Here is a 60651-nt window from a genome sequence, read left to right as displayed (position 1 = left end):
ATAAGTAGCAGAAGTTGTTGTATTTGATAGAGGGTTTTTTGGTGGTGCGTAAGGTTATCCTTCAACAGCTGCAGTTATTGTTAGGTTTGCTTTGTTTTGCTTGTCGGGTTGTGCCCATGGGCCGTGTTTTTTCCAGGAGATTGTCATTGGCCACCCGGGGGGCTAAGTCCCCGCATCATCGCATTTGTCTGACTAGGTCCCTGAAAGCCGACTTGCGTGTGTGGCAGGAGTTTCGACGCTCTTACAATGGGCACACGTGTGTGATCTCTGATGAGATGCCTAATTCGGTGCTGTCCCTTTTTTCAGATGCCTCTGGTGCCTGTGGCTTTGGTACTATTTTTGGTAGGGAATGGTGCTCTGCTCCTTGGCCGGATTTGTGGCGCTCGCAGGGCTTTTGCAGGAATCTGACGTTGCTGGAGTTATTTCCGATTGTGGTGGCGGTGGAAATCTGGGGTCAGGACCTTTCAAATCGCCACGTGTGTTTTTGGTCTGATAACCTGAGTGTGGTCCATTGTATCAACCGCCTGTCTTCTTCTTCCCTCCCGGTGATTGCGCTTCTGCGACATTTGGTCTTGCATTGCCTGGAACATAATATCTATTTCAGGGCTCGACATGTTCCAGGTGTTGATAACAGTATTGCTGATGCTCTTTCCCGTTTTTGTTGGCAGGTTTTTCGGGAGCTGCTTCCGGAGGCGGAGCACGTCGGGAAGGAATGTCCGGAGTACCTGTGGCGTTTGGTGGCCAGCAGCTGATGGCCCTGGTCGGGGCTTCAGTGTCTCCAGCGACCTGGCGGGGTCACGGTAAGGCGTGGGCCGACTGGTTATCAGGGGTGGGCGCTAGAAATGTCGCCACGCAGGATTCCCTCCGTTTAGAGGTTACGGTGGAATGGTTACTTAAGCTTAGATCTATGGGTGTGTCTTCACCGGTTGCGCAGCGGCGGTTGTCTGGCGTAGCCTTTTTCTTTCGTCTTTGTGGTTGGCCTGATGTCTCCAAGCATTTCGTCATCAGGCAGGCCATGAAGGGTTGGAAGAAGGAGTATGTGCTTAGGGACTGTAGACAGCCTATTTCGTTCGGCCTGTTGTGTAGGCTGGTTGAAGTATGTTCGGGGGTGTGTGCCTCAGCGTTTGAAGCAACGTTGTTCTCGGCCTGTTTTAGTTTGGCCTTTTTTGCTGCCCTTCGGGTGGGCAAATTGCTCCCTCCCTCTGGTAAGAAGCCAGGGGGTTTGTTATGGCAGGATGTGGTCTGCGGGAATGGGGCCCTCAGGGTCCTGGTTCGTAGATCTAAAACGGATCAGTTCGGCAGGGGGGTGTGGATCCCTCTTCATCAGGTAGCGGGTGTGGCTTGTCCAGTTCGTTTAGTTTCTGCTTACTGTGCGGCGCGTGTTGGGGGTACCAATTTCTTCACTCACCAGGATGTCTCCCCCCTGACAAAATTTTAGTTTGTATCGGTTTTTCGCGCTTGCTTGCTTCGGTTGGGAGTTGACCCGAAGGATTTTGGCACCCATTCTTTTCGCATTGGTGCTGCCACGGAGGCAGCCAGAGCTGGCTTGCCAGAGTCGGAGGTAATGCGCATTGGTAGGTGGCAATCTGTCTGTTATGCCAGGTACATCAGGCCGGATCTCTTGATTAAAAAAATATATATATATATATTATATATAGGTGATTAGATAAGTTAGTGTGTTATACTTATGTGTGCTCTGAGTCTACAGGCTTATGCCAGTGGTTCTGCAGCGCGAGTTCGCAGCGTCGCTTTATGTTGCGTTTGTGCTGACAGTTTTTTCTTTCAGGTATGGTACGCCCGGCGGTCTGGTTGGTTGGCCACTCATACATATTTTGGGCGGCTCAAAGGGCGGAGTGCAGGCCCGGAGGTCGGACGCTGGGATTTCGGGAAGTGGACGTCTCCTGGAGGGGTATCCGAGATCTCAAATGGTCGCAGATTCTTACGGAGGTGGTAGATATTGGTTTTCATTCCAGGGGTCCTGTGATTCTGGTCATTCATGCCGGCGGTAATGACCTATGCCTGTCACGTTTGGCTGAGCTCATGGCCCTTATGCGTTCTGACATTGAGAGGTTCTCTTCCTTTTTCACTGAGATGGTGCTGGTTTGGTCTGAGATCATCCCTCGGGTGGTTTGGCACGGGGCCAGGGATGCCGAGGCTGCTGAAAAATGTAGGAGGACGGTCAATTCCCGCATGTCCCGGTTCGTGCGGTCCCGGGGGGGTATTATGGTGAGACATCGCCAACTAGAGGGTGATAATAGGTCCCTTATGAGGCCCGAGGGGGTTCACTTGACAGAGATTGGTCTAGACATATTCATTTCTGGCTTGCAAGATGGGATCGAACAGGCCATGTTTTTGCTGGGTGGTGGTCGGAGCCCTGTTTAAGGCTGTGGGTCTCCTCCGTGGCGGCATTTGATACAGCGGAATGTTGGAAATGGCTGATGGTGTACTTGCCCGCCGGGAGTCCGGCGGTTGGCATACCGCTCCAAGATGATGTTATTTGGTTTTGCCGTTTAAAATAAATAAGCTGTGGCCGATCATCACCCAGCTAAAGGTTACCTGTTGTCTCGAGTGTTTATTAACTGGTTCAGTTTTAGTTAGGGGAGCTACAGGTAGGCAGAGGTGCCGGCCCGGTTCCTATCTCTCCTCCGCCCTCTCCTGATTACCAACAGTCTGGATTTGAATGTCACAAAAGCACAGATGCAGGGCTGGTGCACAGAACTTGCATAAAATGTCCGCCACCGCCGCCCACCTAACGAACAGACGGATAAAAGTTATTTTTATCTGTCAATGGGCTCAGGGCAGGGTATAAAGATTGTGTAACAAAATAATAGCAAAGACAGGTGCACTCTGCGGTCTTACTAAACACTCAAACTGATTTTAAAATTGAGAGATTAGTCAACATGTCCTACAGTGTAGGACATGTCTAAGCCCGGGCACCACGCCAAGGTTTCTCAAGTAGCCCGGGACCTAACACTCTCCTACCTGAGCCGTATGGGCGATACCAGGAACCGGTGGGCGAATTACAGGAGCATGAGGCCGACTCACAAACAGCTCACCAGTTACCTCCAGCATGTAACCATGCTAGCAATGGGAGGAGGGAGGAGTCTGTGAGTCCCACTCAAGGCTGGCTGATATGGCCCAGGCCTCGCAGGTGCACCTAAATGTGGCCTGTAGATGGAAAACAGGCACATTTAAATTGGAGTTTATATACCTCCAGGTATCTCTATATATACAAACTGAAAAGAATGGCGCGGTATTAGCAGGAGGTGCTCAAACCCACATGCAGTCGTGCATATATACAGGGGAGCAAATCCTGCACTTGTGGCCCGTTGCTAATGGCGATCCCCAGCAAAAATGCATATCAGCCAGTCTTCAGTGGGACTCGCAGACTCCTCCCATTGCAAGCATGGTTACATGCTGGAGGTAACTGGTGAGTTGTTTGTGAGTCGGCCTCATGCTCCTGTAATTTGCCCACTGGCTCCTGGTATTGCCCATGCGGCTCAGGTAGAAGAGTGTTAGGTCCCGGGCTACTTATTTGGCTGCTCTGCAGCCTTTCAAAAAACGCTAAGAAATCACCGAACCCAAACTTTTACTGAAATGTTTGGGTCCGGGGTCCAAAAATCCTAAAGTTTGGTACGAACCTGAACTTTACAGTTTGGGTTCGCTCAACCCTACTCATGATTTGTAAGATGGGATTCCAGGAAGAACATTTTGTATAAAATCCCTCTTTTTAACCACTACAGGACCGCCGTACGCAGGATTGCGTCTTTGCGGCGGCCCTGTTATTCCTCCTGGACGCGCCGGGATGTCATCTCGCGAGACGCGAGATTTCCTGTGAACGCGCGCACACAGGCGCGCGCGTTCACAGGAACCGGAGGTAAACTAGCTGATCTACAGCCTGCCAGGCGATCGTTCGCTGGCAGGCTGTAGATGCAATTTTTCTAACCCCTAAAAAGTATATTAGACGCTGTTTTGATAACAGCGTCTAATATACCTGCTACCTGGTCCTCTGGTGGTCCCTTTTGCTTGGATCGACCACCAGAGGACACAGGCAGCTCTGTAAGTAGCACCAACCACCACTACACTACACCCCCCCCCTGTCACTTATTAACCCCTTATGAACCCCTGATCACCCCATATTAGACTCCCTGATCACCCCCCTGTAAGGCTCCATTCAGACATTTTTTTGGCACAAGTTAGCGGAAATTGATTTTAATTTTAATTTTTTTTCTTACAAAGTCTCATATTCCACTAACTTGTGACAAAAAAAATAAAAAATCTCACATGAACTCCCCATACCCCTCACGGAATCCAAATGCATAAAATTTTTAAGATATTTATATTCCAGACTTCTTCTCACGCTTTAGGGCCCCTAAAATGCCAGGGCAGTATAACTACCCCACAAGTGACCCCATTTTGAAAAGAAGACACCCCAAGGTATTTCATGATGGGCATAGTGAGTTCATGAAAGTTTTTATTTTTTGTCACAAGTTAGTGGAATATGAGACTTTGTAAGGAAAAAAAAAATATTCATCATTTTCCGCTAACTTGTGACAAAAAATAAAAAGTTCTATGAACTCACTATGCCCATCAGCGAATACCTTAGGGTGTCTACTTTCCGAAATGGGGTCATTTGTGGGGGGTTTTCTACTGTCTGGGCATTGTAGAACCTCAGGAATCATGACAGGTGCTCAGAAAGTCAGAGCTGCTTCAAAAAGCGGAAATTCACATTTTTGTACCATAGTTTGTAAACGCTATAACTTTTACCCAAACCATTTTTTTTTTTGCCCAAACATTTTTTTTTATCAAAGACATGTAGAACTATAAATTTAGCGAAAAATTTATATATGGATGTCGTTTTTTTTGCTAAATTTTACAGCTGAAAGTGAAAAATGTCATTTTTTTGCAAAAAAAACGTTAAATTTCGATTAATAACAAAAAAAGTTAAAATGTCAGCAGCAATGAAATACCACCAAATGAAAGCTCTATTAGTGAGAAGAAAAGGAGGTAAAATTCATTTGGGTGGTAAGTTGCATGACTGAGCAATAAACGGTGAAAGTAGTGTAGTGCCGAAGTGTAAAAAGTGCTCTGGTCATTAAGGGGGTTTCAGCTAGCGGGGCTGAGGGGGTTAAACTGCCTGTGGAGTATTAGTGCGATCTGCCTAGTGACTCCTGTAAGGCCAGACACACCGGACTGAGCTGGATGTGAGGACCTCGCAGCGTGTGTCAGTGAGAAGTCCCGTTCTGGCCTCCGCTCCGGGCAGCGCAGCAGGATCACACAGCATTATAATGATTTATAATTCCCTGTAATCCTGAGAGGTCTGGAATCTACTGCAGTACACAGACATAATGCTGGCAGTGTAATACCATACCCTATAAACCACGGTGACACATCAGTATTAATACTTACCTTTATAGAATCTTTTCCTTGTTGCCATAACTTCAGCAAGAAGAGCGAGTGATCTCCAAGCTCTGTCCTGTCAGGAACCTCACAGATCTGCTGCACCATCTGCTTCTTAGCACTTTACCTGCTTTATTCCCAAGGTGTCTTCAGCTTCTAATATCAGTCCAGAGATTGTTCTTCTGCTCCTGTCTGTGCATTGGCTCTGCGTCCTCTTCAGAGTGACTGGACCCGTGGTGGGGTTCATACCTGGTCCCCGCCGCTGGATTCTGGCTGCACCACTCCACGGCCGCCTCCACTGGTCCCGGATCTCTGGGAATCAACATTCTGTTGACGGTCGTCACGTGACTGCTGCAGCCAATCGCCGGTCACAGCAGTGACCTGTCCCTCTTGCTCTACACGACCCAGTGACGTCCCGTTTCCCGCCCTCCGTGATGCCGCCGGCAGGTATCTTCCGGCCTGTGGCCAGAGACGCTGTGAGCAGTTGTGATGACATCACAATGCTGTGTTCCTGCGCCAGGACTCACTGCCTTATAGGCCTCAGGCCTACGAAGCCTATTAGAGTGAATGTCAGGGCAAAGAACCATCAGTTGTGGAGGATTTTCTACAGATGACATCTTTGTTGTCCCGTTATGCGGCTTCTCTTCTCAGAGAGACTCCTCTAAGACGTCGGCTGCAGCCAATAATCGGCAGGTTTGTCTTCACGTCCTTCCTCATGGTGTGGGCTCCAGCTCTCAGCATCACCTCCTTACAGACAACTGGGTGATTTATGAAGCTCCGGAGCCTGAATTCTGGAGCCGTAAAGTCACTTCTCATTTGCACAAGTAGCTCGTTGTTTGGTCTTGTCCACCATTTTGTTATAAATGGGCGGAGGGTGAGAGCGGCGTGGACCAAACATCCCGCCACTACTCCCGTTACTTACCCTAGTCTTCTGGGGGAATCTCCGCCCGTTCCTAGTGAGCGCCTCTTTGGGGCATCTGATGCCGCTCCAGACTAGATGAGACCTGACGTTACACACCATCGTGGTCTCCTCAATGTCTTCTACTGAAAAGGCCAGAAACCCCCACATAGCATTGTCATCTGACGGCACAAGGCCTCTGATCTCGGGGTGGGAGGTCGTCTACATAAGAGGAACGGGCGACCTCTGTCATCAGGGGATGGAAGCTTCCAACCATCCTGCCGCCCTGAGCTCAGATGTCTGCAGAAGACTTTTGTCTCGGGTTTGAGGTCAGCACCAGGAAGGACAACATTCTCCTCCCGAAACTGAACTACACGTCCCAGAAGTCGGCTGCATTCCCCACAGCTACAGCATTAAAGGAGAGAACTACAAGTCCCAGCATATCCAGGGTGTTATTATAGGATATCAGAGGAGAGAACTACAAGTCCCAGCATATCCAGGGTGTTATTATAGGATATCAGAGGAGAGAACTACAACGCCCATCATTGTTTTGGCTCTAAGAGAAAAGCCACTAGACTCATCGCTTCTCCACTGCTGAGCCCCGCCCCCTGTACTGATCACATGACAGTGACATCACCCCAGGTCCTTCACAACCTCTTCTCCTCTCCACTGCTGAGCCCCGCCCCCTGCACTGATCACATGACGGTGACGTCACCCCAGGTCCTTCAGCTCTGGCAGTGCAGCAGATACTGGGCAGGTCCTGGTCGGTAGTCAGGGCTCTTGTTCTCTCTGGTATCAGCCATTCCTCCAGCCTGCAGGTAAGATGAGCTGTGAGGAGACAGTGTGGTGGAGAGCTCAGACATGTCACCTCTGGAGATTCTCCTCCATTACACACAAGGAATCCTTCTCCGCTCCTCAGCTTAGTATGATGGGGGGAGGAGTAGTGGGAATAGTGGGGGTTGTCATCATTCGCTGGCCCCTGACTGTCCTGGTGAGGGGCCCCTGCCTCCAGGAGGAGAATGAATGGAGCGGGGCCCGGCCTGAGCTCAGCTCTCTCCAGTCTCTTCTCTAGGAGTTCTGGACACAGCTGAGCACAGCCCAGAGGTGGGACCTGCATCTATCAGACATTTATCTCCTGTGGAGCCACCAGAGATCTCCATGTTGGGGCCCCTGGAATCATGTGGCGGGGGCCCTGAGAAGCGGGGCCCCTTCAAGCTCAGGAAGTGCGGTTCTGGAGGTGACATCTGGTCTTGTCCCCTGGATGATTTCCTCTCCTCTTCTCATAAAGGCGCCTGCAGTACTAGAAGCCTCCAGCTCCTCCAGTTCTCTCCTCTTCTCCTGAACGACCACCAAGGATGGACAGGAAGGAGATCAGCAGAAGAATATTAGACCTCACCTTGGAGATCATCTCCCTGCTGAGCGGAGAGGTAAACTTTTCTAGATTTCTCTCCTCTGTATTGTATTCTGTAACAAGTCAGACATCGGGAAGGAGAATCCATCATAGGAAGTGTCCAGGGCCCTGTAGAACGGCCTCCAGACCTTCCAAGTGATGGAGAACCTGAAGATCAGCCCCCAGTATGGTGAGTGATGTGTCATGTGACCAGTGACCAATAGTCATGTTGTAGGAGCCATGAGGAGGTAAGTAGGCACGTTGTACCAGGAGGAGAGGGCCGGAGGAGAGCACATGGCCCCTGAAGGGTTTATTCCCTAAGTGTCTCTCTCCATCCACAGGAGTACACAATAGTGAAGAAGACATCGGGGGACTGTGTGACTCCCATCATCCATCTCCAGGAGTCAGGAGGGCGGAGCAGGACCCCTCCCCCCATCACAGAGCCTCCCCTCACCCCCTGATACATGAGCAGAAGATCCTAGAACTCATCCACAAGATGATGGAGCTGCTGACTGGAGAGGTGACACTGCTGGGAATGCTGGGAAATTCTCCAGTAACAGCACTGGAAGGGGTCTGGGTGATGACGGTGTCATTGTGTTGTCAGGTTCCTATAAGGTGTCAGGACGTCACTGTCTATTTCTCCATGGAGGAGTGGGAGTATATAGAAGGACACAAGGACCTGTACAAGGAGGCCATGATGGAGGAGCACCAGCCTCTTATATCACAAGGTAAGAGCCGTCATGTGCAGTGTATACACGTGTGTGCAGTGACATGTAATGGAGGAGCACCAGCCTCTTATATCACAAGGTAAGAGCCGCCATGTGCAGTGTATACACGTGTGTGCAGTGACATGTAATGGAGGAGCACCAACCTCTTATATCACAGGGTAAGAGCCGTCATGTGCAGTGTATACACGTGTGTGCAGTGACATGTAATGGAGGAGCATCAGCCTCTTATATCACAAGGTAAGAGCCGTCATGTGCAGTGTATACACGTGTGTGCAGTGACATGTAATGGAGGAGCACCAGCCTCTTATATCACAGGGTAAGAGCCGTCATGTGCAGTGTATACACGTGTGTGCTGTGACATGTAATGGAGGAGCACCAGCCTCTTATATCACAAGGTAAGACCCGTCATGTGCAGTGTATACACGTGTGTGCAGTGACATGTAATGGAGGAGCACCAGCCTCTTATATCACAAGGTAAGAGCTCGTCATGTGCAGTGTATACACGTGTGTGTGCAGTGACATGTAATAGAGGAGCACCAGCCTCTTATATCACAAGGTAAGAGCAGTCATGTGCAGTGTATACACGTGTGTGCAGTGACATGTAATGGAGGAGCACCAGCCTCTTATATCACAAGGTAAGACCCGTCATGTGCAGTGTAGACACGTGTGTGCAGTGACATGTAACGGAGGAGCACCAGCCTCTTATATCACAAGGTAAGAGCCGTCATGTGCAGTGTATACACGTGTGTGCAGTGACATGTAATGGAGGAGCACCAGCCTCTTATATCACAGGGTAAGAGCCGTCATGTGCAGTGTATACACGTGTGTGCAGTGTATACACGTGTGTGCAGTGACATGTAATGGAGGAGCACCAGCCTCTTATAGCGGATCCTTTTCTATTCAGAATGCATTAGGTCAAAACAAATCCGTTTTGGACCGCTGCTGAGAGCCCATGACGGATCTCACAAACGGGAAGCCAAAATGCCAGTGTGAAAGTAGCCTAAGTCGTTTATGTCTCAATAAAATGTGACAAAATTTGTAGTAAAATTCTTGTCTGGCATCGGCTTTAAATTGCTAAATGCGACCATGTTGTCCATCACTTCAGCGATTATCTGCTCATCCCCTTCAGACTGAACGTGTGACTTCTAGCAGTAACTGCATGTCCCAGAATGTTGCAGCTGCATTAGAGCGTGTTCACACAGGGCACATTTATTGTAGACATTTCCATGTATTGGGTTGTTTCTGCAGCAGGTGCATGGATTATTACAAGCCACATTCAGGGCAGCGGGACAGTCACAGAAATGTCTGCAGCTGATCTGCTCTGTGTGAAGTTGCTGGTAGATAACCAGTGACTGATCTGTGCTGCTCTTATAATCTGTCCAAAAAGGCGGGATTTTAAGGTTCCACATATAGAAACAACAGGCAGGTTCTGCAGGGGCGGGGCTTACAATGGTCCATTGTTTCCAGACATGGTCAGGCTTTTAAAAAAAAAAATTGTTTTGTTAAGTCATTATTTACTGTATGTAATAAAAGTCATGACCTGGTGTAAACCAGAATCCTGGACTTTGTCAGGACGTTATAGAAGCTTTGTAAGGCTGGGATCACAAGTGCAGTTTTTTTGGCCCAAAGTCAGGAATGGATTCCAAATGAATGAACACTTCTCCTTCCTGCTGGATCAACTTCCAGCCTAATTGGAATGTTATAAGTTTGTCTACTCTGTAGTTTGCAGGAAAAAAAAACTTAAAAACTAATTTTCTTTTTCGTCTTACCAGAAAATCCCAGTAAGAAATGTGAAAACGTCATGTTACCACTAGATGAAGATATCCTGCAGCGCTCTTCAGGAGAAACCCTAATTACCCTTAATGTACATCCAGGACTTCACAGTACAGATCTGTCATATAATCCTCCTAATTATGAGGAACCTTCTCCTGATCAATCACAGATTGTTACCGCACGTACAAGTCAGAAAAGGATGAAAAGGTTTTATTGTGGTAAAGAATCCACAAACAGCCCAGGACTTTCTACACACCGAAAACGTCACAAACGAGAGAAAATGTATTCATGTTCAGAATGTGGGGAATGTTTCACATGGAAATCAATTCTTGTTAAACATGAGAGATATCACACAGGAGAGAAGCCGTATTCATGTTCAGAATGTGGGAAATGTTTTACAGAGAAATGCAATCTTGTTAGACATGAGAGATGTCACACAGGAGAGAAAGCTTATACATGTTCAGAATGTGAGAAATGTTTCACACGGAAATCAAATCTTGTTAAACATCAGAGATGTCACACAGGAGAGAAGCTATTTTCATGTTCAGAATGTGGGAAATGTTTTACACATAAATCCAAACTTGTTACACATGAGAGAATTCACACTGGGGAAAAGCCGTATTCATGTTCAGAATGTGGGAAATGTTTTACAGAGAAATCAAATCTTGTTAGACATGAGAGACGTCACACAGAACATAAAGAATATACATGTTCAGAATGTGGGAAATGTTTTAGACAAAAATCACATCTTGTTTTACACGAGAGAAGTCACACAGGAGAGAAGCCGTATTCATGTTCAGAATGTGGGAAATGTTTTACCCAGAAATCCAATCTTGTTATACATGAAAGAATTCACACAGGAGAGAAACCATATTCATGTTTAGAATGTGGGAAATGTTTTACAAAGAAATCAGATCTTGTTATACATGAAAGACGTCACACGGGAGAGAAGCCGTATTCGTGTTCAGAATGTGTGAAATGTTTTACAGATAAATCCAATCTTATTAAACATGTAAGACGTCACACAGGAGAGAAGCCATATTCGTGTTCAGAATGTGGGAAACGTTTCTCAGAAATATCAAGTCTTCTAAAACATATGAAGAATCACACATGAGAGAAGCTGCATTCAGAATTAGAAAAATGTTTTTGTTTCTAGACCCATAATTAGGGTTCATTAGTGAAGTCACACAGGAGAGAAGCCATATGGCCACAATATAACAAAACAATATATCATTGGGTCATAGACATTGTTTTCATTTCAGGTTGTATATTTGGATATAAAAGCTTAATTTATGTCGCATAACGGCTTCTATAAAACATCTGATAAATCCTGTTTAGGAAGACATATATTCTGTTCATGACTTATATTTTAATCCTTACAGTTAACCCTTACAGCCCCAGAGGGTTTTTTGCATTTTCGTTTTTTACCTCATGCCTTTCCAGGACTTTTTTATTTTTGCGTTTACATAGCCGTATGAGCGCTTGTTTTTGCAGGACAAGTTGCATTTTCTAACTCCACCATTTAATTTTGCAAACGATGTAGTGGGGAGATGGAAAACAATCCCACATGGTGAGAAATTAATAATAACGCAGTTACGCAACAGTTTTATGTTTTATTTTTACGGTGTTCCCTATACGGTTAAACTGACCTGTTACTTTTATTCTCTAGTTCAGTACAATTGCAGTGATACCACATTTGGATAGTTTTTCTTGCATTTTAATACTGAAAAAAAAAAACCTTTCAAAAAAATGTGTACAGAGCTGTAGACACCTGCAATATCCCCCGAAGACGCTGGTTACACAGCGAAACATGTCGGGATGCAAGGCGTGTGAGTGTTAGGTTTTAGACCGTGCGGTGTGGACTAAGCTCATATATACGAGCAAACAAAGAAATCCCCACAGTAGCAGCAACTATAGGGACTAAGCTCAAATATATGAGCAGACACAAGTAATCACTAGGTTATGGAGAGAGGAGGGGTGCACAAACAGAAGAAACTGTAGCAGTAACTATTGGGGAAGGATCATAACATGGATCATAAGATACTAGGGGCACGATACAAAATAGAGTATCGTGTTGCTCCCCTCCCCATCACCTTCCCATAGATTGTGCCAACTCACAGGTACATTCCTTAAACTTTCTTCCCCTCCCCACTCCCTCAATTTCCCTGTTATACAAATATAAGGGAGGAAAATAGTAGATCCCATATACAAATAAGGTAGCAGCAACTGTGATATAAGCCCATGTAAAATACATAAAAAAAATAGGAAAAGAACTTAGAGCAAGTCCGCACCACTGAGAGTTTTAAAATAAGTCTATAGTACAGGGAGTGCAGAATTATTAGGCAAGTTGTATTTTTGAGGATTCATTTTATTATTGAACAACAACCATGTTCTCAATGAACCCAAAAAACTCATTAATATCAAAGCTGAATATTTTTGGAAGTAGTTTTTAGTTTGTTTTTAGTTTTAGCTATTTTAGGGGGATATCTGTGTGTGCAGGTGACTATTACTGTGCATAATTATTAGGGCAACTTAACAAAAAACAAATATATACCCATTTCAATTATTTCTTTTTACCAGTGAAACCAATATAACATCTCAACATTCACAAATATACATATTTTCTGTCAGTGTTTTGATCTGTTCACCATCAACATTGCGTGCAGCAGCAACCACAGCCTCCCAGACACTGTTCAGAGAGGTGGACTGTTTTCCCTCCTTGTAAATCTCACATTTGATGATGGACCACAGGTTCTCAATGGGGTTCAGATCAGGTGAACAAGGAGGCCATGTCATTAGATTTTCTTCTTTTATACCCTTTCTTGCCAGCCACGTTGTGGAGTACTTGGACGCGTGTGATGGAGCATTGTCCTGCATGAAAATCATGTTTTTCTTACCTTGCAGACTTTTTCCTGTACCACTGCTTGAAGAAGGTGTCTTCCAGAAACTGGCAGTAGGACTGGGAGTTGAGCTTGACTTCATCCTCAACCCAAAAAGGCCCCACAAGCTCATCTTTGATGATACCAGCCCAAACCAGCACTCCACCTCCACCTTGCTGGTGTCAGAAACTGGACTGGAGCTCTCTGCCCTTTACCAATCCAGCCATCTGGCCCATCAAGACTCACTCTCATTTCATTAGTCCATAAAACCTTAGAAAAATCAGTCTTGAGATATTTCTTGGCCCAGTCTTGACGTTTCAGCTTGTGTGTCTTGTTCAGTGGTGGTCGTCTTTCAGCCTTTCTTACCTTGGCCATGTCTCTGAGTATTGCACACCTTGTGCTTTTGGGCACTCCAGCGATGTTGCAGCTCTGAAATATGACCAAACTGGTGGCAAGTGGCATCCTGGCAGCTGCACGCTTGACTTTTCTCAGTTCATGGGCAGTTATTTTGCGCCTTGGTTTTTCCACACGCTTCTTGCGACCCTGTTGACTATTTTGAATGAAACGCTTGATTGTTCGATGATCACGCTTCAGAAGCTTCGCAATTTTAAGAGTGCTGCATCCCTCTGCAAGATATCTCACTATTTTTGACTTTTCTGAGCCTGTCAAGTCCTTCTTTTGACCCATTTTGCCAAAGGAAAGGAAGTTGCCTAATAATTATGCACACCTGATATAGGGTTTTGATGTCATTAGACCACACCCCTTCTCATTACAGAGATGCACATCACCTAATATGCTTAATTGGTAGTAGGCTTTCGAGCCTATACAGCTTGGAGTAAGACAACATGCATAAAGAGGATGATGTGGTCAAAATACTCATTTGCCTAAAAATTCTGCGCGTAGTGTATACTAATAGAATGAAATATGATTAAAGGGACAATGTATATTAAATAGCAGAATAAAAGTGAAGTTTTAAAAGAAAAAATCCAAAAACGTAAATAGGTCCTCAGCGACCATCAGTTAGTAATTTAAAAGTCTAAAACATTGACATGTACTGTGAGGTCTAAGGTTACAAAAACTGTACGGAGCTGTGTGAGGGCTCTTTTTTTGAGGGATGATCTGTAGTTTTCATTCATACCATTCTGGGGTATTTTTTTATCACTTTTTTTTAACCACCTCACATCCGCCCATAGGATATAAACGTCCTATGGGTGGATGTTTAACTCTGAATGGATGTTCTGTAACGTCCATTCAGAGATCGCAGCTGCACGCTAATCGTGCAGCTGCAGAGCGGGTCGCCCGCTGTCAGTGATAGCAGGGCAACCCAAAGAGAAGGCAGAAACAGTTCCTAGGTGTCCCTTCCTTCTAGATCGCTTCCTGTCCCGGTCCGGTGGTCATGTGACCGCCGGGTCGGGAGAGTGCAGGAGCTGTCGGGTCTTTCACAGACCTCGATCAGCCCTGCACTGAGGCTGTACAGCCCTGTATAGCGCTGTACAGCCTCTCTGGGGGGTGTATTTCCCCTGTAACTGGGGCTACTATGTGAGCCCGTTATAGGAATAATCAATAGTGAAAAAAGACAAATATACCCAAGAGGTCTCGTATGAATAAAATAAACATATTTGGTATTGCCGCATCCGAGGCGGCTGCCTCTATAAATATATCACATGATCCACCCCGTCTGATAAACACCATAAAAAATAAAAAACAAACTGTGTAAAAAATAAAAAAAGCCATTATTGTCACCTTACATCACAAAAAGTGTTACACCAAGTGATCAAAAAGGCGTATGTCCCACAAAATGGTACCAATAAAACAGTCCCCTCATTCCGCAAAAAAGAAAGAAAATTGCCCAAAATATAAAAAAAAGCTCATTTTTGGTTTAAAAAAATGCTGTTATTGTGCAAAACTTAAGTAAATAAAAAAGTATACACATTAGGCATCGCCGCGTCCGTAAGAACCCGTTCTATAAAAATATCACATGATCTAACCCTTCAGGTGAACACCGTCAAAGAAATTAAATAAAAACTGTACTAAAACCCCCACTTTTTTTGTTACCTTACATCACTAAAAGTGCAACACCAAGCGATCAACAAGGTGTATGCCCCCCAAAATAGTACCAATCTAACAGTCACCTCATCCTGCAAAAAATCAATAAGACAATCGCCCAAAAAAAAAAAAAAACTATGGCTCTCACAATATGTAGACACTAAAATATATATTTTTTAGTTTCAAGAATACTGGTATTGTGTAAAATGTCAGTAAATAAAAAGAACCTGCTCTATATAAATATCACATGACCTAATGGATGTCACTGGATGTTGTTGATTTGCTGCATGAATTTTACCACTGTAATTAAGGAACGCACAGCCTTACATTTCCTTGGTGCTGGGTTTTTTCTATCAGCCAAGTTTCCCAAGGTCTTACCTATTCCGCGCACCAGGAGTTCATTGTGACGGAATGCCCTAAGCAGGTGAACTGGACTCTATCTACTATTTGTCACATGACCTAAGCTTGTAATATAAAAGCCATTTTTTGTCACCTTGCACCACAAAAAGTGTAATAGCAAGAGAAGTCATCTCATCCCTCAAAAATTATACTCTACCAAAGACAATCGCCCAGAAAAAATAAATAAATAAATATGGCTCTCAGACTATGGAGACACTAGAATGATTTTTTTTGTTTCACAAATTATATTATTGTGTAAAACTTTAATAAATATAAAAAAAGCATACATATTAGGTATCGCTGCGTCTGTAAGAACCTGCTGTATACAAATATCACATAATCTAACCTGTCAGATGAACTTTGTAAATAACAAAAAACAAAACGGTGCCAAAACATCTATTTTTTGTTACCTTGCCTCACGAAAAGTGTAATATGGAGCAACCAAAAATCATATGTACCCTAAAATAGCACCAACAAAACTGCCACCTTATCCCGTAATTTCCAAAATGGGGTCATGTTTTTGGGAGTTTCTACTCTAGGGGTGAATCAGGAGGTCTTTAAATGTGACATGGTGTCAAAAAACCAGTACAACAAAATCTGCCTTCCAAAAACCACATGGCGTTCCTTTCCTTCTGTGCCCGTACAGCAGTTTACGGCCACATATGGGGTGTTTCTGTAAACTACAGAATCAGGGCAATAAATATTGAGTTTTGTTTGGCTGTTAACCCTTGCTTTGTTACTGGAAAAAAATTGATTAAAATTGAAAATTTGCCAAAAAAGTGAAATTTAAAAATTTCGGCTCCATTTTCTATTAATTCTTGTGGAACACCTAAAGGGTTAACAAAGTTTGTAAAATCAGTTTTGAATACCTTGAAGGGGTGTAGTTTCTTAAATGGGTCACATTTTTGGAGTTTCTACTCTAGGGGTGCATCAGGGGATCTTCACATGGGACATGGTGTAAAAAAAAAATCTGCCTTCCAGAAACCATACGGCGTTCCTTTCCTACTGCGCCCTACTGTGTGGCCATACAACAGTTTACGGCCACATATGGGGTGTTTCTGTAAACTACAGAATCAGGGCAATGAATATTGAGTTTTGTTTGGCTGTTAACCCTTGCTTTGTTACTGGAAAAAATGGATTAAAATGGAAAATCTGCCAAAAAAGTGAAATTCTGAGATTTCATCTCCATTTTCCATTAATTCTTGTGGAACACCTAAAGGGATAACAACATTTGTAAAAATCTGTTTTGAATACCTTGAAGGGTGTAGTTTCTAAAATGGGGTCATTTTTGGGTGGTTTCTATTATGTAAGCCTCACAAAGTAACTTCAGACCTGAACTGGTCCTTAATAAGTGTGTTTTGGAAATTTTCTGAAAAATTTCAAGATTTGCTTGTAAACTGCTAAGCATTCTAACATCCTCAAAAAATAAAATGACATTCACAAAATGATCCAAACATGAAGTAGACATATGAGGAATGTAAAGTAATAACTATTTGGAGGTATTACTATCTGTGGCGAAACCAACCTCGCCACTGGGTTTTGGAGGGGCCTGGTTGCCAGCCTCTTGCCCCCAGGATTATGGCCCATACTAACTTTGAAGGAGAAGACAGACCGGCCGCACAGCTTAAATCTGTGGAACTGTTTTGGGCAGGAAAGCCATGCTTGCGGCCGGCCAAATGTGACTTCCATAGAATTTGGGAACCCCTGCTCGGATCTGGGTGATTTTTGTATATGTTGTTCACCCAGATCAGAGCTATCCATGGATGTATACATTATGGAGATGTACCCGGTCGGGGTGCTAGGACAGTGATAGGCAAACTGCGGTTCTCCAGCTGTTGCAAAACTACAACTCCCACCATGCCCTGCTGTAGGCTGAAAGCTGTAGGCAGTCTTTGCATGCTGGGATTTGTAGTTCTGCAAAAACTGGAGAGCCGCAGTTTGCCTATCACTGTGCTAGGAGATCCGTTACACTATCTATTAGAAAAATAGAAATTTGGAAATTTGCTAATTTTTCCCAATTTTTGGTAAATTTGGTATTTTTGACTCAATTTTACACTGTAATGAAGTACAATATGTGTCTCATAATGGCACATATAAAACACAGATAAGTAAAAGTGTTTTAAAGTTATTACCACATAAAGTGACACATGTCAGATTTGCAAAAAATGGCTCTGTTAGGAAGGGGGGAAATGGCCCGAATGTGAAGTGGTTAATTTATTTTATTTTACTTTTTAAATTTTTTGTGGGAGGTGAAGAGACCAAAAAAACGGCTAATCAACCATTTTGACTTTTTTTTCCGTTTTGCCATATCTGAAAAATATTTAATAGTTTAAAAGTGTGGGCGCTTTACACGCGACAATACCCATGATGTGTATTATTTTTATAGTTTCCATTTTTTTATTTATATTTTGGGGAAAGGGGGTGATTTTTTAGATTTTGTCATTTTTTTTAACTTTTTTTTTTACAGGGAACTATAAAAAGCAATCATCACATTGCTTCTCTCATACACCAACATTGGATTGTATGAGAGTTACAATGTATTCCTATAAAGCCCTGCCACAGGCAGGGGAATCATAGGAGCTAACATGCGGCAGCTTCAGTTCATTACGGGGGACTGAGTCTGCCGCACAATGCATCCGGCTCCCCTGATCCTCATGTTTGACTACAGCATCTGAAGGGTTAAAAGTCTGAGATCATTGTTACCGCCAGTCACGGACATTAGCTGCTGGTGGCTGCTGTATGAAACAGCCGGCACCTGGCAGCTATGTCGCATGTGAGAGCTTATTGTTCCTTCTGGAAATGAAGTAATAAATTCCCAACCTTCCTGATCTCTTTACTCCAGGCTAAATAGATCTCAGGACATCTGGAAAGATCTAGGGAATGGAGATGATATTCAACATTACAGTAAAGCTCATAACAGAGACTGGAAGGAGGAGACCTGATTATAGTTACCAAAGAACAATCCTTTGGAGTAAGAAGGAATCTGAAGTACAGATCCACTGATGACAAGACTAGGATCTCCCTGTTCTTATGGCAGATGTCATGGCCAGATGGAAATGACCTCTTTAGGTTAGGTATTTATGTGGGCCCTCTGACAGGGGTTCAAAGGGAGATGATCTTAAAACTTTTAGGACTAAGGTCAAGTCCTATTATGGAAGGCTACATCTTAGCAAACCTTTCAGGAACCTTTTTATCAAGGACTATTGTGACAAGGATAAACTTGGCAAAATTTTGACTTTTTAGGTTGATACTTTAAAGCCTTTTTGAAATTTATCTTGAAGGAAGCCTAATAGGCTAATAATCTGTGGTTTAGAACTATCCACCCCTTAATAGAATTCAAGCTAAATAGATTTACTTGATCCTTGTGTAAGCCCTTTAAGTGGAGACCTGGCTAAGACATGGTCTTCTGGACTATGTCTTAGAGACTATCAGGTTGATATAGTGGCTGTACTGTTGAGTGTCCACAGGTTCTGGCAGAGCTGAGTGCTCTAGACACACACAATTTGTACTGGGGAAGTCTTCAGAAACACCCTTGACTCATTTGAATCAGTTGGGATCAAAATTAACTTTTCATGAATTGTAAACCAGAGTGTGGCAAAGGTCTTCATGATTTAATCAAAGAGGCTTCAAGATAGTTAAAGAGGCTGGTCAAACTTCAGGATGTCAAACTCAACCTCTTCAGGTCTTATACAGACAAACTGCAGTGGGGGAAATCTCCAAGTTATACTCTTGACTCAACTGAATGAGTTAGGATAAATGATATTTTGGTAGATTGAGGCCCAAAGTGTAGTAGGATCTTCAAGACAACATCCGAGAAGCCTCTAGATAGAAATCGAGGCTAGCAATCTTCAGGCTGTCAGGCTCGATCTTTCCAGATATTGAGTGCCCTACATATCAAGGGTCTACACTGGGGGAAGTCTCAGTAACACCCATGAATCACCAGCATGTTGGGAACCATGACCTCTCTGGCCCGAACAGCGGGGACACAGTGGAAGAGGACGAGGTCGCCACAACAACCAGCACCACCAGCTGATATGGAACGTCTTAGCAGGAGGCAGCATTTCACCAACATGGAGCAGTATGTGTGCACACACCTACATGTACTGAATGACGGGTCTGCCCCTTCAACTTCTGGGTCTCCAAATTGGGCACATGGCCTGAGCTTGCCCTTTACGCCTTGGAGGTGCTGGCCTGCCCTGCAGCCGGTGTATTGTCTGAACGTGTGTTTAGGATGGCAGGAGGCGTCATCACAGACAAGCGCAGCCGCCTGTCCACAGCCAATGTGGACAAGCTCACGTTCATTCAAATGAACCAGGCATGGATCCCACAGGACTTGTCCGTACCTTGTGCAGAATAGACATTTATACCGGCCTCACCCAGCCATTGTTATACTGCAGCGCACTTTCTCTTTGCTTTATTTTTTTATATTTCCCAATGTTTTGGGGTCTACCAAAATTTAAACAAAAAATAAATAAATAAAATAAAAAACAAAAACCAGTGTTGGTTACCTCCTCCACCTACACCGCCACAACCACCTACTCCATATGGACCTCCTCCTCCTAGATCAAGTTTATTATTTTTATGTATTTTACACTTGCCATGCTCGTAACCACATTTTGCTGCCCTTTGCAGACCTCTAGCCCTTTCCATGACTTTTTTTAGAGCCATTTTACTGCTCCAAAGTTCGAGTCCCCTTTGACTTCATTGGGGTTCGGGGTTAAGTTCGGTTTCCGAACGCGAACTTTTTTGCGAAGTTCGTCCGAACACAGCGAATCCAAACATCCAGGTGTCCGCTAAACTCTAAGTGCTATATATTCATAATCGCGAATATTCTAGATTTATTTTGTCCATCAGTAACCTCCCTTCTTGCTTGTGGCCAATGAGAAGGCTGCAATATCTTTGTCAGAGCTTAGCAACATCCCTAGCAACCAATAGGAAAGCTGCCGACCCCCCTTACTATATAAGAACCTCCCCAGTAGCCATTTTCTGCTGTTTTTTTTGCAGTTCTGAAAGAGCGGTGACATTGCTGAGCTCTGTGCTTTCATCTGCATCCTATTCCTGATGCAATTACATTAGATAGTTAGCTGATATATATAATACAGATAGTCCGTGCAGGTTAGATCCTGATATAGTGGAGCTGATTTATATAATACAGATAGTCCGTGCAGGTTAGATCCTGATATAGTGGAGCTGATTTATATAATACAGATAGTCCGTGCAGGTTACATCCTGATATAGTGGAGCTGATTTATATAATACAGATAGTCCGTGCAGGTTAGATCCTGATATAGTGGAGCTGATACATATAATGCAGATAGTCCGTGCGGGTTACATCCTGATATAGTGGAGCTGATACATATAATACAGATAGTCCGTGCAGGTTAGATCCTGATATAGTGGAGCTGATATATATAATACAGATAGTCCGTGCAGGTTAGATCCTGATATAGTGGAGCTGACATATATAATACAGATAGTCCGTGCAGGTTAGATCCTGATATAGTGGAGCTGATAGGGTTCAGTGCAGGGTGCTCATGTCACATGGTCATCATTAAAGTCCTCTCATCTTCTTCACTGCTAAGCCCCGTCCCCTGCAATGATCACATCACAGTGACATCACCCCAGGTCCTTCCCTACCTATTCTCCTCTCCTGAGCCCCGCCCCCACTAATCACATGGTAGTGATGTCACCCCAGATCCTTCCCCCGGCCCCACCTCTTATCCTCTCCACTGCTGACCCGCCCACTGCACTGATCCCATGACGGTGACGTCACCCCAGGTCCTTCACCACCTATTCTTCTCTTTACTGCTGAGCTCCGCCCCCTGTACTGATCACATGACGGTGACGTCACCCCAGGTCCTTCGGCTCTGGCAGTGCAGCAGATACTGGGCAGGTCCTGGTCGGTAGTCAGGGCTCTTGTTCTCTCTGGTATCAGCCATTCCTCCAGCCTGCAAGTAAGATGAGCTGTGAGGAGACAGTGTGGTGGAGAGCTCAGACATGTCACCTCTGGAGATTCTCCTCCATTACACACAAGGAATCCTTCTCCGCTCCTCAGCTTAGTATGATGGGGGAGGAGTAGTGGGGATAGTGGGGGTTGTCATACTTCGCTGGCCCCTGCCTCCCGGAGGAGAATGAATAGAGCGGGGCCGGCCTGAGCTCAGCTCTCTCCAGTGTCTTCTCTAGGAGTTCTGGACACAGCTGAGCACAGCCCAGAGGTGGGACCTGCATCTATCAGACATTTATCTCCTGTGGAGCCACCAGAGATCTCCATATTGGGGCCCCTGGAATCCATGTGGTGGGGGCTCTGAGAAGCGGGGCCCCTCCAGGCTCAGGAAGTGCGGTTCTGGAGGTGACATCTGGTCTTGTCCCCTGGATGATTTCCTCTCCTCTTCTCATGAAGGCGCCTGCAGTACTAGAAGCCTCCAGCTCCTCCAGTTCTCTCCTCTTCTCCTGAACGACCACCAAGGATGGACAGGAAGGAGATCAGCAGAAGAATATTAGACCTCACCTTGGAGATCATCTCCCTGCTGAGCGGAGAGGTAAACTTTTCTAGATTTCTCTCCTCTTTATTGTATTCTGTAACAAGTCAGACATCGGGAAGGAGAATCCATCATAGGAAGTGATGGGAAGAGTCCAGGGTCCTGGAGAACGGCCTCCAGACCTTCCAAGTGATGGAGAACCTGAAGATTAGCCCCCAATATGGTGAGTGATGTGTCATGTGACCAGTGACCACTAGTCATGTTGTAGGACCCATGAGAAGGTAAGTAGGCACGTTGTACCAGGAGGAGAGGGCCAGAGGAGAGCACATGGCCCCTGAAGGGTTTATTCCCTAAGTGTCTCTCTCCATCCACAGGAGTACACAATAGTGAAGAAGATATCGGGGGACTGTATGACTCCCATCATCCATCTCCAGGAGTCAGGAGGGCGGAGCAGGACCCCTCCCCCCATCACAGAGCCTCCCCCTCACCCCCTGATACATGAGCAGAAGATCCTAGAACTCACCCACAAGATGATGGAGCTGCTGACTGGAGAGGTGACACTGCTGGGAATGCTGGGAAATTCTCCAGTAACAGCACTGGAGGGGTCTGGGTGATGACAGTGTCATTGTGTTGTCAGGTTCCTATAAGGTGTCAGGACGTCACTGTCTATGTCTCCATGGAGGAGTGGGAGTATATAGAAGGACACAAGGACCTGTACAAGGAGGCCATGATGGAGGACCACCAGCCTCTTATATCACAAGGTAAGAGCCGTCATGTGCAGTGTGTGCAGTGTTTTGTGCGCCGACCAGCACCAGGGGGCCAAGATACTCAGGACATGTCTCCTGCCTCCACACACTTCTTTGCCAGGAGCCTAGATACACACGGAGCTCAAAGTTTTCCCATCAGTGCAGCTTTATGAGGGTCTCAGTTTTGCGGGATGAGTTGTATTTTCTCTCGGCCTTATTATCGGAGACATGGGACTCACTGATTAACCTTTATTCCTTTATTTTTAAGGCATCATGAATAAAACCAGCAATACGACCCTTCTCCTTAATGAGCCACCAAGGATGGACAGGAAGGAGATCAGCAGAAGAATATTAGACCTCACCTTGGAGATCATCTCCCTGCTGAGCGGAGAGGTAAACTTTTCTAGATTTCTCTCCTCTGTATTGTATTCTGTAACAAGTCAGACATCAGGAAGGAGAATCCATGATAGGAAGAGTCCAGGGTCCTGGAAAACGGCCTCCAGACCTTCCAAGTGATGGAGAACCTGAAGATCAGCCCCCAATATGGTGAGTGATGTGTCATGTGACCAGGGACCAATAGTCATGTTGTAGGAGCCATGAGGAGGTAAGTAGGCACGTTGTACCAGGAGGAGAGGGCCGGAGGAGAGCACATGGCCCCTGAAGGGTTTATTCCCTAAGTGTCTCTCTCCATCCACAGGAGTACACAATAGTGAAGAAGACATCGGGGGACTGTGTGACTCCCATCATCCATCTCCAGGAGTCAGGAGGGCGGAGCAGGACCCCTCACCCCATCACAGAGCCTCCCCCTCACCCCCTAATACATGAGCAGAAGATCCTAGAACTCACCCACAAGATGATGGAGCTGCTGACTGGAGAGGTGACACTGCTGGGAATGCTGGGAAATTCTCCAGTAACAGCACTGGAGGGGTCTGGGTGATGACGGTGTCATTGTGTTGTCAGGTTCCTATAAGGTGTCAGGACGTCACTGTCTATTTCTCCATGGAGGAGTGGGAGTATATAGAAGGACACAAGGACCTGTACAAGGAGGCCATGATGGAGGAGCACCAGCCTCTTATATCACAAGGTAAGAACTGTCATGTGCAGTGTATACACGTGTGTGCAGTGACATGTAATGGAGGAGCACCAGCCTCTTATATCACAGGGTAAGACCCGTCATGTGCAGTGTATACACCTGTGTGCAGTGACATGTAATGGAGGAGCACCAGCCTCTTATATCACAAGGTAAGAGCCGTCATGTGCAGTGTATACACGTGTGTGCAGTGACATTTAATGGAGGAGCTCCACAGTTTCTTCTCACATTACATTAGAGGCTACGTGTTCTTTATATGTCAGTCATATCCATAGGGCTCCAGTCACATGATGAGAGCGTGTCCTTCTGGCCTCCATCGGGCCGGTATAGTAGACTATACTACAGAGACGTCTTGTACAATCCGTGTTCTGCATTGTATATATATTGTAGATTATACATGGGGTTTATGGGCAATGTCCGCCCCTGTACGACTGTTTGTCCTCGATGTAGAACAGGCGTGTGTTATGTAAGTCGTTGGGGTCTCAATAAAATGTTAAAAAAATTTCTAGTAAAATTCTTGTCCGGCATCGGCTTTAAATTGCTAAATGTGACCATGTTGTCCATCACTTAAGCGATTATCTGCTCATCCCCTTCAGACTGAACGTGTGACTTCTGGCAATAACTGCATGTCCCAGAATGTTCCAGCTGCATTAGAGCGTGTTCACACAGGGCACATTTATTGTAGACATTTCCATGTATTGGGTTGTTTCTGCAGCAGGCGCATGGATTATTACAAGCCACATTCAGGGCAGCGGGACAGTCACAGAAATGTCTGCAGCTGATCTGCTCTGTGTGAACTTGCTGGTAGATAACCAGTGACTGATCTTATAATCTGTCCAAAAAGGGGGGATTTTAAGGTTCCACATATAGAAACAACAGGCAGGTTCTGCAGGGGCGGGGCTTACGATGCTCCATTGTTTCCAGACATGGTCAGGCTTTTCAAATTTTTTCGTTTTGTTAAATCATTATTTACTGTATGTAATAAAAGTCATGGCCTGGTGTAAACCAGAATCCTGGACTTTGTCAGGAAGTTATAGAAGCTTTGTAAGGCTGGGATCACAAGTGCAGTTTTTTGGGCCAAAGTCAGGAATGGATTCCAAATGAATGAACACTTCTCCTTCCTGCTGGAACAACTTCCAGCCTAATTGGAATGTTATAAGTTTGTCTACTCTGTAGTTTGCAGAAAAAAAACTTTAAAACAAATTTTCATCTTAACAGAAAATCTCAGTAAGAAATGTGAAAATGTCATGTTACCAGTAGATGAAGATATCCTGCAGCGCTCTTCAGGAGAAAATCTCATTACCCTTAATGTACATCCAGGACTTCACAGTACAGATCTGTCATATAATCCTCCTAATTATGAGGACCCTTCTCCGGACCAATCACAGATTGTTACCGCAAGTACAAGTCAGAAAGGGATTAAAAGGTTTCATTGTGGTAAAGAATCCACAAACAGCTCAGGACTTTCTACACACCGAAAACGTCACAAAGGAGAGAAAATGTATTCATGTTTTGAATGTGGGAAATGTTTCACATGGAAATCACATCTAGTTAGACATGAGAAAAGTCATACAGGAGAGAAACCATATTCATGTTCAGAATGTGGGAACTCTTTCACACAGAAATCACATCTTATTGCACATAAGAAATGTCACACAAGAGAGAAAATGTATTTATGTTCAGAATGTGGGAAATGTTTTAAAGAGAAATCAAAACTTGTTAAACATGTGAGAAGTCATACAGGGGAAAAGCCTTATTCATGTTCACAATGTGGAAAATGTTTTACAGTGAAATCAAATCTTGTTACACATGTGAGAAGTCACACAGGGGAAAAGCCTTATTCATGTTCACAATGTGGAAAATGTTTTACAGTGAAATCAAATCTTGTTACACATGAGAGAATTCACACTGGGGAAAAGCCATATTCATGTTCAGAATGTGGGAAACGTTTTTTAAATAAATCAAGACTTTTAAAACATAAGAGATGTCACACAGGAGAGAAACCATATACATGTTCAGAATGTGGGAAATGTTTTACACAGAAAACACATCTTGTTAGACATGAGAGAAGTCACACAGGAGAGAAACCATATTCATGTTCAGAATGTGGGAAATGTTTTACAGTGAAAACACTTCTTCTTAGACATGAGAGAAGTCACACAGGAGAGAAACCATATTCATGTTCAGAATGTGGGAACTGTTTCACACATAAATCAAATCTTATTGCACATAAGAGATGTCACACAGGAGAGAAAATGTATTCATGTTTAGAATGTGGGAAATGTTTTATACAGAAAATACATCTTGTTAGACATGAGAGAAATCACACAGGAGAGAAACCATATTCATGTTCAGAATGTGGGAAATGTTTTACAGAGAAAACATATCTTGTTAGACATGAGAGAAGTCACACAGGAGAGAAACCATATTCATGTTCAGAATGTGAGAAATGTTTTACACAGAAATCAAATCTTATTGCACATAAGAGATGTCACACAGGAGAGAAAATGTATTCATGTTCAGAATGTGGGAAATGTTTTAGAGATAAATCAAAACTTGTTATACATGTGAGAATTCATACAGGGGAAAAGCCATATTCATGTTCGCAATGTGGGAAATATTTCACACAGAAATCAGTACTTGTTATACATGAGAGATGTCACACAGGAGAGAAACCATATACATGTTCAGAATGTGGGAAATGTTTTACACAGAAATCACAGCTTGCTTTACATGAGAGAATTCACACAGGAGAGAAACCATGTATGTGTTTAGAATGTGGGAAATGTTTTAGACGAAAATCAAATCTGGTTATACACGAGAGAACTCACACTGGGGTAAAGCCGTATTCATGTTCAGAATGTGGGAAATGTTTTTCACAGAAATCCACTCTTGTTAAACATGAAAGACATCACACATGAGAGAAGCCGTATTCGTGTTCAGAATGTGACAAACGTTTTTCAGAAATATCAAGTCTTGTAAAACATAAGAGGATTCACACATTAGAGAAGCTGCATTCAGAATGAGAAAAATGTTTTTTTTCTAAACCCATAATTAGGGGTCATTAGTGAAGTCACACAAGAGAGAAGCCATATGGCCACAATATAAGGAAACAATATATCACTGGATCATAGACTTTGTTTTCATTTCAGGTTGTATATTTGGATATAAATGCTTTACCACCTCAGCTCCCCTAACTTAACCCTCCTTAATGACCAGACCACTTTTTACAATTCTGCACTACGCTACTTTCACGGTTTATTGCTCGTTCATACATCTTACCACACAAATGAATTTTACCTCCTTTTTTTCTCACTAATAGAGCTTTCATTTGGTGGTATTTCATTGCTGCTGACATTTTAACTTTTTTTTATATTAATCAAAAAATGAAATTTTTCACTTTCTGTTGTAAAATTTTTCAAATAAAACTATATTTCTACATAAATTTTTCTCTAAATTAATTGTTCTACATATCTTTGATAAAAAAAATGCAATAAGTGTATATTTATTGGTTTGGGTAAAAGTTATAGCGTTTGCAAACTATGGTGCAAAAATGTGAATTTACGCACATTGACTTTCTGAGCACCTGTCCTGTTTCCTGAGGTTCTACAATGCCTAGATAGTAGAAACACCCCACAAATGACCCCATTTCGGAAAGTAGACACCCTAAGGTATTCGCTGATGGGCATAGTGAGTTCATGGAAGTTTTTATTTTTTGTCACAAGTTAGCAGAAAATGTTTTTTTAATTTTTTTTTCTTACAAAGTCTCATATTCCACTAACTTGTGACAAAAAATAAAATTTTACATGAATTCACCATACCCCTCACGGAATACCTTGGGGTCTCTTCTTTTCAAAATGCGGTCACTTGTGGGGTATTTATACTGCCCTGGCATTTTAGGGGACCTAAAGCGTGAGAAGTAGTTTGGAATCCAAATGCGTAAAAAATGCCCTGTGAAATCGTAAAGATACTAATTGGAATTTGGGCCCCTTTGCCCACCTAGGCTGCAAAAAAGTGTCACACATGTGGTATCGCCGTACTCAGGAGAAGTAGGGCAATGTGTTTTGGGGTGTCTTTTTACATATACCCATACTGTGTGAGATAAATATCTCTGTAAAAGACAACTTTTCCCATTTTTTTATACAAAGTTGTCATTTTACAGAGATATTTCTCTCAACCAGCATGGGTATATGTAAAAATACACCCCAAAACACATTGCCCTACTTCTCCTGAGTACTGCGATACCACATGTGTGACACTTTTTTGCAGCCTAGGTGCGCAAAGGGGCCCAAATCTCTTTTAGGAGGGCATTTTTAAACATTTGGATTCCAGACTTCTTCTCATGCTTTAGGGCCCCCAAAATGCCAGGGCAGTATAAATACCCCACAAGTGACCCCATTTTGAAAGACACCCCAAGGTACTCTGTGAGGGGCATGGCGAGTTCATCGAATTTTTTTTTTTTGGGCGCACGTTAGCGGAATTTTTATTTTTCTCTTACAAAGTCTCATATTCCACTAACTTGTGACAAAAAATAAAATTTTACATGAACTCGCCATGCCCCTCACAGAATACCTTGGGGTGTCTTCTTTCCAAAATGGGGTCATTTGTGGGGTGTGTTTACTGCCCTGGCATTTTAGGAGCCCTAAAGCGTGAGAAGAAGTCTAGAATATAAATGTCAAAAAAAATGTACGCATTTGGATTCCGTGAGGGGTATGGTGAGTTCATGTGAGATTTTATTTTTTGTCACAAGTTAGTGGAATATGAGACTTTGTAAGAAAAAACAAGAAAGCAAAAAAATTTCCGCTAACATGTGCCCAAAAAAAAATCTTCTATGAACTCGCCATGCCCCTCAAAAGTGATCTTTATAGCGCTGCAGCGATTTTACGGTGTTTTTGCAGTGATCAGAAAAAAAATTCTGTCACTGTGGTGGGGCGGACTGAACGCAAGTGTGCGCACAAGATCAGGCTTGATCGGGCGAACACTGCGTTTTTTGTAGAGCCTATAGAACATGCCCTATTCTTGTCCGCAATTGCGGATAAGAAAAGTCTTTTTCTATATAGTTCTCGCAAAATGCGGAAAGCACATTGCCAGTGTCCGTGTTTTGCAGATCCGCGGTCTCCGTGTTTTGCGGATCCACGGATCCGCAAACACATACGGACGTCTGAATGGAGCCTTACAGGGGGGTGATCAATGACAGGGGGGTGATCAGGGGTTAATAAGTGACAGGGGGGGTGTAGTGTAGTGTGGTGCTTGGTGCTACTTATTACAGAGCTGCCTGTGTCCTCTGGTGGTCGATCCAAGCAAAAGGGACCACCAGAGGACCAGGTAGCAGGTATATCAGATGCTGTTAACAAAACAGCGTCTGATATACCTTTCAAGGGTTAAAAAAAAATCGCATCTATAGCCTGCCAGCGAATGATCGCCACTGGCAGGCTGTAGATCCACTCGTTTACCTTCCGATCCTGTGAACGCGCGCTCCTGTGTGCGCGCGTTCACAGGAAATCTCGCCTCTCGCGAGAGGACGCGCCGATGCGTCCAGGAGGAATAACCCGGCTGCCCGCAGGACGCATTCCTGCGTTAGGCGGTAGGGAGGTGGTTAATTGATATCACATAACGGCTTCTATAAAACCTGTTTAGCAAATTGTAAATGAGGCTCAGGTGAGTCTGCCTCACTAATATTCCGAGATGCAATGCGAGTAGGGGCCCACCATGAAAGAGGGGGAATATTCTCATTAATATATAACTTTTAATATGATGTGCAATAAAAATACACAAGGGTGTATCAACATAACAAACATACAAATAGGGGGTCCAACCAAGGTACCCCAATGCTGGTAGAGAGAAAGTAAGTAAGTAGATCTGCTACACCTGTGTGGGTGCACGCAGTCTTACCCGACCAACCAGATGGCTAGGATCAGCTTGACTTAGGTATTGCCTGGACCGGACGACGTCTCGTGATGGGAGGCAATGATGGAACTGTGCCCTATCTCGCCCTAATAAAAGGGGAAGGGGGCTGCTCCCATACTGCCTACCTACACAGAGCACTCGCCCCGAAAAGGGCGACCCCGTCCGGATACCTGTCCCTAGTTAGGGACCTGATCACTAGCACTAGGAAAATACACGTTTCTTCAGACCTCCCGACGTGGCACGTTTCTGTCGTGTCGACTCCTCAGGGGAAGGTGGTACATAGAGGAGGAATATACAAAATGTAAGACCACGGGTAAATGGACCCTACAGCCAAAAGAGAGAGGCTCTAGCAACTTTGATAAGAGCCTGTGGACTGTCACCCCTGGTGTTGGGATGCAGCGCGGCAGAGGGATAGATGTTCCTCTGCTAGTCGGTGTGTGAGAATGGTGGTCCTCACTTAAGGTAGTGTCCCTCTAGTTTTGGGGATTATACTAAACATCTACCAGCCACACTGATACATACCTCTGTGGGATTTAAATAGAGCCCATGCGCGCCTCTCTTGGACGGACCGCCCTGTGATCGTCCGCTCCGGCATCTGACGTCACACGCCACGTCAGACGCCGGCGCCGACACCACGTGATACAGGCGGCCAGTCACAGTCACGGAGAGGCGGCCTAGGGGGTTGCCTAGGAAACAATAACAATAGGTAGGCAACCATACAAGGCGTTCGCAGTCAAGCGCGTCCATAGTAACGCTGTGACACAAAATCGCAGCAAGATTATACTGACATTTATTGCATGGACACAGGGGACAAGGTTCATTGCAGGAAAGGCTACAGACTAGGCCAATTGCCCTATGAAAATTATGGCAATAAGGGAATTAGAACTTCGATCACCCCCAGAGTGTATTAAATGAAACAACCAAAATCAAGCCTCTCATTGAGACCCAGGTGGGCGGAGGTTTTCAGACAGAAGATCCAGCGTGTTTCACGCTGGAGGAGAATCTTATCCCAGTCACCTCCCCGAAAGGGAGGCTTTACGAGATCAATGCCCATAAATCTCAGTTGGGCACTTCCATTATGGACTGTATGTACATGCTTGGATAGTGGGGTATCCCGTTTATGTGAGATATCGCCCAGATGTTCCCCTATCCTCCTCCTAAATTCAAGGATCGTTTTCCCTATATACTCCATCCCACATTCGCACTGGATGCAATATACAACCCCTCTGGACCTGCAGTTGATGAAATGTGGGATGGAGTATTGTTTGCCGGTCACAGAGCTCACAAATGATTTTGTTGTGTGTATGAATTTACACGCTATGCAATTGCCACACTTGTGACAGCCCACAACCTTGGACCGCAACCAAGTGTATTGTGTCACGTTGGGAGAAAAGTGGCTGTGCACTAGTTTGTCACGCAAATTGCGCCCCCTTCTATAGGTGATTTGGGGTTGATCACCTAGTAAATCGTTCAAGTCAGGGTCCATTTTGAGGACCTCCCAGTGACGTTGTATAATGTGTTTGACCTGTTTGGACCTCCTGTCAAAGTTAGTAATGATTCTCAACACTTTGGCCTCGGGGGTGGAGGATTGATTGGGGGTTAGCAAAGAGGATCTTGGGCGAGAGAGGGCAGCCTGGTATGCAGACCTGAGGACGTAGTCGGGGTATCCCCTTGACAAGAACCTCCTCCTCAAATCAGCCGCCTGCGTGACAAACTCATGTTTGTCTGAACAAGAAGATATTGGCCCCTCGGGATCCCCCTCCTGAGTGGGAGAGGATGATTACTCTCCTATCTCAGGAGGGAATTCGTAGAGTTGGCCTTCCTGTAGATCGAGGTATCAAGTTCACCCCTGTTATTCTTTGTGACTCTAATGTCTAGGAAGGGCAAACTTGTGGGGTGCGATTCACACGTAAAGTGCATCCCAATCTTATTCTGGTTGAGATGTTGCACAAAGGCCTCAAAGCCCGTCTGGTCACCATTCCAGAGGATGAAAATATCATTAATGTATCGCGCCCACAGACCAATTTCAGAGATGTCCACCGCTTCGTCTTCCCTAAAGACCAGGGTCTCCTCCCACCAGCCCAGGAATAGATTTGCATACGGGGCACAGGGGCTCCCCATCGCAGTACCCCTGAGCTGGTGGTAGGTCCTGCCGTCAAATGAAAATAAATTTCTGGTAAAAGTGAATTCAAGAATGCGGAGGACAAATTGGCTGTGGGGCAATTCTGACAACCTCGCGATCGAAGGAAATATTCAACAGCTGTCAAGCCAAGCCGGTGTGGTATGGAGGAATATAACGCCTCCACATCAACACTGGAGAGAAGAGAAGTCTCCTCCAATGTCAGACCCTCTAAACGCTTAAGGAGGTCAGTGGTGTCTCTGACATGGGATGGTAGAGCCGTCACAAAAGGTGCTAGTACCCGGTCAATATATACCCCTAAATTCTGATTGAGATTATCCACCACAGAGACTATAGGTCTCCCTTTTAGGGGGGTAACCCCTTTGTGGATTTTGGGGAGACTGTAGAAGGTTGATCTACTGGGATGTGCTGGGTAGAGAAAGGCATACTCATCCGCTGTGATGATTTGAGCGGCCTTTGCGTCATCCAGAATGGCTTTCAATTCCCGTTTGTAGCCATCAGTGGTGTCCCTATCCAGAATTTCATAGGTATCTTTATCAGATAGTAGATTTCCACACATATTCTTATACTGAGTCCATGACCACTATGTCCCCCCCCCCCCCCTGTCAGCCGGTTTAATAATAATATGGGGATATCTGCTAGTGTAGAAATGGCGGTGGTCACAGACTCAGCGCAGTTGGAATAATGCGTAGACTCTAAGGTCCTCCAGGTCCCTGGTGACCATATTGAGAAACACGTCAATGCAAGACAGTTCATTTGCAGAAGGTGGCATTTTTGTGCTCTTCAACTTCAGATTAGTGAAGGGGCCCTTGCCCTGAATGGACCCCTCTTCCATATTAAGGGAATGTGAAAGTTGTACATCCCCCAATAATTCAATGGGGATCCCTAATTCCAGGCACTGACACTGATCCATGTGTTTGAAGTGTTTATGCCACCTCAGTTTGCGAATGAACAGGTTAATGTCCTTTACAGATGTAAATCTATCAAATTTGGGAGTGGGTACAAAGGATAGACCCAATTTCAAAGTCCTAATCTCGTCCTGGCTAAGGAGGTGCGAAGATAGATTAATCACTTGGGGTCCCAAGACTATGCTAGAGGTAGTTGTGTGCGGCTGCGCAATGGGTATTCTAGAGTTTGGTTGAATTGCCCTAAAAAACGGTTATCCCGTCCCCTGTAGGAGCCCCGAGCTCTACCTCTTCTGGAGTTGCCCCTATTGGGGTATTTGTTCGCTTTAGGGCCTGTCTCCTTATCAGAGTCTGACAGCTCAGTTTCTGGTTGTGGGCTGTCACAAGTGTGGCAATTGCATAGCGTGTAAATTCATACACACTACAAAATCATTTGTGAGCTCTGTGACCGGCAAACAATACTCCATCTCACATTTCATCAACTGCAGGTCCAGAGGGTTGTATATCGCATCCAGTGCGAATGTGGGATGGAGTGTATAGGGAAAACGATACGTGAATTCAGGAGGAGGATAGGGGAACATCTGGGGGATATCTCACATAAACGGGATACCCCACTATCCAAGCATGTACATACAGCCCATAATGGAAGTGCCCAACTCAGATTTATGGGCATTGATCTCGTGAAGCCTCCCTTTAGGGGAGGTGACTGGGATAAGAATCTCCTCCGGCGTGAAACACGCTGGATCTTCTGTCTGAAAACTTCCGCCCCCCTGGGTCTCAATGAGAGGCTTGATTTTGGTTGTTTCATTTAATACACTCTGGGGGTGATCAAAGTACTAATTCCCTTATTGCAATAATTTTCATAGGGCAATTGGCCTAGTCTGTAGCCTTTCCTGCAATGAACCTTGTCCCCTGTGTCCATGCAATAAATGTCAGTATAATCTTGCTGCGATTTTGTGTCACAGCGTTACTATGGACGCGCTTGACTGCGAGCGCTCTGTATGGTTGCCTACCTATTGTTATTGTTTCCTAGGCAACCCCCCAGGCCACCTCTCCGTGACTGTGACTGGCCGGGAGAGGCCATTTTTTACAGATTTTGATTTCAAACTACTTCTCACGCATTTGGGCCCCTAAAATGCCAGGGCAGTATAACTACCCCACAAGTGACCCCATTTTGGAACGAAGACACCCCAAGGTATTTCGTGATGGGCATAGTGAGTTCATGGAAGGTTTTTTATTCTTTGTCAAAAGTTAGTGGAACATGAGACTTTGTAAGAAAAAAGAAAAAAAAAATCATTATTTTCTGCTAACTTGTGACAAAAATTAAAAAATGATATGAACTCGCCATGCCCCATCACGGAATAACTTGGGGTGTCTTCTTTCCAAAATGGGGTCACTTGTGGGGTAGTTATACTGCCCTAGCATTTTAGGAGCCCAAATGTGTGAGAAGTAGTTTGAAATCAAAATCTGTAAAAAATGCCCTGTGAAATCCGAAAGGTGCTCTTTGGAATGTGGGCCCATTTGCCCACCTAGGCTGCAAAAAAGTGTCACACATGTGCTTTCGCTGTACTCAGGAGAAGTTGGGGAATGTGTTTTGGGGTGTCATTTTACATATACCCATGCTGGGTGAGAGAAATAGACAACTTTTCCCATTTTTTTATACAAAGTTGGCATTTGACCAAGATATTTATCTCACCCAGCATGGGTATATGTAAAATGACACCCCAAAAAACATTCCCCAACTTCTCCTGAGTACGGCGATACCACATGTGTGACACTTTTTTGCAGCCTAGATGCGCAAAGGTGCCCAAATTCCTTTTAGGGAGGGCATTTTTAGACATTTGGATCCCAGACTTCTTCTCACGCTTTAGGGCCCCTAAAAAGCCAGGGCAGTATAAATACCCCACATGTGACCCCATTTTGGAAAGAAGACACCACAAGGTATTCAATGAGGGGCATGGCGAGTTCATAGAAAATTATTTATTTTTTCTCACAAAGTCTCCCTTTCCGCTAACTTGAGACAAAAATTTCAATCTTTCATGGACTCAATATGCCCCTCTGCGAATACCTTGGGGTGTCTTCTTTCCAAAATGGGGTCAGTTGTGGGGTGTTTGTACTGCCCTGGCATTTGAGGGTCTCCGCAATCATTACATGTATGGCCAGCATTAGGAGTTTCTGCTATTCTCCTTATATTGAGCATACGGGTAATGAGTTTTTTTTTTTTCCGTTCAGCCTCTGGGCTGAAAGAAAAAATGAACGGCACAGATTTCTTCATTCGCATCGATCAATGTGGATGAAAAAATCTCTGCCAAAAGAAAAAAAAGGAGGGGAAAGGCGTCTGCCAGGACATACGAGTTCCGCCCAACATCCATACCCACTTAGCTCGTATGCCCTGGCAAACCCGATTTCTCCATTCACATCAATCGATGTGGATGAATAAATCATTGCCGGGATTTTTTTTTATATACAAAGTGTTTGCCAAAGCATATGAACACCGCCGCCTCCTCAGCTCGTATGCCTTGGCAAACGTATCTTTAACTGCAGAGGAGAAAATCTCGTCTTGCAGTGCCGCATACACCGACTTTTGTGTAATCTGACAGCAGTGCAATGCTTCTATCAGAATGCACATCAGTGCTGCAGCTGGTCGATCGGTTGGTCCACCTGAAAAAAAAAAAGAAAGAAAAGAAAAAACCAGGCCGCAACGCAATAAATTTATTAACTTTATAATAACATTTGAACGGAACATATAAACTTTATTTAACTTTTTGAACAGAAAGTTAACTTTTTTGCTTACCGGTGATTTTATTTTATTTTTTTACCTTTATAGGACAAACCTCTCCTTCCCCATGGGACAATGTGCAAAGCGCAAATCGCCCAAAGATGTGGCGAAGTACATTATGCACTTTGTCCCAGGTGAAAGGAGAGGTTTGCAGCAGCTCTGTGTGAATGGGCCCTAATAGCCCTGTGTGCCTGTCCTGTGAGATGCAATCCCTATGCGTGGTACTTCCGGAAACACTCCCCTAAGCATAGGGCAGGGTGGTCAGGGCAGTCAGGACAGAAATAGCGGGTGTCACGCCTTATTCCACTCCTGCTACAGACACAACATTTTTTTCGGGGTGGCGGTCGGTTTGAGGTACCAGCAACGACACTGGGGAAATGTCGCTCATGTAGACGGCTCACTACACTGGTGGATGGGGCCACGGAACCTCCTGGATACAGGAGGTTCTCGATGATCTCTTCCTGAAATTTGAGGAAGGATCCTGTTCTCCCAGCCTTACTGTAGAGAACAAAACTATTATATACAGCCAATTCAATTAAATATACAGACACCTTCTCATACCAGCGTCTGGTCCTGCGGGAAAGTAGATAAGGAGCCAACATCTGGTCATTGAAGTCCACCCCTCCCATGAGCGAATTATAGTCGTGGACACAGAGGGGCTTTTCAATGACACTGGTTGCTCGTTCAATTTGTATTGTCGTGTCTGCGTGAATGGAGGAGAGCATGTAAACGTCACGCTTGTCTCTCCATTTCACCGCAAGCAGTTCTTGGTTACACAAGGCAGCCCTCTCCCCCCTTGCAAGACTGGTGGTAACGAGCCGTTGGGGGAAGCCCCGCCGACTAGGTCGTGCAGTGCCACAGCAGCCAATCTGTTCTAGGAACAAATGCCTGTAGAGGGCCACACTTGTGTAGAAATTGTCCACATAAAGATGGTACCCCTTGCCAAATAAGGGTGACACCAAGTCCCAGACTGTCTTCCCACTGCTCCCCAGGTAGTCAGGGCAACCGACCGGCTCCAGGGTCTGATCTTTACCCTCATAGATCCGAAATTTGTGGGTATAGCCTGTGGCTCTTTCACAGAGCTTATACAATTTGACCCCATACCGGGCGTGCTTGCTTGGGATGTATTGTTTGAAGCCAAGGCGCCCGGTAAAATGTATAAGGGACTCGTCTACGCAGATGTTTTGCTCAGGGGTATACAAATCTGCAAATTTGTTGTTGAAGTGGTCTATGAGGGGCCGAATTTTGTGGAGCCGGTCAAAAGCTGGGTGGCCTCTGGGATGGGAGGTGGTGTTGTCGCTAAAGTGCAGGAAACGCAGGATGGTCTCAAATCGTGTCCTGGACATGGCAGCAGAGAACATGGGCATGTGATGAATTGGGTTCGTGGACCAATATGACCGCAATTCATGCTTTTTGGTTAAGCCCATGTTGAGGAGAAGGCCCAGAAAAATTATAAATTCGGAAACTTGGACGGGTTTCCACCGGAAAGACTAGGCATAATAGCTTCCGGGGTTGGCAGCTATAAATTCAGTGGCATATCGGTTTGTTTCTGCCACAACTAAGTCCAAGAGCTCCGCAGTCAAGAACAGCTAAAAAAATCTCAGGGCCGAACCGATCTGAGTTGTCTCTGCCCGAACTCCAGACTGGGCGGTGAAAAGGGGAACTACAGGTGCGGCTGAAGTTGGGTACTGCCAATCAGGGTTTGCCAGCACCTCAGGGACTCTAGGGGGTCTATGGGCCTGTCTGTGCGGTGGCAGCGACAGGGTAACTATTGCACGTGCCACCGTACCAGCTTCAACTGCCCTTCTTGTGCTCGCCACTTCACCATGTTGTACGGCAGTGCTGGTACTAGGTCCAAGATGGGCTGCGCTGCTGGTGTATGCCTCACCACATAATCCGACAGCGCCAGCCCCACTCTGCTGCCCTTGAAGCGGATTCTACGCAACCTGTGGTCTAGCAACACGGGCCGGGTACGCCTGGTGCTATCAGGGACCTCAGCCTCCTCGTCCGAACTTTGGGTCAGAGAGCCACTGCTTTCTACAGGTTCATATTCTGACCTCCTGGATTTGTCAGATGAGGGTTCCCATTCCTCATCCGACTGGGTCAGAAGCCTGTAGGCCTCTTCAGAAGAATACCCCTTGTTTGCCATTTGGTCAACTAAATTTAGGGGGGCATTCCCTGAGACTACCCAAGAAAAAAAGCAAGCCTGTCTTACAAATGGGAGGCTAGCGAAGTACCGGAGGCCGCTGTGATTGATAAAAAATATCAAAACTGATTTTTATTATCGCCGCAGCGCGTGTAACGTGATTGTGCAGTGATCCAAAAAAAATTTTTTTTTTGTCACTGCGGCGGGGCGGGTGTGGGTGAACGCACGTGTGGGCGACTCATCGGGCAAACACTGCGTTTTGGGTGGAGGGCGAACTAAGGTGACACTAATAATATTATAGATCTGACTGTGATCAGTTCTGATCACTTACAGATACTATAAAAGTACAAATGCGGATTAGTGATACGCTAATCAGCGAATCAGTGACTGCGGTGCGGTGGGCTGGGCGCTAAACGATCGCTAACTACCTAACCAAGGGGCCTAAACTATCCTAAAACTATCAGTCAATACCAGTGAAAAAAAAAAGTAACAGTTTACACTGATCACTTTTTTCCCTTTCACTAGGTGATTGACATGGGCGATCAAGGGGTGATCAAGGGGTTAATTGGGGTGCTGGGGGGGTGATCTGGGGCTAAGTGAAGTGTTTGGTGGCTACTCACTGTGAACTGTGCTCCTCTGCTGAGACCAACCGACGAAAAGGACCAGCAGAGAAGCCATTTAACACCTTATATTTATAAATATAAAGTGTTAACTGGCTTCTGATTCGATTTTTAAAAAATCATCAGCCTGCCAGCCACGATCATTGGCTGGCATGCTGATGACGAAATACTCCTCTAACTTTTGCCAGCCCGCGATGCGCATGCGCGGGCCGGCTTTGCGTGAAATCTCGCGAGATAACGAACCAACGCGTCCACCCGGAATAACAGGGCCGCCGCCAGGACACAATCCTGCGTACGGCGGTCCTGAGGTGGTTAAGTAAATAAAAAGAACATTACCTAACCTCTCAGGTGGACACTGTAAAAAAAAAAAAAAGGCTAAAAAAACAAAAACATTTTTTGTCACCTTGCATCACAAAAAGTGTAATAGCAAGCGATCAAAAAGTGATATGCACCCCAAAATAGTAATGACAGGTGCATTCTGTGGTCTTACTAAACCCTCATACTGATTAGCCAACATATCCTACTGTGGAGGACATGTCTGAGCCCGAGCACCGCGCCAAGGTTTCTCAAGTAGCTCGGGTCCTAACACTCACCTACCTGAGCCGTATGGGCAATACCAATGGCCAGTGGGCGAATTACAGGAGCGTGAGGTCTGACTCATAGACAACTCACCAGTTACCTCCAGCATGTAACCATGCTAGCAATGGGAGGAGTCTGCGAGTCCCACTCAAGACTGGCTGATAAGGCCCAGGCCTCGCAGGTGCACCTAAACAAACTGAAAAGAATGGCGTGGTATTAAACAGGCAGGATGCGCTCAAACCCACATGCAGTTGTGCATATATACAGGGGAGCAAATCCTGCACTTGTGGCCCGTTGCTAATGAGAAACCTTGGCGCGGTGCTCGGGCTCAGACCCCCCGTATCGGCGATCGCAGCAAACCGCAGGTCAAGTCAGACCTGCGATTTGCAGCGCTTTCTGCAGTTTTTGATCCCTGCAGTCCCTGACCGCGGGGATCAGAAACTTTAAAATGCCAAAATTAAAGAGGGCGGTGCGGGATCGCAATCCCCCGCCCGCCTCCTCTTGAATATTCATTGGTGGACAGTGGGTATACCAGTGTCAGCACATTGCTGACACTCTGTTATAAATGGCTGACATCTGTGCTGTGATGTCAGCCGTTTAACCCTTTCCATACCGCGGTCTGTACGGACCGCTGCATGGCAAAGGGTTAACAGTCAGGGAGCTCCCTCCCTGTGCCTTTGCAGCCCCCAGACAGGATGGTCTCACAGAGGGAGGGAGCTCCCCTACTTCCCCTTCCCCGTCTGCTCAGTTGTGGCAGACGGGGAAGGTTCCCATGGCAACAGGACGCCTTCTCGGGTATCCTGCTGTCCATGGTGCTGAACAGATCTGTGCTAAAGGCATAGATCTGTTCAGACAAAGTGTAAGTAAAATACAGTACAATACACTATATAGTGTACTGTACTGTATTATACAGACATCAGACCTACTGGATCTTCAAGAACCAAGTGGGTCTGGGTCAAAAAAATGTAAAAAAAAGTGAATAAAGTTAAGATATAAAAAAACACATTTATCACTGAATAAAAATTAATAAAATAAAATACACTACACATATTAGGTATCGCTGTCCGTAACGACCTGGTCTATAAAACGGTCATGTTACTTTCCCCGCATGGTGAACGCAATAAAAATAAAAAAATATAAACTATGAGGAAATTAACATTTTGCCCACCTTACTTCCCCAAAAAGTTAATAAAAGTGGTCAAAAAAGTCTCATGTATGCCAAAATAGTACCAATTAAACCGTCATCTCATCCCGCAAAAATCATACCCTACCCAAGATAATCGCCCAAAAACTGTGGCTCTTAGACTATGGAAACACTAAAACATGATTTTTCTTGTTTCAAAAATGAAATCATTGTGTAAAACTTACATAAATTTAAAAAAGTATACATATTAGGTATTGCCGCGTCCGTACCGACCGGCTCTATAAAAATATCACGTGACCTAACCCCTCAGGTGAACACCGTTAAAAAATCAAAATAAAAACTGTGTAAAAAAAACCTTTTTTTGTCATCTTACGTCACAAAAAGTGTAATAGCAAGCGATCAAAAAGTGATATGCACCCCAGAATAGTGGCAATCAAACCGTCATCTCATCCTGCAAAAAATGAGACCCTACCTAAGATAATCGCCCAAAAACTGAAAAAACTATGGCTCTCAGACTATGGAGACATTAAAACATGATTTTTTTGGTTTAAAAAATGAAATCATTGTGTAAAACTTACATAAATAAAAATTGTATACATATTAGGTATCGGCGCGTCCGTGACAACCTGCTCTATAAAAATACCACATGCTCTAACCTGTTAGGCTACTTTCACACTAGCGTTCGGGCGGATCCGTTCAGAACGGATCCGCCCATAATAATGCAGACGGAGGCTCCGTTCAGTACGGATCCGTCTGCATTATTTTAGCAAAAAAAAGCTAAGTGTGGAAATAGCCTGGGACGGATCCGTCCAGACTTTCAATGTAAAGTCAATGGGGGACGGATCCGCTTGAAGATTGAGCCACATTGTGGCATCTTCAAACGGATCCGTCCCCATTGACTTACATTGTAAGTCTGGACGGATCCGCACGCCTCCGCACGGCCAGGCGGACACCCGAACGCTGCAAGCAGCGTTCAGCTGTCCGCCTGTCCGTGCGGAGGCGAGCGGAGCGGAGGCTGAACGCCACCAGACTGATGCAGTCTGAGCGGATCCGCCTCCATTCAGACTGCATCAGGGGTGGACGGCTGCGTTCGGGTCCGCTCGTGAGCTCCTTCAAACGGAGCTCACGAACGGAATACCGAACGCTAGTGTGAAAGCAGCCTTAGATGAATGTTGTAAATAACAAAAAAAAGATGCCAAAAAAGCTATTCCTTGTTATCTTGCCTCACAAATAGTGTAATATAGAGCAACTAAAAATCATATGTACCCTAAACTAGTACCAACAAAACTTCCACCCTATCCCGTAGTTTCTAAAATGGGGTCACTTTTTTGGAGTTTCTACTCTAGGGGTGCATCAGGGGGGCTTCAAATGGGACATGGTGTCCAAAAAAACAGTTTAGCAAAATCTGCCTTCCAAAAACCGTATGGCATTCCTTTCCTTCTGCGCCCTGCCGTGTGCCCGTACAGCGGTTTACGACCACATATGGGGTGTTTCTGTAAACTACAGAATCAGGGCCATAAATAATGAGTTTTGATTGGCAGTTAACCCTTTCTTTGTAACTGGAAAAAAATATTAAAATGGAAAATCTGCCAAAAAAGTGAAATTTTGAAATTGTATCTCTATATTCCATTAAATCTTGTGCAACACCTAAAGGGTTAACAAAGTTTGTAAAATCAGTTTTGAATACCTTGAGGGGTGTAGTTTCTTAGATGGGGTCACTTTTATGGAGTTTCTACTCTAGGGGTGCATCAGGGGGGCTTCAAATGGGACATGGTGTCAAAAAAAACAGTCCAGCAAAATCTGCCTGCCAAAAACCATACGGCGCACCTTTCCCTCTACGCCCTGCTGTGTGCCCGTAAAGTTGTTTGCAGCCACATATGGGAGAATTGGGGCAATAAATATAGCATTTTGTTTGGCTGCTAACCCTTGCTTTGTTACTGTAAAAATTTGATTAAAATGGAAAATTTGCCAAAAAATTTAAATTCGCAAAATTCATCTCCATTTGCCAATAACTCTTGTGCAACACCTAAAGGGTTAACAAAGTTTTTAAAAACAGTTTTGAATACCTTGAGGGGTGTAGTTTCTAGTATGGGGTCATTTTGGGGTGGTTTCTATTATGTAAGCCTCACAAAGTGACTTCAGACCTGAACTGGTCCCTAAAAAGTGGGTTTTTGAAAATTTCTGAAAAATTTCAAGATTTTCTTCTAAACTTCTAAGCCTTGTAACATCCCCCAAAAATAAAATATCATTCCCAAATTGATCCAAACATGAAGTAGACATATGGGGAATGTAAAGTAATAACTATTTTGGGAGGTATTACTATGTATTATAGAAGTAGAGAAATTGAAACGTGGAAATTTGCTATTTAAAAAAAAATTGGTAAATTTGGTATTTTTTTATAAATAAAAATGATATTTTTTTTTACTTAATTTTACCAGTGTTATGAAGTACGATATGTGACGAAAAAACAATCTCAGAATGGCCTGGATAAGTCAAAGCGTTTTAAAGTTATCAGCACTTAAAGTGACACTGGTCAGATTTGCAAAATATGGCCAAGTCCTTAAGGTGAAAAAGGGCTGAGTCCTTAAGGGGTTAAAAGTATGAGCACTTTCGGACGCGGCGATACCCATGATGTGTATTTTTTTGATAGTTTCCATTTTTATTTTATTTTTTGGGGAAAGGGGGTGATTTTTTTTAGATTTTGAAAAAAAAATTAAAACTTTGGTTTTTATAGTTCCTTGTGAAAAAAAAATCATCAGGTTGCTTCTCTACATTGGAGTGTATGAGAGTTACAATGTATTCCTATAAAGCCCTGCCACAGGCAAGGGTTTCATAGGAGCTAAAATGCGGCAGCTTCAGTTCATTACAGAGGACTGAGGCTGCCGCACAATGCATCCAACTTCCCTGATCCTCATGATTGACCACAGCATCTGAAGGGTTAAAAGTCTTAGATCATTGTTACCGCCAGTCACTGACATTAGCTGCTGGTGTCTGCTGTATGAAACAGCCGGCACCCGGCAGCTATGGCGCATGCAAGAGCTTATTGTTCCTTCCGGAAATTAAGTAATAAATTCTCAACCTTCCTGATCTCTTTACTCCAGGCTAAATAGATCTCAAGACATCTGGAAAGATATAGGGAATGGAGATGATATTCAACATTACAGTAAAGCTCATAACAGACACTGGAAGGAGGAGACCTCATTATAGTTACCAAAGAACAATCCTTTGGAGTAAGAAGGAATCTGAAGTACAGATCCACTGATGACGAGACTAGGATCTCCCTGTTCTTATGGCAGATGTCATGGACAGATGGAAATAACCTCTTTAGGTTAGGTATTTATGTGGGCCCTCTGACAGGGGTTCAAAGGGAGATGATCTTAAAACTTTTAGGGCTAAAGTCAAGTCCTATTTTGACACAGATTCGGAGTATGGAAGGCTACATCTTAGCAAAACTTTCAGGAACTTTTTTTTTTTATCAAGGACTATTGTGACAAGGATAAACTTGCAGAATGGGCAAAATTTTTACTTTTTAGGTTGATACTCTAAGGCCTTTTCCAAATTTGTCTTGCAGGAAGCCTAAGAGGCTGATAATCTGTGGTTTAGAACCATCCACCACTTAATAGAATTCAAGCTGAATAGATTCACTTGATCCTTGTGTAAGCCCTTTAAGTGGAGACCTGGCTACGACAAGCTCTTCTGGACTATGTCTTAGAGACCATTAGGTTGATATAGTGGCTGTGGGGTTGAGTCTCCACAGGTTCTGGCAGAGCTGAGTGCTCTAGACACACACAATTTGCACTGGGGGGAGTCTTCAGATACACCTTTGACTTATTTGAATGAGTTGGGATCAAAATGAACTTTCTCCATTCTCCTGAAAAGGCTAGACCTTGACTGTTGGTCAGCAACAATGTTGAAGGAGCCTCAAGCAAGCACAGCAGACAGATGGGTCAGGTTTCTGTCCATATCATGATCTTTCCCACTTCTTTAAGAAGGGTTTCTGATTTGGTGCCACCTTGTTTATAATGTCTGCTCTTACATTAACTGTTTCCTCAAGTCTATGGGGTCAGTCAGACACGATCTTCTATAGCATTAAAGTCTTTGGGGTTTGAGGAAAGAGACTTCTCAAGGGACTCCAAGAACCCAATAACTATATGCCCCTCTAGGTGCATTTCTCAACCTAGTTCAGAGCCATTATTAGTAGAGATGAGTACATCGAAGCTGACAAAGTGGAATTCGATCCGAATTTCAGGCTTGATTCGATTTGTACCGAATCTGAATTGTCTCACGCTTAGTGGTAACGAATCGCATTTTAAAATGGCTGCTAAACGTGTGAGGACATGGGGCAAGGCAATCTGGGAAGGCGGGATCACCCATAATGCCATGCATGCAGCCAATCAGCAGCCAGCCTTGTGATGTCACAGCCCTATAAATAGCCTCAGCCATCTTGGATTATGCCATTTTCCAGTGTACTTAGTGCAGGGAGAGACGTCAGCAGGCGCTAGGGACAGTGCTAGGAGAAACCTCATTGTGCTAAAAAAGCGATTTAAAAGTATAGGGGAAGATTAAGCAAGGTTTAGGGAAAGGATAGGGAGGAATAATTCCACATCATTTATGTAGAACAGGGTTCAGTAGGGGAGGTTACAGCCTGGGTAATAAGAACAATCCTATTACACCTTGCTGCACTGACTGGGGATCCAAATAGCCATTATACAGCTCTGTATTTCCAGCAAACCGTTCTTGTTATTGTGGTGCAAGTGATGTTTGATACAGCCATTAACAGGGTTTATTACAAGGAAATATTTCTACAGTACGTCTTATTTGCCCTAGTGCGGTGCAGTTATATGTTGTAAAACCCGTTTTGTCGTGTATAAGTGGCAAAAGAAATATATATTCGCTGTTCAAAGATGCAGTTATATGTTGAAAAGCTTTATTGTCACCTTACATCACAAAAAGTGTTACACCAAGTGATCAAAAAGGCGTATGTCCCACAAAATGGTACCAATAAAACAGTCCCCTCATTCTGCAAAAAAGAAAGAAAATTGCCCCAAAAATAAAAAAAGCTCTCAGAACATGGAGACATTAAAATATCATTTTTGGTTTAAAAAATGCTGTTATTGTGTAAAACTTAAGTAAATAAAAAAGTATACATATTAGGTATCGCCGCGTCCGTAAGAACCCGTTCTATAAAAATATCACATGACCTAACCCTTCAGGTGAACACCGTCAAAGAAATTAAATAAAAACTGTACTAAAACCCCCACTTTTTTTGTTACCTTACATCACTAAAAGTGCAACACCAAGCGATTAAAAAGGTGTATGCCCCCCAAAATAGTACCAATCTAACAGTCACCTCATCCTGCACAAAATCAATAAGACAATCGCCCAAAAAAAAAATATATGGCTCTCACAATATGTAGACACTAAAATAAATATTTTTTAGTTTCAAAAATACTGGTATTGTGTAAAACGTAAGTAAATAAAAAAGAACCTGCTCTATATAAATATCACATGACCTAATGGATGTCACTGGATGTTGTTGATTTGCTGCATGAATTTTACCACTGTAATAAAGGAACGCACAGCCTTACATTTCCTTGGTGCTGGGTTTTTTCTATCAGCCAAGTTTCCCAAGGTCTTACCTATTCCGCGCACCAGGAGTTCATTGTGACGGAATGCCCTAAGCAGGTGAACTGGACTCTATCTACTATTTGTCACATGACCTAAGCTTGTAATACAAAAGCCATTTTTTGTCACCTTGCACCACAAAAAGTGTAATAGCAAGAGAAGTCATCTCATCCCTCAAAAATTATACTCTACCAAAGACAATCGCCCAGAAAAAATAAATTAAAAATATGGCTCTCAGACTATGGAGACACTAGAATGATTTTTTTTGTTTCACAAATTATATTATTGTGTAAAACTTTAATAAATATAAAAAAAACATACATATTAGGTATCGCTGCGTCTGTAAGAACCTGCTGTATACAAATATCACATAATCTAACCTGTCAGATGAACTTTGTAAATAACAAAAAACAAAACGGTGCCAAAACATCTATTTTTTGTTACCTTGCCTCACGAAAAGTGTAATATGGAGCAACCAAAAATCATATGTACCCTAAAATAGCACCAACAAAACTGCCACCTTATCCCGTAATTTCCAAAATGGGGTCATGGTTTGGGGAGTTTCTACTCTAGGGGTGAATCAGGAGGTCTTTAAATGTGACATGGTGTCAAAAAACCAGTACAACAAAATCTGCCTTCCAAAAACCACATGGCGTTCCTTTCCTTCTGTGCCCGTACAGCAGTTTACGGCCACATATGGGGTGTTTCTGTAAACTACAGAATCAGGGCAATAAATATTGAGTTTTGTTTGGCTGTTAACCCTTGCTTTGTTACTGGAAAAAATGGATTAAAATTGAAAATTTGCCAAAAAAGAGAAATTTAAAAATTTCGGCTCCATTTTCTATTAATTCTTGTGGAACACCTAAAGGGTTAACAAAGTTTGTAAAATCAGTTTTGAATACCTTGAAGGGGTGTAGTTTCTTAAATGGGTCACATTTTTGGAGTTTCTACTCTAGGGGTGCATCAGGGGATCTTCAAATGGGACATGGTGTCAAAAAAAATCTGTCCAGCAAAATCTGCCTTCCAGAAACCATATGGCGTTCCTTTCCTACTGCGCCCTACTGTGTGGCCATACAACAGTTTACGGCCACATATGGGGTGTTTCTGTAAACTACAGGATCAGGGCAATGAATATTGAGTTTTGTTTGGCTGTTAACCCTTGCTTTGTTACTGGAAAAAATTGATTAAAATGGAAAATCTGCCAAAAAAGTGAAATTCTGAAATTTCATCTCCATTTTCCATTAATTCTTGTGGAACACCTAAAGGGATAACAACATTTGTAAAAATCTGTTTTGAATACCTTGAAGGGTGTAGTTTCTAAAATGGGGTCATTTTTGGGTGGTTTCTATTATGTAAGCCTCACAAAGTAACTTCAGACCTGAACTGGTCCTTAATAAGTGTGTTTTGGAAATTTTCTGAAAAATTTCAAGATTTGCTTGTAAACTGCTAAGCATTCTAACATCCTCAAAAAAATTAAATGACATTCACAAAATGATCCAAACATGAAGTAGACATATGAGGAATGTAAAGTAATAACTATTTGGAGGTATTACTATCTGTGGCGAAACCAACCTCACCACTGGATTTTGGAGGGGCCTGGTTGCCAGCCTCTTGCCCCCAGGATTATGGCCCATACTAACTTTGAAGGAGAAGACAGACCGGCCGCACAGCTTAAATCTGTGGAACTGTTTTGGACAGGAAAGCCATGCTTGCGGCCGGCCAAATGTGACTTCCATAGAATTCGGGAACCCCTGCTCGGATCTGGGTGATTTTTGTATATGTTGTTCACCCAGATCAGAGCTATGGGATGTATACATTATGGGGATATGTGGGGTTTTGAGGTGTTTTCTGTGTGTTGAGAAAAATGTGTGTTTTCTGTCTGTGAGTGATTGTTAGCCCATTATGCTTGGTAATTGTATTTTGTTGATTGCGTCTCAGACAATGCCAGTGTGTTAGTTAATTGCGTCTCAGACAATGCCAGTGTGTTAGTTAATTGCGTCTCAGACAATGCCAGTGTGTTAGTTAATTGCGTCTCAGACAATGCCAGTGTGTTAGTTAATTGCGTCTCAGACAATGCCTGTGTGTTAGTTAATTGCGTCAAAGACAATGCCAGTGTGTTAGTTAATTGCGTCTCGGACAATGCCAGTGTGTTAGTTAATTGCGTCTCAGACAATGCCTGTGTGTTAGTTAATTGCGTCTCAGACAATGACAGTGTGTTAGTTAATTGTGTCAAAGACAATGCTCATTGTATTTTGTTGATTGCGTTACAGACAGAGGGCAGGGGGTTTTGTGTACAATTGCTGGGAAGGTTTCAATACTGTAAATGCATGTGATTGGCTAAAATATAAACTGTCACAGTCTTCTACAAGGGCCCAAGGGGGAGTGTCCCTTGCTAGGAGACCTGCATAAAAGGCTGAAAAATAACCCATTAAAGAGTTCCTGTTTTACATTCAACATAGGCCTCGTCTCATGTGTGTGGGGATTGCTATACGCTGAAGATTTGCTATACTCCCCTGGCTATAACTACTAGCTCTTGGCTCCTGTGGTGGTTTTGGTGTAGAGCAGAGTTCTTGGAGTCCTCGGGAAGCACTGGGAGCATCCATCAACGGAGGTACCCGGTCGGGGTGCTAGGACAGTGATAGGCAAACTGCGGTTCTCCAGCTGTTGCAAAACTACAACTCCCACCATGCCCTGCTGTAGGCTGAAAGCTGTAGGCAGTCTTTGCATGCTGGGATTTGTAGTTCTGCAACAACTGGAGAGCCGCAGTTTGCCTATCACTGTGCTAGGAGATCCGTTACACTATCTATTATAAAAATAGAAAAATAGAAATTTGGAAATTTGCTAATTTTTCCCAATTTTTGGTAAATTTGGTATTTTTGACTCAATTTTACACTGTAATGAAGTACAATATGTGTCTCATAATGGCACATATAAAACACAGATAAGTAAAAGTGTTTTAAAGTTATTACCACATAAAGTGACACATGTCAGATTTGCAAAAAATGGCTCTGTTAGGAAGGGGGGAAATGGCCCGAATGTGAAGTGGTTAATTTATTTTATTTTACTTTTTAAATTTTTTGTGGGAGGTGAAGAGACCAAAAAAACGGCTAATCAACCATTTTGACTTTTTTTTCCGTTTTGCCATATCTGAAAAATATTTAATAGTTTAAAAGTATGGGCGCTTTACACGCGACAATACCCATGATGTGTATTATTTTTATAGTTTCCATTTTTTTATTTATATTTTGGGGAAAGGGGGTGATTTTTTAGATTTTGTCATTTTTTTAAACTTTTTTTTTTACAGGGAACTATAAAAAGCAATCATCACATTGCTTCTCTCATACACCAACATTGGATTGTATGAGAGTTACAATGTATTCCTATAAAGCCCTGCCATAGGCAGGGGAATCATAGGAGCTAACATGCGGCAGCTTCAGTTCATTACGGAGGACTGAGGCTGCCGCACAATGCATTCGGCTCCCCTGATCCTCATGTTTGACTACAGCATCTGAAGGGTTAAAAGTCTGAGATCATTGTTACCGCCAGTCACGGACATTAGCTGCTGGTGGCTGCTGTATGAAACAGCCGGCACCTGGCAGCTATGGTGCATGCGAGAGCTTATTGTTCCTTCCAGAAATGAAGTAATAAATTCTCAACCTTCCTGATCTCTTTACTCCAGGCTAAATAGATCTCAGGACATCTGGAAAGATCTAGGGAATGGAGATGATATTCAACATTACAGTAAAGCTCATAACAGAGACTGGAAGGGGGAGACCTGATTATAGTTACCAAAGAACAATCCTTTGGAGTAAGAAGGAATCTGAAGTACCGATCCACTGATGACAAGACTAGGATCTCCCTATTCTTATGGCAGATGTCATGGCCAGATGGAAATGACCTCTTTAGGTTAGGCATTTATGTGGGCCCTCTGACAGGGGTTCAAAGGGAGATGATCTTAAAACTTTTAGGACTAAGGTCAAGTCCTATTATGGAAGGCTACATCTTAGCAAACCTTTCAGGAACCTTTTTATCAAGGACTATTGTGACAAGGATAAACTTGGCAAAATTTTGACTTTTTAGGTTGATACTTTAAAGCCTTTTTGAAATTTATCTTGAAGGAAGCCTAATAGGCTAATAATCTGTGGTTTAGAACTATCCACCCCTTAATAGAATTCAAGCTAAATAGATTTACTTGATCCTTGTGTAAGCCCTTTAAGTGGAGACCTGGCTAAGACATGGTCTTCTGGACTATGTCTTAGAGACTATCAGGTTGATATAGTGGCTGTACTGTTGAGTGTCCACAGGTTCTGGCAGAGCTGAGTGCTCTAGACACACACAATTTGTACTGGGGAAGTCTTCAGAAACACCCTTGACTCATTTGAATCAGTTGGGATCAAAATTAACTTTTCATGAATTGTAAACCAGAGTGTGGCAAAGGTCTTCATGATTTAATCAAAGAGGCTTCAAGATAGTTAAAGAGGCTGGTCAAACTTCAGGATGTCAAACTCAACCTCTTCAGGTCTTATACAGACAAACTGCAGTGGGGGAAATCTCCAAGTTATACTCTTGACTCAACTGAATGAGTTAGGATAAATGATATTTTGGTAGATTGAGGCCCAAAGTGTAGTAGGATCTTCAAGACAACATCCGAGAAGCCTCTAGATAGAAATCGAGGCTAGCAATCTTCAGGCTGTCAGGCTCGATCTTTCCAGATATTGAGTGCCCTACATATCAAGGGTCTACACTGGGGGAAGTCTCAGTAACACCCATGAATCACCAGCATGTTGGGAACCATGACCTCTCTGGCCCGAACAGCGGGGACACAGTGGAAGAGGACGAGGTCGCCACAACAACCAGCACCACCAGCTGATATGGAACGTCTTAGCAGGAGGCAGCATTTCACCAACATGGAGCAGTATGTGTGCACACACCTACATGTACTGAATGACGGGTCTGCCCCTTCAACTTCTGGGTCTCCAAATTGGGCACATGGCCTGAGCTTGCCCTTTACGCCTTGGAGGTGCTGGCCTGCCCTGCAGCCGGTGTATTGTCTGAACGTGTGTTTAGGATGGCAGGAGGCGTCATCACAGACAAGCGCAGCCGCCTGTCCACAGCCAATGTGGACAAGCTCACGTTCATTCAAATGAACCAGGCATGGATCCCACAGGACTTGTCCGTACCTTGTGCAGAATAGACATTTATACCGGCCTCACCCAGCCATTGTTATACTGCAGCGCACTTTCTCTTTGCTTTATTTTTTTATATTTCCCAATGTTTTGGGGTCTACCAAAATTTAAACAAAAAATAAATAAATAAAATAAAAAACAAAAACCAGTGTTGGTTACCTCCTCCACCTACACCGCCACAACCACCTACTCCATATGGACCTCCTCCTCCTAGATCAAGTTTATTATTTTTATGTATTTTACACTTGCCATGCTCGTAACCACATTTTGCTGCCCTTTGCAGACCTCTAGCCCTTTCCATGACTTTTTTTAGAGCCATTTTACTGCTCCAAAGTTCGAGTCCCCTTTGACTTCATTGGGGTTCGGGGTTAAGTTCGGTTTCCGAACGCGAACTTTTTTGCGAAGTTCGTCCGAACACAGCGAATCCAAACATCCAGGTGTCCGCTAAACTCTAAGTGCTATATATTCATAATCGCGAATATTCTAGATTTATTTTGTCCATCAGTAACCTCCCTTCTTGCTTGTGGCCAATGAGAAGGCTGCAATATCTTTGTCAGAGCTTAGCAACATCCCTAGCAACCAATAGGAAAGCTGCCGACCCCCCTTACTATATAAGAACCTCCCCAGTAGCCATTTTCTGCTGTTTTTTTTGCAGTTCTGAAAGAGCGGTGACATTGCTGAGCTCTGTGCTTTCATCTGCATCCTATTCCTGATGCAATTACATTAGATAGTTAGCTGATATATATAATACAGATAGTCCGTGCAGGTTAGATCCTGATATAGTGGAGCTGATTTATATAATACAGATAGTCCGTGCAGGTTAGATCCTGATATAGTGGAGCTGATTTATATAATACAGATAGTCCGTGCAGGTTACATCCTGATATAGTGGAGCTGATTTATATAATACAGATAGTCCGTGCAGGTTAGATCCTGATATAGTGGAGCTGATACATATAATGCAGATAGTCCGTGCGGGTTACATCCTGATATAGTGGAGCTGATACATATAATACAGATAGTCCGTGCAGGTTAGATCCTGATATAGTGGAGCTGATATATATAATACAGATAGTCCGTGCAGGTTAGATCCTGATATAGTGGAGCTGACATATATAATACAGATAGTCCGTGCAGGTTAGATCCTGATATAGTGGAGCTGATAGGGTTCAGTGCAGGGTGCTCATGTCACATGGTCATCATTAAAGTCCTCTCATCTTCTTCACTGCTAAGCCCCGTCCCCTGCAATGATCACATCACAGTGACATCACCCCAGGTCCTTCCCTACCTATTCTCCTCTCCTGAGCCCCGCCCCCACTAATCACATGGTAGTGATGTCACCCCAGATCCTTCCCCCGGCCCCACCTCTTATCCTCTCCACTGCTGACCCGCCCACTGCACTGATCCCATGACGGTGACGTCACCCCAGGTCCTTCACCACCTATTCTTCTCTTTACTGCTGAGCTCCGCCCCCTGTACTGATCACATGACGGTGACGTCACCCCAGGTCCTTCGGCTCTGGCAGTGCAGCAGATACTGGGCAGGTCCTGGTCGGTAGTCAGGGCTCTTGTTCTCTCTGGTATCAGCCATTCCTCCAGCCTGCAAGTAAGATGAGCTGTGAGGAGACAGTGTGGTGGAGAGCTCAGACATGTCACCTCTGGAGATTCTCCTCCATTACACACAAGGAATCCTTCTCCGCTCCTCAGCTTAGTATGATGGGGGAGGAGTAGTGGGGATAGTGGGGGTTGTCATACTTCGCTGGCCCCTGCCTCCCGGAGGAGAATGAATAGAGCGGGGCCGGCCTGAGCTCAGCTCTCTCCAGTGTCTTCTCTAGGAGTTCTGGACACAGCTGAGCACAGCCCAGAGGTGGGACCTGCATCTATCAGACATTTATCTCCTGTGGAGCCACCAGAGATCTCCATATTGGGGCCCCTGGAATCCATGTGGTGGGGGCTCTGAGAAGCGGGGCCCCTCCAGGCTCAGGAAGTGCGGTTCTGGAGGTGACATCTGGTCTTGTCCCCTGGATGATTTCCTCTCCTCTTCTCATGAAGGCGCCTGCAGTACTAGAAGCCTCCAGCTCCTCCAGTTCTCTCCTCTTCTCCTGAACGACCACCAAGGATGGACAGGAAGGAGATCAGCAGAAGAATATTAGACCTCACCTTGGAGATCATCTCCCTGCTGAGCGGAGAGGTAAACTTTTCTAGATTTCTCTCCTCTTTATTGTATTCTGTAACAAGTCAGACATCGGGAAGGAGAATCCATCATAGGAAGTGATGGGAAGAGTCCAGGGTCCTGGAGAACGGCCTCCAGACCTTCCAAGTGATGGAGAACCTGAAGATTAGCCCCCAATATGGTGAGTGATGTGTCATGTGACCAGTGACCACTAGTCATGTTGTAGGACCCATGAGAAGGTAAGTAGGCACGTTGTACCAGGAGGAGAGGGCCAGAGGAGAGCACATGGCCCCTGAAGGGTTTATTCCCTAAGTGTCTCTCTCCATCCACAGGAGTACACAATAGTGAAGAAGATATCGGGGGACTGTATGACTCCCATCATCCATCTCCAGGAGTCAGGAGGGCGGAGCAGGACCCCTCCCCCCATCACAGAGCCTCCCCCTCACCCCCTGATACATGAGCAGAAGATCCTAGAACTCACCCACAAGATGATGGAGCTGCTGACTGGAGAGGTGACACTGCTGGGAATGCTGGGAAATTCTCCAGTAACAGCACTGGAGGGGTCTGGGTGATGACAGTGTCATTGTGTTGTCAGGTTCCTATAAGGTGTCAGGACGTCACTGTCTATGTCTCCATGGAGGAGTGGGAGTATATAGAAGGACACAAGGACCTGTACAAGGAGGCCATGATGGAGGACCACCAGCCTCTTATATCACAAGGTAAGAGCCGTCATGTGCAGTGTGTGCAGTGTTTTGTGCGCCGACCAGCACCAGGGGGCCAAGATACTCAGGACATGTCTCCTGCCTCCACACACTTCTTTGCCAGGAGCCTAGATACACACGGAGCTCAAAGTTTTCCCATCAGTGCAGCTTTATGAGGGTCTCAGTTTTGCGGGATGAGTTGTATTTTCTCTCGGCCTTATTATCGGAGACATGGGACTCACTGATTAACCTTTATTCCTTTATTTTTAAGGCATCATGAATAAAACCAGCAATACGACCCTTCTCCTTAATGAGCCACCAAGGATGGACAGGAAGGAGATCAGCAGAAGAATATTAGACCTCACCTTGGAGATCATCTCCCTGCTGAGCGGAGAGGTAAACTTTTCTAGATTTCTCTCCTCTGTATTGTATTCTGTAACAAGTCAGACATCAGGAAGGAGAATCCATGATAGGAAGAGTCCAGGGTCCTGGAAAACGGCCTCCAGACCTTCCAAGTGATGGAGAACCTGAAGATCAGCCCCCAATATGGTGAGTGATGTGTCATGTGACCAGGGACCAATAGTCATGTTGTAGGAGCCATGAGGAGGTAAGTAGGCACGTTGTACCAGGAGGAGAGGGCCGGAGGAGAGCACATGGCCCCTGAAGGGTTTATTCCCTAAGTGTCTCTCTCCATCCACAGGAGTACACAATAGTGAAGAAGACATCGGGGGACTGTGTGACTCCCATCATCCATCTCCAGGAGTCAGGAGGGCGGAGCAGGACCCCTCACCCCATCACAGAGCCTCCCCCTCACCCCCTAATACATGAGCAGAAGATCCTAGAACTCACCCACAAGATGATGGAGCTGCTGACTGGAGAGGTGACACTGCTGGGAATGCTGGGAAATTCTCCAGTAACAGCACTGGAGGGGTCTGGGTGATGACGGTGTCATTGTGTTGTCAGGTTCCTATAAGGTGTCAGGACGTCACTGTCTATTTCTCCATGGAGGAGTGGGAGTATATAGAAGGACACAAGGACCTGTACAAGGAGGCCATGATGGAGGAGCACCAGCCTCTTATATCACAAGGTAAGAACTGTCATGTGCAGTGTATACACGTGTGTGCAGTGACATGTAATGGAGGAGCACCAGCCTCTTATATCACAGGGTAAGACCCGTCATGTGCAGTGTATACACCTGTGTGCAGTGACATGTAATGGAGGAGCACCAGCCTCTTATATCACAAGGTAAGAGCCGTCATGTGCAGTGTATACACGTGTGTGCAGTGACATTTAATGGAGGAGCTCCACAGTTTCTTCTCACATTACATTAGAGGCTACGTGTTCTTTATATGTCAGTCATATCCATAGGGCTCCAGTCACATGATGAGAGCGTGTCCTTCTGGCCTCCATCGGGCCGGTATAGTAGACTATACTACAGAGACGTCTTGTACAATCCGTGTTCTGCATTGTATATATATTGTAGATTATACATGGGGTTTATGGGCAATGTCCGCCCCTGTACGACTGTTTGTCCTCGATGTAGAACAGGCGTGTGTTATGTAAGTCGTTGGGGTCTCAATAAAATGTTAAAAAAATTTCTAGTAAAATTCTTGTCCGGCATCGGCTTTAAATTGCTAAATGTGACCATGTTGTCCATCACTTAAGCGATTATCTGCTCATCCCCTTCAGACTGAACGTGTGACTTCTGGCAATAACTGCATGTCCCAGAATGTTCCAGCTGCATTAGAGCGTGTTCACACAGGGCACATTTATTGTAGACATTTCCATGTATTGGGTTGTTTCTGCAGCAGGCGCATGGATTATTACAAGCCACATTCAGGGCAGCGGGACAGTCACAGAAATGTCTGCAGCTGATCTGCTCTGTGTGAACTTGCTGGTAGATAACCAGTGACTGATCTTATAATCTGTCCAAAAAGGGGGGATTTTAAGGTTCCACATATAGAAACAACAGGCAGGTTCTGCAGGGGCGGGGCTTACGATGCTCCATTGTTTCCAGACATGGTCAGGCTTTTCAAATTTTTTCGTTTTGTTAAATCATTATTTACTGTATGTAATAAAAGTCATGGCCTGGTGTAAACCAGAATCCTGGACTTTGTCAGGAAGTTATAGAAGCTTTGTAAGGCTGGGATCACAAGTGCAGTTTTTTGGGCCAAAGTCAGGAATGGATTCCAAATGAATGAACACTTCTCCTTCCTGCTGGAACAACTTCCAGCCTAATTGGAATGTTATAAGTTTGTCTACTCTGTAGTTTGCAGAAAAAAAACTTTAAAACAAATTTTCATCTTAACAGAAAATCTCAGTAAGAAATGTGAAAATGTCATGTTACCAGTAGATGAAGATATCCTGCAGCGCTCTTCAGGAGAAAATCTCATTACCCTTAATGTACATCCAGGACTTCACAGTACAGATCTGTCATATAATCCTCCTAATTATGAGGACCCTTCTCCGGACCAATCACAGATTGTTACCGCAAGTACAAGTCAGAAAGGGATTAAAAGGTTTCATTGTGGTAAAGAATCCACAAACAGCTCAGGACTTTCTACACACCGAAAACGTCACAAAGGAGAGAAAATGTATTCATGTTTTGAATGTGGGAAATGTTTCACATGGAAATCACATCTAGTTAGACATGAGAAAAGTCATACAGGAGAGAAACCATATTCATGTTCAGAATGTGGGAACTCTTTCACACAGAAATCACATCTTATTGCACATAAGAAATGTCACACAAGAGAGAAAATGTATTTATGTTCAGAATGTGGGAAATGTTTTAAAGAGAAATCAAAACTTGTTAAACATGTGAGAAGTCATACAGGGGAAAAGCCTTATTCATGTTCACAATGTGGAAAATGTTTTACAGTGAAATCAAATCTTGTTACACATGTGAGAAGTCACACAGGGGAAAAGCCTTATTCATGTTCACAATGTGGAAAATGTTTTACAGTGAAATCAAATCTTGTTACACATGAGAGAATTCACACTGGGGAAAAGCCATATTCATGTTCAGAATGTGGGAAACGTTTTTTAAATAAATCAAGACTTTTAAAACATAAGAGATGTCACACAGGAGAGAAACCATATACATGTTCAGAATGTGGGAAATGTTTTACACAGAAAACACATCTTGTTAGACATGAGAGAAGTCACACAGGAGAGAAACCATATTCATGTTCAGAATGTGGGAAATGTTTTACAGTGAAAACACTTCTTCTTAGACATGAGAGAAGTCACACAGGAGAGAAACCATATTCATGTTCAGAATGTGGGAACTGTTTCACACATAAATCAAATCTTATTGCACATAAGAGATGTCACACAGGAGAGAAAATGTATTCATGTTTAGAATGTGGGAAATGTTTTATACAGAAAATACATCTTGTTAGACATGAGAGAAATCACACAGGAGAGAAACCATATTCATGTTCAGAATGTGGGAAATGTTTTACAGAGAAAACATATCTTGTTAGACATGAGAGAAGTCACACAGGAGAGAAACCATATTCATGTTCAGAATGTGAGAAATGTTTTACACAGAAATCAAATCTTATTGCACATAAGAGATGTCACACAGGAGAGAAAATGTATTCATGTTCAGAATGTGGGAAATGTTTTAGAGATAAATCAAAACTTGTTATACATGTGAGAATTCATACAGGGGAAAAGCCATATTCATGTTCGCAATGTGGGAAATATTTCACACAGAAATCAGTACTTGTTATACATGAGAGATGTCACACAGGAGAGAAACCATATACATGTTCAGAATGTGGGAAATGTTTTACACAGAAATCACAGCTTGCTTTACATGAGAGAATTCACACAGGAGAGAAACCATGTATGTGTTTAGAATGTGGGAAATGTTTTAGACGAAAATCAAATCTGGTTATACACGAGAGAACTCACACTGGGGTAAAGCCGTATTCATGTTCAGAATGTGGGAAATGTTTTTCACAGAAATCCACTCTTGTTAAACATGAAAGACATCACACATGAGAGAAGCCGTATTCGTGTTCAGAATGTGACAAACGTTTTTCAGAAATATCAAGTCTTGTAAAACATAAGAGGATTCACACATTAGAGAAGCTGCATTCAGAATGAGAAAAATGTTTTTTTTCTAAACCCATAATTAGGGGTCATTAGTGAAGTCACACAAGAGAGAAGCCATATGGCCACAATATAAGGAAACAATATATCACTGGATCATAGACTTTGTTTTCATTTCAGGTTGTATATTTGGATATAAATGCTTTACCACCTCAGCTCCCCTAACTTAACCCTCCTTAATGACCAGACCACTTTTTACAATTCTGCACTACGCTACTTTCACGGTTTATTGCTCGTTCATACATCTTACCACACAAATGAATTTTACCTCCTTTTTTTCTCACTAATAGAGCTTTCATTTGGTGGTATTTCATTGCTGCTGACATTTTAACTTTTTTTTATATTAATCAAAAAATGAAATTTTTCACTTTCTGTTGTAAAATTTTTCAAATAAAACTATATTTCTACATAAATTTTTCTCTAAATTAATTGTTCTACATATCTTTGATAAAAAAAATGCAATAAGTGTATATTTATTGGTTTGGGTAAAAGTTATAGCGTTTGCAAACTATGGTGCAAAAATGTGAATTTACGCACATTGACTTTCTGAGCACCTGTCCTGTTTCCTGAGGTTCTACAATGCCTAGATAGTAGAAACACCCCACAAATGACCCCATTTCGGAAAGTAGACACCCTAAGGTATTCGCTGATGGGCATAGTGAGTTCATGGAAGTTTTTATTTTTTGTCACAAGTTAGCAGAAAATGTTTTTTTAATTTTTTTTTCTTACAAAGTCTCATATTCCACTAACTTGTGACAAAAAATAAAATTTTACATGAATTCACCATACCCCTCACGGAATACCTTGGGGTCTCTTCTTTTCAAAATGCGGTCACTTGTGGGGTATTTATACTGCCCTGGCATTTTAGGGGACCTAAAGCGTGAGAAGTAGTTTGGAATCCAAATGCGTAAAAAATGCCCTGTGAAATCGTAAAGATACTAATTGGAATTTGGGCCCCTTTGCCCACCTAGGCTGCAAAAAAGTGTCACACATGTGGTATCGCCGTACTCAGGAGAAGTAGGGCAATGTGTTTTGGGGTGTCTTTTTACATATACCCATACTGTGTGAGATAAATATCTCTGTAAAAGACAACTTTTCCCATTTTTTTATACAAAGTTGTCATTTTACAGAGATATTTCTCTCAACCAGCATGGGTATATGTAAAAATACACCCCAAAACACATTGCCCTACTTCTCCTGAGTACTGCGATACCACATGTGTGACACTTTTTTGCAGCCTAGGTGCGCAAAGGGGCCCAAATCTCTTTTAGGAGGGCATTTTTAAACATTTGGATTCCAGACTTCTTCTCATGCTTTAGGGCCCCCAAAATGCCAGGGCAGTATAAATACCCCACAAGTGACCCCATTTTGAAAGACACCCCAAGGTACTCTGTGAGGGGCATGGCGAGTTCATCGAATTTTTTTTTTTTGGGCGCACGTTAGCGGAATTTTTATTTTTCTCTTACAAAGTCTCATATTCCACTAACTTGTGACAAAAAATAAAATTTTACATGAACTCGCCATGCCCCTCACAGAATACCTTGGGGTGTCTTCTTTCCAAAATGGGGTCATTTGTGGGGTGTGTTTACTGCCCTGGCATTTTAGGAGCCCTAAAGCGTGAGAAGAAGTCTAGAATATAAATGTCAAAAAAAATGTACGCATTTGGATTCCGTGAGGGGTATGGTGAGTTCATGTGAGATTTTATTTTTTGTCACAAGTTAGTGGAATATGAGACTTTGTAAGAAAAAACAAGAAAGCAAAAAAATTTCCGCTAACATGTGCCCAAAAAAAAATCTTCTATGAACTCGCCATGCCCCTCAAAAGTGATCTTTATAGCGCTGCAGCGATTTTACGGTGTTTTTGCAGTGATCAGAAAAAAAATTCTGTCACTGTGGTGGGGCGGACTGAACGCAAGTGTGCGCACAAGATCAGGCTTGATCGGGCGAACACTGCGTTTTTTGTAGAGCCTATAGAACATGCCCTATTCTTGTCCGCAATTGCGGATAAGAAAAGTCTTTTTCTATATAGTTCTCGCAAAATGCGGAAAGCACATTGCCAGTGTCCGTGTTTTGCAGATCCGCGGTCTCCGTGTTTTGCGGATCCACGGATCCGCAAACACATACGGACGTCTGAATGGAGCCTTACAGGGGGGTGATCAATGACAGGGGGGTGATCAGGGGTTAATAAGTGACAGGGGGGGTGTAGTGTAGTGTGGTGCTTGGTGCTACTTATTACAGAGCTGCCTGTGTCCTCTGGTGGTCGATCCAAGCAAAAGGGACCACCAGAGGACCAGGTAGCAGGTATATCAGATGCTGTTAACAAAACAGCGTCTGATATACCTTTCAAGGGTTAAAAAAAAATCGCATCTATAGCCTGCCAGCGAATGATCGCCACTGGCAGGCTGTAGATCCACTCGTTTACCTTCCGATCCTGTGAACGCGCGCTCCTGTGTGCGCGCGTTCACAGGAAATCTCGCCTCTCGCGAGAGGACGCGCCGATGCGTCCAGGAGGAATAACCCGGCTGCCCGCAGGACGCATTCCTGCGTTAGGCGGTAGGGAGGTGGTTAATTGATATCACATAACGGCTTCTATAAAACCTGTTTAGCAAATTGTAAATGAGGCTCAGGTGAGTCTGCCTCACTAATATTCCGAGATGCAATGCGAGTAGGGGCCCACCATGAAAGAGGGGGAATATTCTCATTAATATATAACTTTTAATATGATGTGCAATAAAAATACACAAGGGTGTATCAACATAACAAACATACAAATAGGGGGTCCAACCAAGGTACCC

General features: G+C 43.9%; 1 protein-coding gene and 1 long non-coding RNA gene across 4 annotated transcripts; both read left to right on the top strand.

Moving 5' to 3' along the window:
* The first annotated feature begins 22691 nt into the window (after window positions 1-22691).
* LOC122924026 lies at window positions 22692-23485 on the top strand. Its single transcript, XR_006387353.1, has 3 exons — window positions 22692-22753; window positions 23007-23131; window positions 23436-23485. It is a non-coding gene; the product is annotated as an uncharacterized LOC122924026 (long non-coding RNA).
* Window positions 23486-23761: 276 nt separating this feature from the next.
* Window positions 23762-54482, top strand: LOC122924025 (zinc finger protein 260-like). Of its 3 annotated transcripts, none has more exons than XR_006387352.1 (3): window positions 23762-23822; window positions 54004-54128; window positions 54433-54482. XR_006387352.1 is itself a non-coding variant. In XM_044274942.1 (2 exons), exons 1-2 carry the CDS (start codon window positions 23789-23791, stop codon window positions 26747-26749), a joined length of 1737 nt encoding a protein of 578 aa, XP_044130877.1. In that variant the 5' UTR covers window positions 23767-23788; the 3' UTR covers window positions 26750-27119. The 3 variants fall into 3 exon arrangements, 1 of the variants encoding a protein (XP_044130877.1); XR_006387351.1 differs by lacking the exon at window positions 23762-23822 and adding an exon at window positions 53689-53750; XM_044274942.1 differs by lacking the exons at window positions 54004-54128; window positions 54433-54482 and adding an exon at window positions 25047-27119 and having other exon boundaries at window positions 23767-23822.
* The last annotated feature ends 6169 nt before the right edge of the window (window positions 54483-60651 follow it).

The sequence above is a fragment of the Bufo gargarizans genome, unplaced genomic scaffold (genome assembly GCF_014858855.1).
Source record: "Bufo gargarizans isolate SCDJY-AF-19 unplaced genomic scaffold, ASM1485885v1 original_scaffold_2145_pilon, whole genome shotgun sequence".
NCBI lineage: Eukaryota > Metazoa > Chordata > Amphibia > Anura > Bufonidae > Bufo > Bufo gargarizans.
The sequence above is the reverse complement of the archived record's forward strand: the minus strand, read 5'-3'. Positions and strand labels throughout refer to the sequence as shown.

Bases quoted from the DNA above. Each gene is read 5' to 3' on its own strand.
- LOC122924025 (XM_044274942.1), top strand. From the start codon at position 23,789: ATGATGGAGGAGCACCAGCCTCTTATATCACAAG. The intron at 23,823-25,046 runs GTAAGAACTGTC...TCATCTTAACAG, and splicing joins CCAGCCTCTTATATCACAAG to AAAATCTCAGTAAGAAATGT.